The sequence below is a fragment of the Dendropsophus ebraccatus genome, chromosome 3 (assembly GCF_027789765.1).
Source record: "Dendropsophus ebraccatus isolate aDenEbr1 chromosome 3, aDenEbr1.pat, whole genome shotgun sequence".
In the NCBI taxonomy this organism is placed as follows: domain Eukaryota; kingdom Metazoa; phylum Chordata; class Amphibia; order Anura; family Hylidae; genus Dendropsophus; species Dendropsophus ebraccatus.
The window spans coordinates 48824402-48881512 of record NC_091456.1 but is presented as its reverse complement, the minus strand read 5'-3'; the positions used below and the strand labels follow the sequence as shown (position 1 = coordinate 48881512).

Here is a 57111-nt window from a genome sequence, read left to right as displayed (position 1 = left end):
GCCGGCAATCTCGGCCTCCACCTTCTCGGCTCCAGCAACTACTGCGCACTCCCCTATCAGCGCCGGATACGCGTCACCGGGCCGCCCATACTGCCTGACAGATGCCGGGTTCACATGCCTGCAGTTCTGATAGGTGGCCTATAGAGGGCGCGGGCGGCGCTGCAACCGTCACACCTGACGGGAAACAATGGCGATGACGCACGCTCATTCCCCGAGAATGTAATCCGCAGTGTCGTGCACGTTGTGGAGGAGGAGATACACGTGGCGCAGCGCGGAGACTTCTCTAGCTACTTCTTATTATTGCGGCTGAGTGACAGCAGTCACAGCTAGCCCAGGGGGCAGGTAGCGCCGTCACCCATAGCAACCAACATGCCGCAGGATAAAAATGCTGCCGCTCAAAGGGTTAATCCCGGCTATTACAGGTGTCATTCCAGCTCTGGCCTGTCACCACTCAGGGTTACTGTCACCCAACACGATGTGTATACGCTCCGGCCGGGATCCCATAGAAATGTAGGCAATGTTCCACACTGCATAAAGTACGGCCGTTGTTGCCAGCCGTACTTTTACATAGTGTGAACATAGCCTAAAAAAGCAGTATTATTTTTATGTGTTTTATTTATAAAATGGGAAAGGGGGATTTTACCTTTTATTAGGGGAGGAGCTATGGCACATTTTTACGCATACCTTCCTCCTCAACATCCCTGGCGCTATAGAAGGCTATCAGTGGGTTAGATTCCTCTAACCTGCTGATAGTTCTCCTTTGAGGGAGACTCTACAGTAAATATTGATTGCACCAATAAATATAGTTTTTTTCGGCATACTATATCGTGTCTACTACGTGTCACTTTCTTCTCCAGTCAATATTCTTTTTAGTCAATCACCTCCCCTAAAAATGACCCTCTCTCAGCAACTCCGTTATGTTGCCAACTACCGTACCCTGTACCAAAGACTTGCTGACTAGTGACAGCGCCAGCGTACAACAGAGTCAGTATGACAGAAACAGCCTGCAATAAGGGTGCCACTGAAAAGCACAGGCACAGTGTGGGTCCAGTATTGACTGGGTAGTATCATATCCCAATAACAGGTTATTCCCACATTGAGAAGTCTCCCACTAGAGTGGAGCAGTGGGAGTGTGTGCACCTCAGCTCCATTCATTCTCTATGGGAGCTGCAGAAAGAGCCAAGTACAGCTGTCTTCAGCAGCTCCTATTTGTTGGTAAATACTTTTGTGTCTGAAACGACAAAGTATTCATCAGACGCGTTACAGATGAAATGATTTAAGGAACTACAAGCTGAAAGGACGTTACATGGATGTCAAGATAACCACAAGTAATAACACTGGGGTATGGTGAGAAGTGACAGGAAAATAGACGATTGGGAGTCCAGAGATCTGAAGTCAGTCTGTTGTAAAGTGTAATTCTGCGTTTACACAGAATGATTATCGCGCGAATTTGCACGATAACGATCAAATTCGAATGATAATCGTACGTGTAAGCGCAGTGAACGATCAAGTGACGGGCGAGAAATCGTTTATTTTGATCTTTGAACATGTTCTCAAATCGTCATTGGTTGTTCGCAAAAAATTCGCAGATCATTCCGTGTAAACAGTCATTCACCGATTTAACCAATGTGTTAGATAGGCTTAAGCGATCGCAAAACAACTGCAAAACAATTTTTCCGTACGATATATTGTTCTGTCTAAACGCTGATCGTTATAAAAAAAAATAGTTACTTCGAAATCGTCTCCGTCAAAAGTAGCAGTTGACGGAATTATAATAAAGCCCTATCGCTGTGCCGGAAATTCCATAGGGCTCCATTTCCACTTATGCCCTATGGCTCTGCATTCCAGATAGGGAATAGAAGCACCCGATAGTCACACAATCATCAGATGGTTGGAACTTTTATCAGTAGTTACATTAGATTTGATAGCCCACATTTATTAAAGTATGTAAAAGAGAAACTGCAAAAATACTTGGGGGTAAAAAAGAAAGAGCAACCAATTGCAGCTCGGCTTTTTGATCTGGTAAAATAAAAGCTGAGCTGTGATTGGTTACTATAGGCAGTTTACACCAGATTCTATTTTACACACTTTGATAAATCTCCCTCCAAGTATTTTCCAATCGGGGCTAATAGTTTCTGAAAAGATTGGAGCATAGCCCTTGCATGTGAACATTGTGACCAGATGGAAGAAGCTACACAGGAAATGTCCATTGGGTTTGGTTGGGGCCTCGCTTCTTTCCTCTCTGGTTCTTGTTTCCTTTGTCTGGTTGATTTGCCTCTTTGGTATCTTCTACCACTAATGGCCCTATTCCACGGGTCGTTTTAGAGGAGCAAACGAGCGCTATTAGCGCTCGTTTGCTCCTCGTTCGCCGCTCGCTGCCGCCGCTATTCAACGCGGCTGCAGCGAGCGGGTGAGTGCGGGAGGGGCGGCGGGGAGCTGCGGGGGGGCTGCTCGGAGGATCGCTGATCGTCCGGGCAGCCCATAGGATATAGCAGCGTCTGCTGCCGATGCTCCTATTCAACGGAGCGACGGCAGCAGATCGCTGCTATATCAGTCGCTTGTTTTTCAACATGTTGAAAAACAAGCGACTGCAACGATCAGCCGACATGAACGATGTCGGCTGATCGTTGCACTCTATTCCACGGAACGATTATCGTCCGTAGCGGTCGATATCGTCCGAAAACGAACGATAATCGTTCCGTCGAATAGGGCCATAAGTATGCGTTAATTCTTGCCTGGAGGCCACCCCAACAGGCTTGACCTCAATTGAGTAATTTTCAGTGATGAAGTCTCAGACTAGGTGTGTTCTGGCTTTTCAATTGATTCTTTTGCTTATTTTTTGCCTACTATTTAGTGATTTTATTCTTATTTGTTCCAAGGATACGGGACCTCACCCCTTTTTCTCTGTATGTGAACAGGATCCATAATCTATTGATACACATGAATTGCCTTCATTTTTTAAGTTTTTAGGTGTATCTTTAGCTTTTTATTGTTCCCTATACATCTTCGTTCTTTTTGGTCTCGACCAAGGTCATTAATGCACAGATGTCCAGGTCACAATAAAACAGTGTTGCCTCCTCGCCTTCTAAGAGCCATAATGTTTTTATTTTTCCACCTACAGGGCTGGTTGGGGTGTCATTTTTTTACACCATGATTAGAGATGAGCGAACCGGGTTCGGGTTCGAGTCGATCCGAACCCGAAGTTCTGTATTTGATTAGCGGGGGCTGCTGAACTTGGATAAAGCTCTAAGGTTGTCTGGAAAACATGGATACAGCCAATGACTATATCCATGTTTTCCACATAGCCTTAGGGCTTTATCCAAGTTCAGCAGCCACCGCTAATCAAATGCCGAAAGTTCGGGTTCGGATCGACTCGAGCATGCTTGAGGTTCGCTCATCTCTAGCCATGATCTCTAGTTTTTATTGGTATCATAATGGTGTAAAAGAAACATTTTGATCGCCATAGCAGATTGTATCTACAGATTGCCAATCCGACAGGACGGCTTAAGGTAAAAAAAAACAGGTATGCAGGTAAAGGAGACTTGTGCATAAACCTCAGTTCAGGTTGTCTATATACTTAAGGCCCTACTCCATGGAACAATTATCGGCCGTTACGGCCAAAAAGCGTCCCATGGAATAGTAGGCAACAATCATCCGACATCGTTCACGTCGGCTGATCGTTCATGTCGTCTGTTTGTCAATCATGTTGAAAAACAAGCGACTGTGACTGCAGCGATCTGCTGCCGTCGCTTCGTGGAATAGGAGCAGTGGCAGCAGATTGCCGCTATCCTCTATGGGCTGCCCGGACGATCTAGCGATCACCTGGGCAGCTCCCTGCGGCCCCTCCCGAACTCACCTGCTCGCTGCTGCCGCCGCATGTGATAGCAGTGGCAGCGATCGGGCAACGAGGAACAAACGAGCACTGATAGCGCTCGTTTGCTCCTCTCCGTCGGCCCGTGGAATAGGAGCTTGAGACATGACCTCACTCTCAGGCAAGGGGTAAACCAAGCTATACCAAATCATCAGAATTCCGCTGCCTCAGTGTGACACTGTTTCTCTATGAGAGGGCTGGCAGGCTTCCGCACTCCGCAGCTGTCCGCTCAAAGAATTGACATATCAATTCTTTGAGCAGAGAGCGACGGAAGCAGAGGCTCAAGAGCCCTCCCATAGAGAAACAGTGCCGCAAAATTCCCCCGATTTCACTCCGTGTGAACTGGCCCTTAGGCAAGAGAGGAACCAGGAAAGAGGTTGTTGTCACAGTTGTAATAATAGTTTGACATAAGTTGATTGACATATTTTTTTCTCAGAACACATAGCCAAAGGTACAGTTAATTCCATCACTGAATAGAAGACAGTTGGTTTTATTGTTATGGCTGATCTGCGTATGTGAGACTCATTTTTCCACACCTGGCACACAGTGATCTGATCTCCTGAACTCGCTGAAACAAAGAGTATAGCATATCAGCATTACCTGCCATGTGTTCCTCCTGTTAGCAGGAAACTGTTCATGCAAATTTCATACTTTACTGGTTGTCTTTGTTTGTTCTGATCCATGGCAACAAGTGCCAAGTAAAATAAACCATTCATCAATGCTCCAGGTCAGTCGTCAGTCCTCTATACGTTTGATAAGATTGTTTACTCCAAGTAGCTTGTAGAGCTGTTTATCAAGTAGTCAGTTAAAGCTTGTGCTGGGGACATTGACGGTTCACGCCTGGTAAGTGAAGCAAGTCGTGCTAGGTAGGTATAAAAGCATAGTAATCTAGTATCATCGTAGTAATCTAGAATCATAGTAATATTAATAATCACACTAAATTATTTAAATTGTACTTACATGATGCTTATCTAATTTTTTTAAGCTTGAAAAACATGGCTTTGGCAAGTGGGCATTGGGTACAAAGCAACGTCCTTGGAGATGCACCAAGACCCCGGTATGTTTAATGGAAATGATATCTATTATTATTTGTCCTATAATTATTAAAATGCCATTGTATATTGTGAAGACAGGACATAAGACAATGCTGCCTTATAGCTCTGTAGAAGATGTGTATAAAAAACAATGTAGACAATATACATTAGGAATGATGTGTTATTATGTTGTGATGTTTTTACACTCAGGTATGTGGTAAAGGTTGTTTCACATATAGCTTAGGGGGGGTAATGTCCAATTAATTACTTGCTAAAATTCAATGCACTTTAAACAAAACAAAAAAAAGAATATAGTACTCTGTAAAGAAGAAAAACTCCTTATCACTTTTCCCATTTATTTTTTATTTTTTTCTGCAAAATAACGGACAATGTTGTTGAAAATAATTTATGGCCGTCATCATCAAACAATGGCCGTTATTTTGCCCTGTTAACCCTCCGCCGGCCAGAACATACATTACCTGCTCAATGATCTGGCTTGGTTCAGAGGTTTCCAGCCTTAGGCTATGTACTACGTAAAAGTACGGCCATTGTTGCCGATGCGACAACGGACGTACTTTTGGTGCAGTGGAACAATGCCTTACTTTCAATGAGATCCCGGCCGGAGCGTATACACATCGTATGCGCTCCGGCCGGGATCCCGTACGGGGCCGGAAATAACTGACATGTCAGTTTTCTGTGGCTGCAATTCAATGAATTGCGGCCGTAGGAAATCCTGTCAGTTCACACTATGAAGCGAGCGGCTCCAGTCACTTGCTTCATTGTGCGCAGGGGGGAAGCTCTGATGCAGGCGCACGCTGATGCGCCCGCATCAGAGCTCTGCGGCCAGAGAGATCATCCGGCCGGTACAATAGGAATAGCAAATAGCAATCATGGACATTATTTACGGCCATTATTTGCGACCCATTCAGCACAGAATACAATATAAACGTATCTTGCTTACCCACAAAGCTCTCCAGAGTGCTGCTCCTCTCTAGATTTCCTGCCTCATCTCTGACTACCACCTTTTCTATGCTCTACAATCTGCCAATGAGTTGCCACTAACATCTTCCATAATTCCCACTTCCTTCTCACTCCCATCTCCAGGACATTACCCAAGCTGCAACAGTTCTCTGGAATGTACCACCTTAAAAAGTCAGACTCATTCCTAATACACAGTACACGTGACCTTAAAAAAAAAAAAGGAATTGCCCATAGCAACCAATCAGAGCTCAGTTTTTAATTATTCATGAGCTCTTATAAAATAAAAGTTGAGCTCTGATTAGTTGCTATGGGCAACAAATGCCATCCTTAGGCTTCACTGTGCCTTGTGCAAAATTGCCCTTTGGACACTTTTAATAGCTACTGGCTGTATAAGAGATAGGGGTAGTCCGGCCTGGATCCCTTTTTTCAGAATGCCCAGAGATGTGGTGCATGAAAAAAATTAAATCCACTTACCTCCTTTGCTCCCACATTGCCAGCTCATCCATTTCAATGTGCAGTAGCTTTCTGGTATTGAGATATGAGTTTTTTGAGAAAATGCCCTCCCCTAATTTATTTGGGTTTGCCACTTTATAGTAAAATTGTTCAGTGTACAGTATTAGTAAGTGTACTCACTGTATATACTGACTGCGGCTCCCTGTGTACCTCATAGAACTAAAATTAGGTTTCCCTCTTCCAGGCTGTGCTGTCCTGCTCTGTGGTGCTTTGGTCCATAAGATGACCGACATGGAAGAGCATGTGACCATACCCCACCCCCCAGTGTCCACCACTGAGCCTGTATATGTCTATGGAGGACACTGGAGGCAGGGGGCATGGTCACATGCTCCTCCATGTCAGCCATTTTATGGACTGAAATACCACAGAGCAGGAAAACTTAAAAAAAAAAAATCTTAATTTAGCTCTATGAGGTACATAGGAAACTGCTGAATTTGAATACGCTTATTTATACTACACACAAAACAATTCTACTATAAAGTGGCCAACCCCTTTAACAGAAACCAGAGCTGTACGCAAGATTCAGAATGCTATCCACATATTTGAAAATGCAATAACACATATATAAAGTCTGTAGAACTCCACCATACAAGACGCTACCAGTACTGCTCTAATGTATGGGGGATGGGTATAAGGTTACGAACTTCGGGTTCTAGTAGCAAGCTAAATACCAATAGAAGAACAACTGAACCTCTAATATATTACAACATATAGATTTTATTGTTAAAATTACAATACAATGACAAAATAATAGATCTATCTATCTATTATTTTGTCATTGTATTGTAATTTTAACAATAAAATCTATATGTTGTAATATATTAGAGGTTCAGTTGTTCTTCTATTGGTATTTATATTTGAAAATGCATCCACAAGGCCATTTTTGCTAAACATTAGTCTGGATTGATGTTGATTGATGCGATGTTGTTCGAGGAGAAGTGCCTTAATATGCCAGAGCTTGTCAGTTCAGAATCTCACATGAGAGGAGTTCTTTAAAGATTTCCCCTGACCCACTTCCTGTGGACTGAGAGCAACAAAACTTGGCAAAGTTTTTAGTCCTTCTCTACATAGGTGCCACCTAGGGACACACTCTTCTCCCATCTCTTTATGATACTCTAAACCTTACTTACCTTACTTGTAGAAGTCAACAGGTTTCTTCAAAAGCCACATTGTGACTTCTATCATCAATAAAAAAATGCTTTAATTTTACTAAAAAATGCTTTCATTTTTCAAAAGAGGTGTGTCAGGACAGGGGAGGCAGTGAGCCCTGATGCTGAACCCACCAACTTTTCCTACCTACTTGCCTAAATCGGCCCTAGGCAGCCGTGGACAACCACGAAGACGTTCCCTATACTGAGTACGTGAAACACAGAACAAGACAGACGGACTAACAAAAAATAGGATAGTCAAACAGGCAGGGTCAAAACCAAACAGGCAGCGCAGTACAAAACAAGTAGCAGTCAGATAGTCAAAAGTCAAAGCCAGAGGTCAGGTAACACAGACGAGCAAGCAGAGGGAGTTAGGACGGGGAGCACAGGAATAGACAGGGCGAAACTGGGATCAAGGCGTTAATCTAATAGCCAGAGCTTTTTTTTATGCTGACCAAGAGCCCGGTCCGGATCCCCATTGGACCAGCGCTCTGATCTTCCAAGTTGCAGACAGGCAGAGGAACCCGTCAATCACACAGACAACACAGGTACATTATTAAGTTCAGCAGCTTCTCAGCTTAACTCCTGCATTGCCGGAAGCTGAGAAGCAATCGGGTGTGGCACACAAAAGCAAACACCAGGCCCAGTTCACACCAGGCTACTGCACATTCCTGACAAGGTGGAGGTCAAATTGTGCAAGGTTGGGTGAAGATGGGGGATGTGGTAGAATTTCAAAGCCGCAGCAGGGTGTTTTCATTTGGGCAACATGTCAGTTGTGAATTGGGGCATTGTCCTGCAGAAGACGGACATCTTTAGTGATCATGCCATGTCTTTTGGTTTTGATGGCCTCCCACAATTTACGCAGCAGTGTAGCATAGTATGCTCCAGTAATCATGGGCTAGAAAATCTATTAAGACCACTCCATGCTGGTCTCAAAAGACTGTGAGCATGACCTTGCCTGCTGACGGTAGGGCACATGTATTCTTTGGAATCAGTGAGACATAATGCTTCCATTACGTGGACTGGATTTTAGTCTCCGAATCATATTGATGGACCCAGTTTTCTTCGTATGTGATTATCTTCCTGGTTTCCATGGCACATCACCAATAGAGCCTGGGAGCATTCAACTCTTTCCAGCTTTGCAAAAAGTGTAAGCAGCTGAGCAACCTAGCGAGTATATACCCTATGCATATGAACTAGAAGAAGAGAGACGGCGGCGCCTTCTGGAGTAGAAAATCTTAGTCAGTCAATAAAAAAAATAGATATGAGTGCAGAAATATAGGCACAACTCTAGAGAATTACATAGCACTGAAAATTTTTTTATTTTTGGTTGGGATCATCCATCCATTATGCATATGAAGATATTTATTATTTTTTCCACAGATCCCACACTAATTTTGACATTTTGGGCTAAGTGACAAAACATTATGCAGCAATTTTCCAAAATGGCAACCCCCACTAGATGGTGGATGGTGTATTCCTTGATAGCAGAGTGGGGTCACCCTGGAATTGTAGTCATTTCCACAGAAGTCTGAACATATTTGAATATGTATTATATGTATAGGGTATGCTTTGTATTTCGCTGGGACCATTATCACACTTCACACCACTTTAGCACCTGTAAAAAAAAGACTGTTATCGGTTCAGAGTTGCAAATTGGCAAATAACCTATAGATACTTTTATAATTATACATGTGCAATTTAACAGTTTTTAATCATCACTCTACTCCTATCTTATGTGTATGGCCATCCTAACCCCACAAGCCACCATGTTTTAGACATTGTGCCTTGGAGTCATCATAAGCAGAACATCAACCTTAGCCAGACATATGCTACAAAATATACCTGATCATAATAAGGAATTAAAGCCCTATTCCATGTAACGATTTTTGGTCGATATCAGCCGTTACGGACCAATAATCGCCCTGTGGAATTGACAGCAACGATCAGCCGACATCGTTCATGTTGAAAGACAAACATGTTGAAAGACAAACAACTGATACAGCAACGATTTGCTGCCGTCGCTCCGTGGAATAGGAGCGTCGGCAGCAGATGCTGCTATATTTTATGGGCTGCCTGGACGATCAGCGATCCCCCGGGCAGCCCTCCCGCAGCTCCCCGCGACCCCCCCCCCCCCCCCGAGACTCACCCGCTCGCTGTTGCCGCATGGAATAGCGGCAGCAGCCTGTCAGTCGGCCTGTGGAATAGGGCCTTTAGCCATAGGCTATATCAGTGGGTCACTGAGGGCTTACCAGTTTACTAAAAGAATAGTGTTTCTTTTATGTTTAAGCTCGGTTCACACGGAGTAAAACTGGCAGAATTTTGCGGCGGAATTCTCCGCCGTGGAATCCCGGCGGCCTCCGTGTCATACTGGGAGTCTATGGGAGGCTTGCGTACCTTCTCTTTTAACGCTGAAGAATTGACTTGTTAATTCTTTAGCGTGGAGAGAGGAAGCGCGCAAGCCTCCCATAGACTCCCAGTATGACATAGAGACTGGCAGGATTCCACCACGGATTTCCGCCACTTTTAGATTGTGTGAACAGAGACTAAGAGTGACTTTAAACTACTATGTTACCACTCTTTATGAAGTCGATTTGGTCTTTATTGAAATTAGCTCCTAGGTTGTATTTCAGCTGTGTCTTCTGATTTCTTAGCCCTTACACAATGTAAATTGAGCAACTTCCTGTTGTAAACTTGTCTCTAAGAAACTGACAGGTTGTTATGTTAAAGATTTTCAAGTATATACACAGTATGTGTGGTAAACCGTGGTTACTCACCACTTGCTCTGTACTTGTTATTTGTATCTCCATACACTTCAGCTCCTCCTTAGAAGAATATAGCAGTGTCTTTATTCTTTGTAGTACAGGCACTATAAAACACTCACAGCTGATGTGCAATTCTCAATCTCAGGATGCCCGGACAGGCCACAGCTTCCACGGAGTTGTGTGGATATATAGCTAGATGCAAAGTGCGGAATATTGGTGTATTATTGAAAGAGTTTCAAGTAACATGGGAAAGTGTCCAATAATTAAAATATTATCACAATAATTTAAACTGGTTAACCATCAGATCCTTAAAGCCTATGCTATTGTCCCCATTAATCATTGCTATAATGCGCTAGTTCTGACCCAATTATCCTAAAATACACATGTAATGCTATGTTATTAGATATATCAAGGAAGGCTTTACTAAAAGCAATTTTTTCAAATTAGGAGAGTAAAATTATGTACATCAAATACATATATATATATATATATATATATATATATATATACATACACATTGTAGTTATAGCTGTTAAAGATTGTGTTTGTGGTCCTGAAGACCCACAATAGTCTGGGCCCAAGCTGGGTAAAATTGCTCTAGTATCTGGACATTTCTGTTATATACAGGTTCTTTTCATTCCTTCTAAACTTCTACCTATTGTGTTCGGTGCTGGTCAGAAGAAGCCAATTTTTTAGTGAGCTGATACTTATTGACTGACCTGCATTATAGCTGCAATTACTCGGCCGCCCATGTGCTAGATGATACAGGCGGTGTGTCTAAGGTATTGGGTATGTGTGTCCACTGGTACCAGACATGTTATGTAGATGCAGTTAGAAGTAATGAAATTGCAGAAGGCTGGAGTGTGTGAGAGGGAATGGTAGATGGAGAGGATGATGGTGGTGGTGGTGGTGGTAGTAGTAGTAGTAGTAGTGAGGGCTGTAGGTGATTCGGCCTCTCTCCTGTGTGTACAATACTCTGGAACAAGGGGTTGTTACTGAGTTGTAGGATGAGAGCGGTGTTGTTACCTGTGGGATGGCCAGGCCTTGTAGTGCGGCACAACCTTTCTAACTGACTTGTCACAGTCTCTAGTGGGCCTGAGGGCTTCCACAGGGGCCGACTTCTCAGTTGTGCTTCCCTTTTTCTCTTTCTCTTCTAGGGGAACCTGTAAACGTTTTAGGAGGCCTGTATCTGTGACTTGATGGTTGTGGTGGTTGATGATGTGGGCCTTCCTTACTCCTGGGGACAACCACTAATACTACTGTCCCGTAGGATTACAAGACATAGTGGGCTAGCTTGATGTTTGTGAGAGGAACCAGACAACAGGGGGATGAGGAGGGAAGTGGTGCAATGTTGCCTGCACCCAAAATGCATCACAACCTGTGGAGCACTGGGGTGCTGTCATCCTGTTTTTTTTTCCAATTGGGACTTTAGTCTTTTCCTGTCTTTCAGCTTGGGAGCTTTCTGAGTATGTAGGCCAGGCCGGAAGCAAACGGAAAAGGTTCCTGGAAATAGGATAGGTCCTTTGAACCTGAACCCTCAAAGTCAGAAAGAGACAATATGGAGGCCAAGTTATCTCCACTTCTGTCATGTGTACTAAAGCTTATTTGCTCAGGCTCCTGGGCGGAGGGTTCCCAATATTAGTTGGAGTCCTGACCCTTTCCTAAGTGTGTAAAATGCACCTGACCAACTAGAAACTCCTACCACTTCCAGTACAGGTGACACTGTTGCCTAAAAGTTTACGGTAGGTGTATGTGAGACAATTAGTATACCATTCTCAGCCAGCCAGTAACACTGGTACAGAGAATACATAGAATAGGTTAAAGAAGTACATAGTACTACGGATGCCATCCTAGGCCCAACTGCACTCTGGGATACTAGAAAATGAACAGACAGCATGGTGAAGAGAACAGAAGTGGCACTGAAACGTGATAAAAATATATTTGAATTGAATCATGTTATAAGTGTATAAATGTAATCTACACGTTTCAATAGCCACATTCACAGTCAAATAAACAAATAAATTTGTAAACTTGAATTTGTTATTATACTAAATGTAGGTATGGCCACGCTTTGGCAGTCGCAGGCAATATTGCATTTGTGTTTGGAGGCTGCACCAATAACAAAACCATGGTAAGTGCCCTCTTCTATCAGCACTAATGTGTTACCTTGTATTGCCTTTATAATGTTACTTTAGATTTTCAAAGTACCATGCACAACATATTCACTGCTTTATATTTACTGCAAGTAAAATAATACTTTATTTACTGTGACACCATAGGCATTTACACAGGTGGAGTAAACCAAATGACTAAGGGCCCTATTAAACAGGGTGATTATTGGCCAGGCCAATATTGCTCTGTGTAATAAAGCTAGCGATCAACTGACATACCTGCTGAAAAATCATGCATGGTCAGCCGCACATCTCCCCATGTAAAGTGGCCATTCAATAACTGATTGCCGAAGGATCATTCAGCTGTCAGTTATCTCTCCTATCTCACCCCAATCCGCTCCAGATGGGAGGGTTAAACTGCAGCCAGAGAGCTTTTACTGTGGCTTGTCTCTCCCAGAACAAAGAGGTTGGTCACTGATTTTCCATCATACTTAACCCCTATCACTACTGACATCATCTGTCGATGAACGTTCAGGATAGCCCCATATACTTTATACTAACCCCATATAGCATGTGTGACAGTAAAGTAAAGGATGTCCAGAAGATGGTCGATAACATGCGCATGCTTCTTCCCTGATCCCGCATGCTGCAGCTTCAAAACAGCTCGTCAAAGCTGACAGGCCTCTCAGCCCATCACTGGCTGGGACCGCACTGAAGCTGCAGCACTTGGAACCAGGGAAAAAGCATGCAGAGCGCAGACGGAGGCCGGGAACGTGTACTGGTAATGTTAACTGCTTGTTGAATCATCAGCCACCGGTTGCGCAGGGCTATTGTAGGCAGCGAAACGCGGTAGGTGCCTGATAATTTGAGGTTAGGGCCTAAAGAAACGATCAGCTGATGATCGTTTCATTCGCTGATCATTGTCTCTGAAATGCTGCGTTTACACGGAACGATTATCGTTTAAATTTTCACAATAACGATCACATTTGAGCGATAATCGTTCCGTGTAAATACAGCAAACGATCAAGCGACGAGTAAGAAATCGTTCATTTTGATCTTTCAACATGTTCTCAAATCATCGTTCGTCGTTCGCTAAAAATTCGCAGATCGCTTTGTGACAGATGGGCTTAAGCGATCTTAAAAACGATTTTTCTTATGAATTTTCTAACGATTTATTCGTCTAAATGCTGATAAAAACCAAATCGCTGCTTGAAAAATTGCTAAACGATTGATTGGGCGAATTATCGCTTCGTGTAAACACAGCATTACACAAAGCAATAATCACCTGAATTGGGCTGATGCGGCCGATGATCGCTCCGTGTGATAGGGCCCTTACTGTGTTCAGCTCTTCTTTGTCAAGTCCAGCTCTGAAAGCTCCGCTGATGAAAAATGCCAAAATCCAGGGGTTAAAAATCCACATGTTAATATCATGTAGGTTCTTAAAAGAAATATTATTGGTAGTATTATTGTAACTGGAATTTTTTTATTTTTTATTTTTTTTTACAATTAATGCATTGATTTTTCTGTTGACAGGACGAGGAGCCAGTGTATTTGAATGACTTTTACATGCTTTCAAGTAAGATTTTTTTTCCTCTTAATGACATAGAATATATAAATGTGAAACACAAAAATAATTATAGAATAAACTATAAATGTCTGGGCCGCTGTCTCCTTGCCTGTTAATCACCCCGCAGAGCGTGCTGACAGGACAAGGAGCCGTGACTAGTCACAGCCCAGATGACTAGTTCACAACTCTCCCCCTGCCTTCCGTGTGGTATTAAAATGCATTTCACTGGACATGAAGCCCGCGGAGCATGGAGCCCCTGACACCACCAAAGAGCCTGCTGTCAGGTGCGTGCAGCCATTCTGGGAGCCCAATCAGCACAAATGACGGCCATCCAATAAAAACTTGTGTCATTTTGACTGTGTGAACGTAGCCTAACTGTTTTACCCTGAGCCCATTTGCTTTTGCTGTATAATGGGGAAGTAACACATGGGGGGGGGATTTTCTATTGCAACTTTCAATATTTCCGTCCTCTTAAGCTTCAAAGTTTGTCTCTCTGCTTCATGTTTAGAGGTTTGTTCTCTAAAGGGTTGGTGGCATGGCATTTTCATATTAGGCTGTAGAATTTACTATTTGATTTGACACCTGTCTGACACTGTTTGTGGTGTAAGCTACACAAAAAAATCTTTTCAGCACTAGAGGCTGCAATCTGATGGGTGGCTGGGTACTGTACTGGATGTTTGGAGTTAGTGAAGTGGATGGGCAGTTCCCTGTACAACTGGTTTCTGGGCGCTGTTTTGCAGATTAAAGGGGTTATCCAGCACTACAAAAACATGGCCACTTTTCCCCCTACTGTTGTCTCCAGTTCAGGTGCGGTTTGCAATTAAGCTCCATTTACTTCAATGGAACTGAGTTTCAAAACCCCACCCAATCTGGAGACAACAGTAGAGGGAAAATGGCCATGTTTTTGTAGCGCTGGATAACCCCTTTAAAGTCACATTCACACAACATTTTTTTTTTTTTAATTAATCAAGGCCGTTGTTGCAATTTGCAACAACGACCATGATTAATTAAAAATATATATTGCATTGACAATGAATGACATTCCGGCCGTGTATACACATAGTTTACGCTCTGGCCGGGATTGCAAGCGGCCGCAATGAAAACTGACATGTCAGTTTTGTACGGCCGCTATTCATTGAATAGCGGCTGCACAACCCTGACCGTGCACACAATGGAGAGTGCGGCTCTGGACTCATCCCAATTCAGAAATTAAGTTTATCCGCCCAGTACTGCAGTACTGCCTGGGATAAACTTCACGGCCGGGTCACAGAATGGCCGATGTCATACGCTGTGTGAACGTGGCATTATGTTCCGACTATGGAACCATGCTGTCATTAAAGGGGCAGTGCAGCGCTAAACATTTATTCACAAAATAACACACATTACAAAGTTATACAACTCTGTAATGTGTGTTATGTAAGTGGATGGCCCCCTTCCCCATGTTCCCCCCCCCACCCCCCACCCCCGGAAGTGTGGTGCATTATACTCACCACATTACTGTCGACCCCCGGCAGCCATCTTGGGACAATGACGACATCTTCACGAGGACGGCCGAACAGCTCCAGCCCCCCTTTGCCGCGTCATCAGCTGTGAATGGCTGAGCATAACTGTGCTCAGCCAATCGCGGCTGAGCAGCTGATGACACGGCAGAGGGGGGCCGGAATGAGGGACGGCTGGAGCAGTTTGGCTGGCCTCCCGAAGATGTCGTCATTGTCCCAAGATGGCAGCCGGGGGTCGACAGTAATGCGGTGAGTATAATGCACCACACTTCCGTGGTGGTGGGGGAACACGGGGAAGGGGGCCATTCACTTACATAACACACATTACAAAGTTGTATAACTTTGTAATGTGTGTTTTTTGTGAATAAATGTTTAGCGCCGCACTACCCTTTTAAGCAGGGAAAGGCAGCCGTCTAGTGATCCTGATCATTATTTGTGGCCGTCATAATCAATAGTCGGACGCCCCTTCCCAATAAAATCTTACAATGGGAATATAGCCTCAGACTCTGAAGGAATCACTGTTCTAAATAACCACTGTGGCCTCTTCAGAGGTCATTCCGCTACCAATCATGAACAGATGGCTTATCCTAGTGGTATGCCATCACTATATGAGATGGAAACACATTTGTGACAGAGATTTATTGCATCATAGGTAGGACCACATGTGCCTTCTTTATTACATTTATATAAATATTATAGACAAACTGTAACTTAGACATTGGCTAATATGGCACCACTTTTGATAAATGCGGACCCTTTTATATGGTTTCATCAAACATACTGCAATGGAAAGCCTCTTAACAAAATATAAACCACAGAACTTTTGAAAATTGTCATCTTCAAAGTATAGCTACATGTTCCTTTGCAGAAAATATTTGCCAAAGCTGGGACTAATGCCAACTCTTTTGTTCAGTGTACTCTAATATTGTTTTCCACTTTTAAATTAATCGGTATAGAATTGAAATATAAAAGAATAAAATCTGAACAAGCGTAGCATGTAAAATGAGAAATTACAGATAGTTTTCCAAAACACTGAATAATATTATTTCTACCAAGAGTACAATAGGGTTAAACGTTACACTATTGTATTCCCAGCCTATTTATTGCTTACCTTCTCAGTTCTTACTATAGATGCCCTGGGTATAAGGAATGAATTTTTATCAGGGTAGGGAATAGAATGAACAAGCTGATTGCATGAATGTTTCATAAAAGCCTCACAATAGCATCACAGTACACTATTTTGTAAGTGTTGATAGTCGATGAACCTCTGTATATCCACCTGCTTCATCACTGGCATACAAATTATTGCTTATACTTGAAGAATTAATAGAATACTTGAAGAATTAATAGAATATACTTGAAGAATTAAAAGTGCTCTGATTCTCTGATGTTTTTTGTGCTTGTTGTTAATCTAGTAAGGTAAAGTTTACTACTTGCACATACTGTGAGGAATGCATGCAACCAAAAACATGTCCCAACTTCTTCACCTATACTAGGATTATAGGATTATAAGCATTGTGTGGCTATTGGTGACTGCATGGGGCTGTGATTTCGGCCACATGCAGTAACCTAAAAATGTGAGAACACAGCCTAAGACATTACCAACCGAAAGCAAAAGGAGCAGTCAGTAATATGGAATAATACATAATAAGTTGCACAAAATACATTTGTTTTAATTTATTCACATAATGTCTTTAACAGTTACTCCCAATGAAGTAACATGGGAAAAAATCCCACAGACTGGCCACATACCAAGCCCTCGAGAAGGCCATGACATTTTGTAAGTATTGTAATTGAATACATTTTATTTAGTAATTAAAGGGAATCTGTCAGTTGCAGTTCACATTCCAAACTGCTGACACTGCTAGATTGCCGTTAGGCCAATGAGACACATGGTACCTTTTATATAACAGTCTGTGCTTCCATAATATAAAAAAATTATTTTATTTTCCTGTGCAAAATGTCAACAAGGTTTACCCAAGCTCCTGAAGTGCTGAGGGCTGACATGTTCCCTTGCTCAACCTCCCATACCTAAACCTGCCCGGGACTCAGCTTCCAGCTGACTGTCAATCAGGCAGGTATAGAATGGGCGTAACCACCATAAAAGCAGACCATGCAGCTGCTGTGGGCTCTTGGAGTGGGGGGATGTAGCCCTGGTTAGTACAGTGCACTCTGCAGAACTTATCCCCCTATGTATCTTCATTTTCAGCAAATAAAGTGATGGGGTATTTGTTAAAGGGTCATGGTAAGCATTGGGGGAAAAAAATTACAGGTCCTCCTGTCCTGGGGCACAACATCAGATTTTTGCATTAACTACCACCACAGTTTCACAAAATACTTTTAAATTCAGTAATTATTATGTGCTACAGTAAAGTACGTATATGTTTTTAAAATGTTATTTTGTATCCTTAAAGTGGTAGTTCAGCAAAAAACAACAACTTTCAAATCAGTTGGTACCAGAAAGTGCTAGAGATTTTTAATGTACTTCTATAAAAAAAAATCTCAAGTCTTCCAGTACTTATCAGCTGCTCTTTGTCCTGCAGGAAGTGGTGTATTCTTTCCAGTGTGGAAAGTAGGTGAGGTTTTCTATGGGAATTGGCTACTGCTCTGCACTGCTCCTGTCACAGACAGAGGTGGTAGCAGTGAGCACTGTGTCAGATTGGAAGCAATACACCACTTCCTGCAGGACAACCAGCAGCTGTTAAGTACTGGAATACTTGATATTTTTTAGTTGAAGTAAATTACAAATCTCTGGCACTTTCTGGCACCAGTTGATTTAAAAGCTTTTTTTTTTTTTTTCAGAATTACTCCTTTAAAGGAAAACATTTTTATGGAGTTGTTTTTTCACCCTAAACTACTTTCTGGCAAAAGTTTGATTTTTACTAAGAACATTGATGCTTTTATTAATCTTTTCACAGTGTTGTGAAAAAGAAAATCTTTTTGTTTGGAGGTCAGGATGACAAAGGTGCTGTTGAATGTTTGCCAGGAATATACTCATTTGAATATGGTAAGAAGCATTGGAAGGTTTGTATTGTTTTTGTTCAGTAGCAATAATATACTGTATGCTAATGTCTAAACCGGAGCTAAGCCAAAAAAAAAGCCAAAGCATATGTGAGCAATGCTGTTAAGGACCGATAAGGACCATATTACACAGCCCGATCAGTAAAGTAAACAAGCGCCGATCTGCAGCCCTTGCCTTAGTGCACAATAGTAAAATATATACTTACCTGTCCACACTCCTCGATGTCTTCCTCTCTTATGCCTGCAAGAGCTGCACAGCCGGTCTTTGAAATGAACAGGCCACTCAGCCAATCACTGACCATAGCACTGTCATGTCTCGGCCTGCGATTGGCTGAGCGTCCTGTCATTTCAGCTACGGGCAGAAGCCATGAAGATACTTAGGAGTAGGCAGAAGCACTAGGGAGCGTGGACAGGTATGTATATACTCTATTATTTTCTTTACAAGTTCATCAGCCATTGGCCACACATCGTTATTGCATTTAGTGATGCGCGGTCAGTGGTCGACGATTTTAGGATAGGACCAAAAGGCACCATCAGCCAATGATCATTGTCATTGGCTGACCATTGCCTTTATAACACACAGAGCGATAATCTGCCAAATTGGCAGATTATCACTTCATATAATAGGGCTCTAAAACGTTTCAGCCATTCATGTTGATAAAGTTCTTTGGTGATAGCAGTGCTCACTGATTTTTCGGCCTTTCCATTTTGGTTTCACTTTGCTGTAGTATTGTATACAAGTCTAGACCAAGGTAGTGCAGCACCATCTGCTGTCACTGTAAGTTCTTCCCAGCACAATAGGTGAACACCTCATCAGTATTTACTTGTTTTATACTTTTGTCTTAAAGGGGTTATCCAGTGCTACAAAAACATGGCCACTTTCTTCTAGAGACAGCCCCACTCTTGTCTCCAGCTTGGGCGGGGTTTTGCTGTTCAGTTCCATTGAAGTGAATGGAGCTCAAACTGCACCTGAACTGGAGACAAGAGTCGAGTTGTCTATGAAAGAAAGTGGCCATGTTTTTTTAGCACTGGATAACCCCTTTAAGGTTTCTACATGATGGAGCAACATCTGTTTTTTCTCCTATATCTAATCCTGCCAGTTAAATGAAACCTAAAATATTGGTTTAGGTTATATGATGCACAAAATATCTGGGGCTGTCCTTTCTTTTTTTATTGATATTTATTGGCATTCTGGGGGTATTCTGTTCTGGAAGATAAATTTGAGTGTTGTAATGAATAGGTATACATAAATTATGTATTAAAGGAGTATTCTGAAGAGTACTCTGTATTAGTGGCACTGTGTTTTCAGCAGTGTTGAATCTGAGCAGGACGGCAGCATCCAGGGCTTGGACAGTTTTTACCACTAAGGCTGGGTCCACACTGCGTTTTTCCTATCCGTTTAACGTATACGCTTTATGGAAAAAACGGATGCAATTGTGTGCCATCCGTTTGGATCCGTTTTTCAATTGACTTCCATTATATAAAAAAAAGCGTATCGAAACGGATGCGTTTTTTTTAAGATACACAAAAATAGGGTTGACTACGATTGTCTGTCCGTAAAAAGTAACCAAATAAAAACGGATATGGAACAAATAGGAAAAACGTAGTGTGAACCCAGCCTTACTGCTGCCATTCAACATAAAATATTAAATCAATAAATAAATACCATTATTAAAGCAATTTTCCAGAATGCCCCTTTAATTATATTAATGACTGTTTTTAATATATATGCTATGTCAATCACAAGAGAGAGATTCATAATTTTTCTTCGATTATGGCTACAAGTTTAAACAGCTTCTGTATGTTTCAGGTACATTGAATTGGGAAAAATTAAAACCAACCGGAGCTGCTCCTCAGACCTTAAGCCATAGTGCGGCAACTGTTGGTGAAAATGTCTTTGTTTTTGGTGGTATCTTTCATGGACGAGTTGTAGATGACTTGCACATGTTTAACACAGGTATTGTGCCTTATTAATTGTAAGCATCCAAAATCAATGTATTTCCAAGACTTTACATAACTGCATTCTTCCAATGAATTGTGAAGTCAGCTTGAGGTGAACCAAGAACAAAAATTATATTCTTATGTTTTCTCTGCTAAGATCAGCTACAGATCACAGAAAATCACCAATACTCTGGGTACCTGAACAAAAAGTGTGCCCCGACCCTTTCCCTTCAATGGCAACAAGACTATACAATTTATACCATACATGTCAGTTACCTATCAGACACTTAAAGGAGAAGTCTGGCAATTTTTTTTATTAAAGTTTTGTATTGCCCCCCAAAAGTTATACAAATCACCCATATCACCCAAATCACTCTTACACCAAAGCAAATTTTCCCGTAAGAAATCATTGAAATGCCGACAATTGGTTCCACACCCCAAAAATAATGATTTTTTAAAAAAAACAAATGAAACAAACATTCAGAAACAGCTGAATATGTCATACTATAAGTTACTGTACAGTATAGCAATTAGCATATGGAGTATAATGTATAGTAAGTGCATAAACCTGAAAAACAGCAGCAGTTTGTAGATACAGGATAGAACAGATAGAAGATAGAATAGAGTAGCAGGGCTGCTGTCAGAGGTCTGTGTGGTCACATGACAGCAATGGGAAAGGGGGGTGGGTGTTCAGCATGGACCAATCAGGAAATGAGAATCACAGAGCTGTGCAGGAGGACAGTGACAGAAACTTTTCTATACAGCAGTGTGAATGGCTGAGTGTAAGTGCAGGCAGATTATAGCAGCTACAGTGTGTATAGCTAAGTGTAAGTGTAGGCACATTATAGCAGCAGTGTGTATAGCTGAGTGTGAGTTCAGGCAGATTATAGCTGGAATGAAGAGGATGGGAAACACTAGGGCTAATAGAGACTACAAGAAGCATGAAGGAATGACCAGGGCAGATGTGGGCACATAAAGGGGTTACAGCTATGAAGATATTACCTCCACAGTACTGCCCCCTGATACAAGCCCCAGCCTGAAGTGGATGTGCTATGATTTATAAGGTGGAAGAGACGCCCTGAATCAGAGTACAGTGCGTAGACCACGCTATGTAGACCATGCCTCTACCCCACTCTCCCTCCCATCCTATACAGGGAGCTCTTAAACCAAAGCAATGCTCTTACATGAAATCACAATTTTCTAAAAACTGTCAGCTCTTCTTATAAAATGCTCTCAATCCAAGTTACTCGTAAACCAAGGTACCACTGTATTAGCCAGGAAGAGGTGGGTTAAGTGGGAAGGGGCTTTACATACTCGCAGCGGAATTAAAAAAAATCTGCTGTGAGTATGTAAACCCATAGTAAATGAAATGACACAGGATCGCAGCATGAAATGAGCTGCGATACAATACGTGTGAAGGCACCCTTATAGCATTTATAGGATTTATTTTATATGATTATTAATAGGATAGTATTTTATAGGATTATTTAAGTATGTTTTTCTACCTGGCCTGATGAAGCCCCAAAACATGCATTGGAGTTATGGCAGCATCCCAGGCTGGTCATGATATGGATGAATTAGAGATGAATTTTTTCTCCATGTATGCAGGCCTATGTTAATATGTTTTGAAAACTGTGTCTTATGTCAGTAGTTCTCAACCTGTGGTGCGCATACCTGAAGGGTTATGCGGCGCAAGTTGAGGAGGTACGTGCAGGTGTAAAAAAAAAAAAAAAACTTTTCCTTTTGGCGCCGAGAAAATTGCTATCATTCATGTCCTGATGCTAATCACCACTGCTCCTGACTCCACCCACCTTCCTTTCCCCAGTGTTCTGTACAGAAGGTGGGCCTTGGTGATGCTGCTGGGGAACAGAAGGAGAGCAGTGCATGGCCCTAGAAGTGTCACTGATTGGTCTTCAGTGACCACTCCAAGACTGCCCTTCCCTGGCTCCTCCCACCAGCCTCATCCTTCTGGCCTCAGCATGTGCTGCACATCCCTGGCTGCAAGGCGACATGTATCTACCTACAAGGGGGATATGCACCACACATGCAAGCCCAGCCCTTCCCCCTGTAAGTGTTCCCAAATGTTTTGTACATAGGTTTGTATTTGTCACCCACTCCACCCCTTCTGTGTGTCCCCAGTGTACTACCACAAGCCTGGCCTAAAGCGGCAGAAAGTTGCAGATTTATGCGCAAACCAGTCAGTTTGCATAAAAATCGTAGACTTTTTTACGATGTGCTACCTGCTTACCATATGTGCGAGTGTGGGGACATGGCCTCATCTTGTGCCTGATTTACCATGGTAAAAATCTATACCAGTACAGACCTGTTGTAGATTTCGCCAACTTAAAGATCTGTTGTAGATTTTGCACCTCTAAAGATGTGCACCTCTAAAGAAATCATGGAACCACCTGTATGTAGTCTGATGGTTTTCTCATATTATGGTTTTCTAATAGTTTTATTCTGTACATGAGAATATTCATAAGTAGAAAGTAAAAACCCTAAAAACCTTAAAAATATTAATTATTATTATTATTATTAATAATACAAATCCAGTTCCTTGTACTTATTCTTAAGCTGAGAGGCAGCGATCGCTCTGATCATGATCAGTATAGTGAATAGAAATGCAGACAAGAACGAAGCAACAACAACATCAATTCAAAGTCTTTATTCAAAAAAAAAAGCAATATGCAACATTGTAATGAAATATTACCGGCCCTTTAATAACCAGTTGATCCAGTGACTCTCAGGTCAGGCCTGGTGGAGACCACAGAACGTGCCGCAGTCATTCCCACCCGTCCACTATTATCCTGATCTGAGAGTCACCGGACCTAAAGATCCAGAGGAAGGCGAAGAAACCCCCCGGAGATTCTACATCAGGGGGGAAAAAATTCCTTCCTGACCCCACAAGTGGCGATCGGATCTGATCTCCCTGGATCACAACTAGCCTGCTGCATACAGCTGTATATATATTATATAGGATCAGGAGACGTCATTCTGTAACGGAAGAGAGAGACATTATCCCTGCACAATATGTTGGATCTATAGAAATAACTATTATTATTACATATACATCCATCTTATATACAGTACATGTCCTGCTCCTTAGAGCTTACACTCTATCTGGTTCGGGAGACCTGCCCTTAAGAGTTTACAAGCTAATATTCACCATACATGTCCTGCTCACAGAGCTTACACTCTAATATATCATACAATCTACTAATACAGGCCCTCCTCTTAGGAGCTTACAGGCTGATATATAATACATGACTACATGTCTGCCCCGAAGAGCTTATAATCTAATGTACACTACAATACCCCACTCCTAAGAGCTTGCACTGCAATGTACAATACAGATGTCGCCAGTGTTAACATGAACACTACAAAGCATTTCATGGTAACACAAGCTACATGTGTAGAGGCCCTGCTCCCCGCAGGAGCTTACAATCTAATACACAACCTACATTCTGCCACACAGCAAACAGACAACAGAGAGGCGGCTGTCTACAGAAGAACAGACATTTTAAAAGGGTTTTCCAGGGAATGATGGCCAATCCTGTGCATAGACCATAACTCAACTTTCCCTGGAAAACCCCTTTAAGGCCAGGTTCACACATGTGCCCAGATGTGTTTACTAAACTCATATTAGCTCCATGTGTGAACGAGGCCTCAGCGAAGAGCTCCCTACCTGGACGCGTCTTCTCCAAGCTGACAACCTGTAACTAACAGCAGAAGCCTCAGCTACACCTGTATACTCCGCACCATGTGTGACATCATGAGCCGTGTGCTTGTGATGTCATCATAACTGCCGCTGCTGTTTATGTATCAAGCTTACAGTCAGTGACAAGTGCTCAGCTGTGATTGGTTGCTATGGGCAACAAAGGACGTTCCTACTGTAAGACTGGGCCATAAATCTCCCCCAAGTGATTTATTCCATCCAAAGGAAACAATGTTCCAGCCATTTTCCAGCAATGCATGATGGGTAATGGTCCATATTAATAAGCTGCAAACTAACTAACATACATCCATTTACATGAATAAATACATTTATAGGCCAGGTTCAGACTATGTAAGTGTGCGGCTGTATTTGCGGCTGTAATTGTGCGGCGGTATTTTTGGTGGTTCATGCGTACGCTGGAAAGTATACGATATACGGCTGCACAGTGCACACTATGTATGAATCTACGGCCCTATCGTAAACAGACCCGTAAAAAATGAACAAGACCATTGTTTGCGGCTGGAAACGCGGCCGTGGATTGACAGGCGGTCCGTACGGAGTACTTCAAAAATAGCCGGCAATGATGCCGAATGCCGATGCCTCTAATAGTTAATATATTAAATTAATAAAACACATTTTCTTTGTAATAAAGTCCCTTTCGTTGTTCAATAATTTAATTCTAACGAATCCATCATTTTGCAATTAAATATACTGTTAAAATAAATATATATATATAAAATAAATGTATATTTATATATATATTTATTTTTTGACAGTATATTTAATTGCACAATGATGGATTCGTTAGAATTAAATTATTGAATAACGAAACTGAATTTATTTCAACGAAAATGTGTTTTATTCATTAAATATTAATTTGTACAGGAAGCTCCATAAGCCGTTAATTCATATTGCCGGCAAAAGAGCATTCTGTACTAATCATCACTTTACTTTAATGAAAACATCAAATGTTTCTTCTAATTATGTTATCACAATAGCATTATTAGAAGAAACATTTAGAATTATATGTGCGCTCAGCTGATTGGCTGATCGGCTGAGCGCACATATAATGAGCCGGTCCGCAGTACAGTGACTTCATTGTGCTGCGGACCAGCGAAGAGGCAACATCGGGGTGAGTATAGAGCTCTCCCCACCCCCTCCCCAGCACTGCACCCCTCCCAGCAAGGAAGGGGGGTCACTTAACCCCTTCCTTGCTGGGATGGGTGCAGTCTGACATCAGTCTGGCCCCCAAGGGGTTAAGGGGGATGCAATACATCCTCCCTTAACCCCTTGGGGGCCAGACTGTAAGCAGCGATCTGTAAAGATGCTGCATACTGTAAGGAGCACAACACCGCTCACAATGATGGGTGTTGTGCTCCTGTGTGTGTGTTTTTTGTGTGTTTCTCCCTTTTTGTTTTTCAGATATCGGTATCCTGGGGATTACGTTGGATTCCGTGGACTACGTCGATGACCAGCGTTTTTTTTTTTTTTTTTATAAAATGGTCAATGAGGGGTGTGGGGGTGTTTTTATTTGAATAAAAAAATTTTTTTAACTTGTGTCTTGTCTTTATTTCTTTACTTTATAGACTTAGTAGTGGAAGCCGTCTAATAGACGGAATCCATTACTAAGTTGGGGCCTAGTGTTAGCCGGTATAAAATGGCTAACACTAACCCCCCATTATTACCCCAGTACCCAATGCCACCAGGGGTACTGGGAAGAGCCGGGTGCCAGTGGTCCCGGAGCATCAAAATTGGCGCTCCTGGACCGGGCGGCAGCAGGCTGGTAAGATTTAGGCTGGGGAGGGCCTAAACCAATGGCTCTTCCCACCCTGGTGTTACCAGGCTGCTGTCGTTTGGTTTTTAACCCGGCTGGTTATAAAAATAGGGGGGACCCTATGCGGTTTTTTTTAAATAAATAATTTAAAAAAAACGCATAGGGTCCCCCCTATTTTTATAACCAGCCGGGTTAAAAACCAAACGACAGCAGCCTAGTAACACCAGGGTGGGAAGAGCCATTGGTTTAGGCCCTCCCCAGCCTAAATCTTACCAGCCTGCTGCCGCTTGGTCCAGGAGCGCCGATTTTGACGCTCCGGGACCACTGGCACCCGGCTCTTCCCAGTACCCCTGGTGGCATTGGGTACTGGGGTAATAATAGGGGGTTAGTGTTAGCCATTTTATACCGGCTAACACTAGGCCCCAACCTAGTAATGGATTCCGTCTATTAGACGGCTTCCACTACTAAGTCTATAAAGTAAAGAAATAAAGAGAAGACACAAGTTAAAAACATTTTTATTCAAATAAAAACACCCCCACACCCCTCATTGACCATTTTATAAAAAAAAAAAACAACAAAAAACCGCTGGTCATCGACGTAGTCCACGGAATCCGACGTAATCCCCAGGATACCGATATCTGAAAAACAAAAAGGGAGAAACACACAAAAAACACACAAACAGGAGCACAACACCCATCATTGTGAGCGGTGTTGTGCTCCTTACAGTATGCAGCATCTTTACAGATCGCTGCTTACAGTCTGGCCCCCAAGGGGTTAAGGGAGGATGTATTGCATCCCCCTTAACCCCTTGGGGGCCAGACTGATGTCAGACTGCACCCATCCCAGCAAGGAAGGGGTTAAGTGACCCCCCTTCCTTGCTGGGAGGGGTGCAGTGCTGGGGAGGGGGTGGGGAGAGCTCTATACTCACCCCGATGTGTCCTCTTCGCTGGTCCGCAGCACAATGAAGTCACTGTGCTGCGGACCCGCTAATTATATGTGCGCTCAGCCGATCAGCCAATCAGCTGAGCGCACATATAATTCTAAATGTTTCTTCTAATAATGCTATTGTGATAACATAATTAGAAGAAACATTTGATGTTTTCATTAAAGTAAAGTGATGATTAGTACAGAATGCTCTTTTGCCGGCAATATGAATTAACGGCTTACTGGAGCTTCCTATACTAATTAATATTTAATGAATAAAACACATTTTCATTTAAATAAATTCAGTTTCGTTATTCAATAATTTAATTCTAACGAATCCATCATTGTGCAATTAAATATACTGTCAAAAAATAATTATATATATAAATATACAGTTATTTATATATATATTTTAACAGTATATTTAATTGCAAAATGATGGATTAGTTTAAATTTAATTATTGAACAACGAAAGGGACTTTATTACAACGAAAATGTGTTTTATTATTTTAATATATTAACCATGAGAGACATCGGCTATAGTGCAGAGGATCGCAAACCCCGGTAATAGCAATTCATGTAAACTGTTTCCCTGCTTTCCCAGATGCATCCAAAGGTGTTTGCATCACTTTCTTAAGATTTTATTTGTTATTTTTAGTTGAACCAGATTTCCAAGTAAATGACCGTATGTTTTGAGCCGCATGTCTATTTTTTCCCACGGCCGTAGTTTCATCCACACATTTACAGCCGCATAAAAAATACAGCCGCACAGTTACATAGTGTGAACCTAGCCATAAAGTGCTAACAGTGCATAGAAGTTAGGTACACACACACACACACACACATATATATATACTTATCTAAAACCTTTGCTTTTGATGCCAGGACATTGCTATCATTCAGCAATATCCTGACACCGATCACCACCGCTCCTGGCTCCACCCACCTTCCTTTCCCCTGCAGCAGCTCACCAGCCTTCTGTACAGGGGGTGGGGCTTGGGGATGCCGCCGGGGAACAGATGGAGAGCGGACACATGGCCTCAGGAGCGTCACTGACCAGCCTTGTCCTTCCTGCTTTAGCGTCTGCCACGCAACCCTGACTACAAGGACAAATGTATCCACTTACATAGGGACATGTAACTGCCTACAAGTGAAGGGGGTAGGTACATGGCTGCAAGGGGACATGTATGTGGCTACAAGGGAAAAGGGTATGGCTGTAAGATGACATGTATCCGGCCTGGGGGGAGGGGTATAAAGGGGGGATATCTTACCACGAGGAGACATGTCTGCCTGCAAGGGGGGGGGGGGGGGTATATGGCTAGCTACAGGGCGGGCATTATTACTGGCCACAGGGGCTGGTATTATTGTGAAGGGGGCATTAACAATGGCTACAGGAAGGAATTATTACTAGGGAAGGGGGATTTATTATTGTGGGTGGGGGCATTAAAGCTGACTACAGGGGCATAATTACTGGGACATACAGATCAGTCACATTGTTATGGAGGGATCCGATCTGGGAATCAATTGCTCACAGAGACTTTATACAGAGTCTATGGAGGCAGTATGTTCTCGGGGTACCTTGGGGGTACTCAGCTAAAGCATCTCTTGACTTGAAAAGGTTGAGAAACACTGTTGTGTAATTATATAGAGAAAGGTAGTCTCAAAGCAGGGTATTAACCCCTTATGTGATTGTAACTTAACCAGTCTGGTGTGCTGCTTTCTTGTGTAAGAGTCACATAAAGTTTATATATTTAAATATGGCATAATAGTATCTCTGTGGTTTGGATAGGATATGTGGTAGTTGGGGAGATTGCCAGTTTTTGTGGGATATACATACTGTCCGAATGGTAGAGTGGACAGTTCCTGTAGTCTAATTTGGATATATATTCATAGTACAGTAATGCACTACATAAAAATTAATGTGCTAGATCCTGTCTAATTAAAAATGTTATTAGATGTTGGAGATACTCCTATTTGTATATAGCAGTGGTTTAAAGGGGTTGTCCAGCAAAAATATTTTTCTTTCAAATTAGCTGGTGTCAGAAAGTTATATAGATTTGTAATTTACTTCTATAAAAAAATTCTCTAGTCTTTCCATTATAATCAGCTGCTGTATGTCCTGCAGGAATATTGTTTTATTTTCAGTCTGACACAGTGCTCTCTGCTGACATCTCTGGCCAAGACAGGAACTGTCCAGAGCAGGAAAGGTTTTCTATGGAGATTCATAGAAAACCTAGACAGAGTTCCTGTCTCAGCCAGAGATGTCAGCAGAGAGCACTGTGTCAGACTGAAAATAAAATAACATTTCCTGCATGACATACAGCAGCTGATAAGTATGGGAAGACTTGAGATTTTTTCATAGAAGTAAATTACAAATCTATATAACTTTCTGACAGTTGATTTGAAAGAAAATGATTTTTGCTGGGTAACCCCTTTAAATAAAGACAGAAAAAATGAAAGTTTTGTTAAATTTCTCATCCTGGATTAAATTTCAGTTTCTGAAACATGGGTGCCAGTGAAAACATCTGGTTCATTGCCTGATGCAAGGTAAGAATTCATATTGTGGTATTTTCATCATCTTTACATCATTATGGTCTTTGTCTAAAATTTAGTATTTCATTAATGTGTTATATTAAGGTTGGGACACGCATTTGCTGCTATTGGACAACATATATACATGTTTGGCGGTTGTTCAGCAGATGGAGTTTACTACAGTGATGTCTACATGCTGGATACAGGTGAATTCCTTACTTTCTCAGTAGACATATCCAAAAATTTATATAAAAGTTATTTTTCCAATTGTATCTGAAAGTACTGATAAACTATATATATGGTGAACTATACCTCAAGCCCATCACTCAATTAATAAAAACCTTCTGACAGCCTAATGTAGGTTACACTGATTTCTAAGAACATATCAGACTTTGCAGACATCATTAAATCAATTTTATTTTGTTCAAATCAAACTGCTGGAAAAATACATACGATACATGGAAGAGACAAGTGAAATGAAAAATATGAAAAGCTTTTATTAATGAAGTTTATAAGTAGTATGTGTTTTAAAAGGAATGTGCAATCAGAAAATGGCTGTCAGGAAACTGGCGGGGTAAGACACAGACTGTGAAAGCCCTAAAACTGAGCCCGTCCCAGCTGTCCCTATCTACTTGCCACACTCTGTCCTAGGTAGCAGCGGGCAACTGGGCGGTGTTTACTATACTGCAGCAGTGGAAACACAAAACAAGGCAAAACACACACAATAAAAGAAGGGTCAGTGGTCCAAGTCGGCAATGTGCAGGAGCTGAATTACAAAATCGGAGTCCGGGAGAGAAGTCGAGGTCACAAAAAGCCAAAGGTCAAAAATACACAAAGTAGCAAAGTCAGGAAAAGCTAGATCAAGGCACTAGGAACTAAGCGCTATCACAGGCAAGGCACTAGAGACAAGTTAACATACTTATAGGACTTGAAGTCCCAGCCTAGCCTAGATACCGACAACTAACTGGGCCAGTCAGTTGTCAGTCAAATCACTTTGATCAGCAGTTGGAGTGCAACACTGGACAGTGCTATAAGCAGGAGCAGCAGAGCAGAGTATAGCAAAAAGCAGAGAAGCATGGGGGAGAGAAGCACAGGAGAGAAGCAGGGGGGGAGAAGTATGGTGGAGAGAAGCACAGGAGAGAAGCAAGGGGGAGAGAAGCACAGGAGAGAAGCATGGGGGAGAGAAGCACAGGAGAGAAGCATGGTGGAGAGAAGCACAGGAGAGAAGCAGGGGGGAGAGAAGCACAGGAGAGAAGCAGGGGGGAGAAGTATGGTGGAGAGAAGCACAGGAGAGAAGCAGGGGGGAGAGAAGCACAGGAGAGAAGCAGGGGGGAGAAGTATGGTGGAGAGAAGCACAGGAGAGAAGCACAGGAGAGAAGCAAGGGGGAGAGAAGCACAGGAGAGAAGCAGGGGGGAGAAGTATGGTGAAGAGAAGCACAGAAGAGAAGCATGGGGGAGATAAGCACAGGAGAGAAGCATGGTGGAGAGAAGCAGGGGGGAGAAGTATGGTGGAGAGAAGCACAGGAGAGAAGTAGGGGGGAGAAGTATGGTGGAGAGAAGCAGGGGGGAGAAGAAAACAGGCCCAGGTTTCACACTGAGTGAGTATAAATACATTTAGAATCTATATTATTAACTATATGTATAATATGTACTGTTTTCGTGTCATTTTGTGCCATTTTGGTTGGTGGTGTGCCCTGGAATTTTTTAAGTATAAAAAGTGTGCCGCGGCTCAAAAAAGGTTGAAAATCACTGCACTATGGCACTTTGTGCAAATAGGAAGAGGGAGCTGTCTATTATGTATATCTAATACCACTACATGTATTTTCCTATACCTATATGCACAAGTTTTTTATTTGTTTCCCCATTTAGGGAAACAGGCAGTACACCACTGCCGGCTTTGGACAGAGGCTATAGTTCAGCTTATTTTGATCTGTACTATGAGTGTATGTTTTTAAATGTTTTTCTGTTTTTCTGTGCTTCAATAAAATGAATTATTTTTGTGACATTATACAGGTGTGCTATTATAGTGCTTTTCTTTCTCTTCGTTCTATATATTCTGCATTGGCAGATGGCATCAGCGGGTGGAGACAAGCTGCCTTTATAAATTTAAAACAGTTGGCTTCCTGTACACCCTAGTAGTCAGAAGTTTCATTGTAGCAGAAGAAAGAAGAAAATGCTGGAAGACACAAGCAGCCCCGCTCCTTATTGGCATACAATTAGGATAGAATTACAATGAAAAGTGACACCAGTTGGATCACACCATTGCCAATAGCTGATGTTCAGAACTTAAAGCGTAACTGTCATTTCAGGGCCATTTTTCTGAAAACATTAAATATCAACAGTACAAGCGATTTTAAGAAACTCTGTAATAGGTTTTATGTACTAAAAGAGTTTCCTTCTGTACTGAAAAAGCAATCTCCCAGCCTCCCCCCTCACATCAAATGAAGCAGGATTTCTGTCTCCATTGTGGCTATGGAGAGGGGAGGGGCTGTTAGGAGTGACTGAGCACGGAGGATTTCTGCACAGCACAACACCCTGCAATCTTCTCTCAGTAAGTTCATAGAAAAGCACTGACCTTTCTGACACCTGAATTTAGCGTTTTAGGTGCTCAGACAGTCTACAAACAGCTGACCTTCATGTCACCTCTTCCTGCTCCCTCATCTCCCTCAGCCCCTCCCCCCTTCATAGGCTTACAATGGAGAGAGCAGAACCCGTCTTCACTGGCTTCTCTGTAATGAAGACGTGTTTGCCTGATAATGCACAGATAAGAAGTCAGGGGGGGAGGCTGGGAAATTGCTTCTTGAGTACAGAAGGAGGCTTTTTTGGCTGATGAAACCTATTACAGAGTTTCTTAAAATCGCTTATACTACTGATTTCTGCAATAAAAAAAAACATGATAGTTAAAGGGGTCATCCAGCGCTACAAAAACATGGCCACTTTTTCCCCTCTCTTGTCTCCAGTTCAGGTGTGGTTTGCTATTAAGTTCCAAACCCCACCCAATCTGGAGACAAGAGAGGGGGGAAAGTGGCCATGTTTTTGAAGCGCTGGAGTATGCATAGAAACTAGAGATGAGCGAACCTCGAGCATGCTCGGGTCTACCCGAACCTGAGCATTCGGCATAGCGGGGGCTGCTGAAGTTGGATAAAGCTCTTAAGCTGTCTGGAAAACATTAATACATGGATATGTTTTCCACATAGCCTTAGGGCTTTATCCAAGTTCAGCAGCCCCCGCTATGCCGAATGCTCGGGTTCGGATAGACTCGAGCATGCTCTAGGTTCGCTCATCTCTAATAGAAACCTGTTCCATACAAATACTTGGAGTTTGCTTCAGTCTATTGTGCTTATGTGTGAGGGGCTTACTGTAAATTACATCTCTAAACATCAGAAAGTGGAAAAAGATTAGAAAAAAATATATTTTCCAGTATATTCCTTTAATTAGTAGAAGAGAAAATCCAGGTCCTGCAATAACTTTAAAATACAAGAAATAGGCATACTGTTTATAGGAGTACCAATAACAAGCTCATTAACAGTAAAACAAAAAACTTGTAAGGGCCAGTTCACACTGAGCAAGATCGTCGAAATCCCACCGTGCTCAGTGTGCTGATGTAAGTGAATGGAGAGGGCGCGCGCTCGCCCGCTCCCTCTCCTCTCCGCTCAAAGAATGAACATGTTAGTTCTTCGAGCGGAGAGCGGCGGCAGCGGACGAGCGCAAGCCCTCTCCATTCACTTCCAGCAGCACTGGAACTGGCCCTAAAGATGTATACTGCGTCTGTTCAAATGAACTTCTCTTCTAAGCGGAGTGGCAACATCTTTGTTTCCAAAAATCAACTAAATGCCTATTACTGCACTTAACCAGTTACCTTTTACATAGCTACTACCTTGAGTGTGGACAATAATATTGCTATTTTTACTTATTTCTTTCCATAGCTACTTTGGCATGGCAGTGTTGTGAGATCAAGGGAGAAAGCCCAGCTGGAAGAAAATTGCACTCATTCACAGCACATCATGATAAGGTAGGATGCAACACATAATGGTACAATAAAACTTCAACAAACGGTTTAGACATTGACTAATGATTTAGCTTCACCCCTGACAGGCCCTGCACCTAAATTTTCCAAATAGGCAGGGACAGAGGAGAGCTCACTTTTTGCCAAATCCTGCCTTCAATGTGTTTGTATGGGGGGGCTCACGCGCCTCCGCTCTCCGTGCTGCTCTGCTCAAAGAATTGAAATGTTTCCGCACAGAATCTCGCCGCTGATTCCGAAGTGTGAACGGGGCCCTCCTCTAGCCACATTTGTGCATATGGTCACAGTTAAGGATTGATCTCTTATTACAGTTAAAGGGGAATTCCAGTAATGCCATAAAAAATAAAATGCACAAAAAGAATATAGGTGCACTCATTGATCCACCGCCAATTGTTTGACACCTTTCCCTTTGTCTACGCAGCTGCTAGCCCCAGGTTCAAACTTTTATAAATGATCCCAGTTTTATATCATGGTACCTGGCCCGGAAACGACATCCCCCATCCTGCATTGTTCCTCACATCCAGCTTGCCTGACAATAGAAGAGACAGAGATCATGTGACCTTTGTCTCAGAAGGGAGGGGGGAAACAGAGGAGCTGAGACAGAATCGACCAGGAAGTGTGGATTTTCAGCAGCCTTCCAATAGAATGAACAATTACATAAAACACTTTTATGAGATAATTACCATAATGTTCTTTTTTCATTGACAGGATATCTACTTGTTTGGGGGTATCACAGAAACTGAGAATGAGACTAAACTGTTGAAATGTGATGTTATGAAATTAAGTCTTGGTAAGTGATATCCAGAAAAACCCAGCGAGACATCCAATTGTAAGTTAATTATAATATTTGTAACAGCAGGTGATAAAATCCAAAAATGTGTTAAACGCTCTCTGATAAGTATACAGAAATGTTGTAAAAATAATACTGCCTGGCCAACAACAGTTGCTTTCCCAGATGTACTGCGGCTATAGATGTCGCTGGGTATTTAACAGCTGTCACTAGGGAGTTTGTGAAATAGTAGTTCATGATACCTAATTAAATTTATTCCTGAGCAAGCAACTGTTGTTTACGCCAAAGAAGATGGTGATGCTAAAACATACCTATACGGTACTATCAATTCTTACCAAATGCCCTATACCCAACACTATATAGGCTCATATAAAGTGCCAAATATTGGGTTCCACAACTACAAATACATTACATGGAGTGAAATTTGAAGCTACAGTACTGCCAGAGGATAGGTTGATTAAATAAACCATGATTTCTTATACATTTTACTCAATGTCCAAATAAAAGTAAAATTTAAAACCTGTGGGGAAAGTAAGGTATATCTCTAGGAGCATCCCCAGAATAGCAAGCAAATATTGGGTTCTGGGACACAAATCTGGTTTGTTAATATTTAAAAAACCCTGTATTGTAACTTATGGCATTGATATGTACCATAATGGTTAGTAAGCTATGTAGGTAATTCCCTTACTCCCTTACTTGCTACTTTATTTTCAGGATTAAAGGAGAACTGCAGCAAACATTTTTATTAAAGTATTGTAGTGTCCCCCAAAGTTATACAAATCACCAATATATACATATTACAGAAAATGGGCAGCATCTGTGATAAGATGCTAGGAGCGGGGGATCTGTACAGATATGCGCCGTGCTCCCAAAATCTAATTACAAATGCTGCCCGAGGGGGGGAGAGTCAGTTAAAGGCATTCCACATCCGTGTTCCGTGAGGAACACGGAACGTGGGAATGCAGCGTGACAAAAATTTTCACCGGACTTTAAGTGTCCCAATGGGAAAAAAATTTGACTTTTGGTCCACACAGCGAATGCTGTGGCACCAATCTGCACAAATAAAGCTGCAGGTAAGGCTAGACTTTTTTTTTTTTTAAAAAGGCAGGTAAATGCAAAATAGAGTTTTGTTTTTTGGCCGTGGACAGACATTAGCTGAGAGTCTATGGGGAAGTATGAAATACAATACCAACATGAAGTTTTTGTATTTTTCAGGGCATTTTGTCACTTTTCTGCTCTTTTTTGATTTAGCAAAATTGCAGTAGACTGCGTGTTTGACGTTTTTTGACCAAGAAACAGTGGAGTGGTTTATGTCCTATAGACTTATTTTTACCCTGACTTTCCAAAATAAATCCTTGAGTTTATAATAAAAAAAAAACATGTAAGGGATAAAATGCCAGCGATAAAAACGCCTACGTATACAAATTTACGTGAAAATTAGATTTACCAGAAAAAAAGCCCAAAAATCTGGAAAAACTGCTGGCAGTTTTTTGTGTTTTTTTTTTTCAATAAAAATAAATGCCATTCAGAATTATTTTCTGGATTTCAGTAAATGACATTGTGTATACCAATTTGCTTTTTAGCCAAGCACCATACACAAGCAGCACATCACAGTGTATACAACTGTTCCTTCTCGCGATGTGATGGAGGTCTTTGGACCAATACATTGCACCTTTTGTTTGTGACTGCACATCAATAAAATGATCTATTAAATTGCAACTCTAAATGAAGTGCAGAGTACCTCTATATTATAAAATTGGATTGTGGACTACTCTGACACGTATACAAGGCATTACCATTACGGTGAATCCAAAATGATTTTGCTTCATAGCTATTGGCAAATGTTTTATGTTTCTTTTGCACTTGTCTTTATGAACCTCTTTACCTGTGTTATAGAAACGTAACAATCATTAACATGAAATTTGGAAATATATGAATTATATATCATGTAATCCTCATAATGCATAATGTCAGTAAAGGGTAAGTATGTTATGACTGGTAATCCTGGTACAAATACATTAACTATTCATGCTGTTCGGCTTGCATACAGGTGAATACAAACTTGACTCTAATCAGTTTTAGTGCTGTGTAAACCTTGATGAATGGTTTTGATCAACTGACACTTTTTTATAGTGTAAATGGAGATGTTCCTATGTATTATGTGCAGCCGAATTATATAGTTCTAAATAATGCACTGGCTAATGGATAAGACATAAAAAGTAGCATTATTATTTCATAGGTTTTCCTGGGTATGGCTGTGTCATCTGATGAAGCTCACATCTGCAGCCATAACTTTCAGAAACCTATTTATGCAGCATCTATGTTAGAAATATGCAGCCACAAGTGTAAATGTCTGCCTACAGCAGCCGTTTCTAGCTCTTTATCGCTTTTTTCCTAAGAAATCCTTTTTTGGCCTAAAACAATATTTTTTATGTAGTTTTTGTGGTGCTTTTTTCAATACAGTTACTTGTGTTACCGGTTATTTTATTTTCCTGATGATTCCAAATACAGTCAAAAATAACCCCACAAGTCAACCCTATAGTATAAAAACTACGACATACAGTACAATGGGGAATATAAAGAAAGGACTTATACTGTACTTCTCCTTCCTGGTGGATCCACTTCTGGCTTTGGCTCAAAAACGGCAGTGGCAATTTTCTGAAACACTCCCTGTGATTGCAGCCTCACGCTATTTTAATAATATCTCTGCCTTTTTATTGTCCCTGTTTGTTGTAAGGGCCACTTAACTAACAGCATTGGTAGAGTTATATAAAAGGAAAAAGGATCACAAAAGGCGCTGCTTGTGCAGAACGTTACTCCTGTAGGTTAGTGTATATCTTACATTTTGAATGCACACTCACCGGAGTCATACTATAGACTCTAGTAAGCATGTTTAATTAGCAGTGGGGCAGCAGCCTTTCACCTGCTAATGCCCTGCATAAGAGTTCAGTAGAATTATAGAAACCAGCAGTGTAGATGATGTTGGATCTTAAAGAGGACCTGTCACCCCTGGTGATGGGGTGACAGGCTCCTGACCCCCCCGTTAGAGCCCCCTATACTCACGTGATCCCACTGGGTCCCGCTTCTGGAGATGGTCGGGTCACGGAGATATCAGCCGCTGCAGCCCGGCGCGCGCGCTCCTCAGATGAGTCCAACACTCATAGAGAATGACAGGAGAGTCCAGCGCTCCGTCATTCTCTATAAGTGTTGGACTCATCTGAGGAGCGCGCGCGCTGGGCTGCAGCGGCTGATATCTCCGTGACCCGACCATCTCCAGAAGCGGGACCCAGCGGGATCACGTGAGTATAGGGGGCTCTAATGGGGGTCAGGAGCCTGTCACCCCGGCACGGGGGGTGACAGGTTCCCTTTAAGAGTGTGAAGCCTTCCAAGTAGATTTCCCTTAAGCAGTTGTAAAGAGAAGACACCGGGCATGGAACCGACAGAATCCAATGATTAATCCAGATGCTGTGCATTTCAAAGGCTCACTTCCTTCTTCAGCAGACTTCTATGCCTCATGAAGAAGGCAGTAAGCCTTTGAAATGCGTAGCGTCTGTATTGATGGAAAGATTCGCTGAATTCTCTGAGTTCCATGCGAAGATTAGTCATGCCCAGAGGGATTTACGGCATTAAAGTGAAAAGTACCACCAAGTACATCGCTATGGGCTTTTTACATTAAAAGATCAGCGCCGGCATTGGGTTGCCGGAAGCGCAGTCCTTTTTTTGAACCGAATGGTTTCCTGTGAACGGCAGCGGTTTGTTCCTAAATACCAAACAGACATGAAACACTGGGGATGGGCCCACCGGTTCCCAGTGTGATGATCTCCCCTCCCCTCTGTGATGCGGCTCTATTGATTCTAATGGAGCCACATCACAGAGGGTAGGGGGTTTTGTCACACTGGCGACCAACAGGCCCTCCCCCAGTGCTTCATGCCTGGCTGGTGCTCAGGAACCAGGCGTCCAGGCGTGCCACCAGCATCCCTGCACTGGCGCCGACTTTTCCAAGTTTGCTTAGGCCTTATTTACACATTCAGTAAAGTTGACCACAATTGCGGATCTGTAATCACTGTTCAATTTAGAGCACATTGATGTATATCGGGCTATTCACACAGTCCGTTTTAATTTTGATCTGTAATCCGTTCCTTAAAAAAAAAAGGACATGTCCTAGTGTGCATTGTGATTGCGGTACAGATTACCAATTGAAGTCTATGGGATCCGTGTTTTTTACAGACGTCACGGATGTCATATCCATGACGTCCGGAAAAAACACGGATCAAATCTATGTAAACTAGTACTTTTCACATTTTACAGAAACATGCGGAAACGGATGCAATGACGGATGCAAATACAGATGATTTTATACGGACCACGGATTAAAAATAGCGGGAGGTTTTGCGGTCCAGAAAAATTACTGAACATGTACTGAGTGTGTACTAATGAGGATCGGGTGTCACTGGTGGTTCCAGTGACCACCAGTGTTTATGGTTTGACATACAAACTGACTGCGTCCAATCCCATACTACAACAAGAGTATTGGATTTTAGGAAGACAGATTTTAATAAAATGGGGGAGTATTTAGATAAAGAATTAAGAGGGTGGGATAAAACATCGGGAGCGAGCACTCAGTGGGCAGAATTAAAAAATGCCATATTAAAGGCAACTAGACTACATGTGCGAGAAGTTAGCAAAAGTAAAAGGAAGAAGAATCCATTATGGTTTACTAGAGAGGTTAAGGCCATTGTAAAAGGAAAAAAGGCAGCGTATAGGAAGTATAAGGAGACTGGGAATGAAGCTGACGTATAAAATTATACAGAAGGAGGCAAAGCAGATTATAAATGCTGCTAAAGCCTCAAAAGAAGAAAAAATGGCAAAATCTGTCACTGCAGGGAATAAAACCTTCTTCAGATATACAGTATAAGTGACAGAAAAAAGAAGAATGGCTGCAGCATTACTAAAATAAGTAATGGGGAGAACATGTTTATTGATGGAGATAAGGCAGTTGCTGACTATTTGAATAGTTACTTCTGCTCAGTGTTTTCAGAAGGCGGCCTTCACAATCACAGGATGGTTGGACACAGCATTGGCTCCAGCTATATGGGTTCGGCTCCAGTATTTTCAGAGGCTGAAGTTGCAGAGGAACTTGCCCGTTTAAAGCTGAATAAGGCGATGGGTCCAGATGGGATCCATCCCAGGGTTCTTAAAGAACTCAGATCTGTGATTGCTGCCCCCCTGACAGATCTGTATTACCAATCCCTGCTAACAGGAGATGTCCCCGATGATTGGAGAACAGCCAATGTTATACCAATCCACAAGAAGGGGAATAGAGAAGAGCCCAGTAACTACAGGCCAGTGAGCCTGACATCTGTAGTAGTGAAAATGATGGAAACTCTTCTAAAAAAGAAGATAATGGATCACCTAAGAATCAACAATTTGATGGATCCAAACCAGCATGGCTTTACTGAGGGCTGATCATGTCAGACTAATCTCATTGATTTCTTTGATTATGCCACAAAAGTGCTGGATGAAGGTGGTGCTGTGGATATCGCCTATCTGGACTTCAGCAAAGCTTTTGATACAGTTCCCCATAAAGAGCTGATAGAGAAGTTGGAGAAAATTGGACTTAATCCCTGGATAGTTCAGTGGATTTGTGGTTGGCTGAAGGATAGATATCAGAGGGTTGTTGTTAATGGTGTATATTCCGAGTAGGGATGGTCCGAACCGAGTTCGTACGAACCCAAACCATCCGCAATGATAACCGCTGTCTGCCCGCATCGTGCAGCTGGCGGATCCAGCGGGAGGACCGCCTGGAAAACTGGGATACAGCCATAGCCATAGGCTGTATCCCAGTTTTCCAGGCGGTCCTCCCGCTGTATCCGCCCGCTGCACGGAGCGGGCAGACAGCGGTAATCCGATGCAGAGCATTCGGGTTCAGCCGAACTCGGACATCGGCGGGTTCAGACCATCCCTAATTCTGAGCAGAAACTAGTTACAAGTGGTGTGCCACAAGGGTCTGTTCTGGGTCCTATTCTTTTTAATATGTTTGTAAGTGACATAGGAGAAGGGTTGGTAGGTAAAGTTTGTCTGTTTGCTGACGACACAAAAGTGTGCAATAGGGTTCATATTCCTGGAGGTGTCAGTAATATGGAAAATGATTTAGCTTTTGCTAAATAAGTGGTCCAAACTGTGGAAATTGAAGTTCAACATTTCCAAATGTAAAATAATGCACTTGGGGAGGAGGAATCCTCTATCCGAGTATCACATCGGCAGTACTGTGTTGGAAAAGACTTCAGAAGAGAAGGATTTAGGGGTAGTGATTTCTGACAGCCTTAAAATGAGTCACCAGTGCAACCAGGCGGTGAGGAAAGCAAATCGTATGCTGGGGTGTATAGCTAGGGGTATAACCAATAGGAAGAGAGAGATTGTGATCCCGCTGTATAGAGCTCTGGTGAGGCCACATGTGGAATACTGTGTCTAGTTCTGGAGACCTCACCTAAAAAAGGACATTGATAAAATAGAACGGGTCCAAAGACGGGCTATCACTCCAGACAAGAGTGACAGCTTGCGCAACCATTCACAGGCCGCAACGTTGTCCCGCCTCAGTCACTGATTGACTGAGCAGGCAGTCATTTTTATCTCTGGAGTGACAGAGCAAATCTGCAACTGAAATCCTAATCCTCTAAAAAAAAAATCTGAGCATGCTCCATGAGAATTTTTTTAATTCCAGAGCACTAACTAATGCCCCTGTGGCTGCATGTGAGCACCCACTCTGTTAGGATTGCTGGACTTTTGCAACCCAGGTGAATGCACCGTGTGTTTTATCTCCACATTTGCATAACATGTTTACAGTTTATATCTCAGCACTGGAGCAATGGACTGAAATGAGAGTTATATCTCCTGAGTCATTGTAAGTAGCTCTATTGTACACTTCTTTACTCGGCAAAAAGCTGCGGACAGGTCTGCTTTAAAACCATATAATTGCAAATGTTTTGTAGCAGCACTATACCTTATTGAGTTCTGCTTGGTGACTATGCTGCACACATCAATGAATGCAGTAGTCACATTACTGGGAAGAGGAAATTATAAAAGGTCCCTGTGTCCTGATGATCAGATGATGTAAAAGACGCTAGTGACATATTCTCTTTAGTTTTGTGCATTATAATATGTATATTTTGCCTAATAAAGATACTTACTCTCACTTTTATTTAACAAGCAACTTATTTTTTTTCAGCAAAGATGAAATGGAAACTGCCTCTCTATTTTGGCATTCCACCAGCATGCAGATATAAGCATACATCTTTTGTTCTGCAAAGTCATGTAAGTGTTTTTCATACAACTAATGTACTCTAAAGGTGGCATCATTTTGGAAACTTACATTGCTAGCTTAGCATGATAAGTCAGTGAAAATCTCAATAGCAAAAAAAAACTATCTATATGCACATACTGTACATCTATCTGCACTTTTTGGTCCTATTTAAATAATGCATTAGTGGAATAAGATACACCATACAGAGCACTTTCTAGTTAGTAGATAAATGTACATTTAATAAAAATGTATGTAATTATGTAATTATTATTCTTTGACTACAGAGACCACAAAAAATGAGCAATTAAAAGACACACAAACACATCTTTTCATTATACAGTGCTAAAATTAGAAAACTCCTTTGGGCGCATTTAGAGCTTTATAGCTGGCGATTATATGCCGTGTTCAATTAGTTACATTGATATCTGAAGCATCAAATCCGTATGTATAAGAGTACCCATAAGACCTAAATTGTACTGCATCCTAAGGTCTTGGATTCTTATGTTCTTAGTGAAAAATCCAGCACAACAGGATCGGGTCAGGCTTCTTGTCCAAAAACTTTATTTAGAAATCAATAAAACCAGAGATAGACAGCTTGGTTGACGCGTTTCGGCGTAGGCACAAGGCGTGTGCCTACGCCGAAACGCGTCAACCAAGCTTTCTATCTCTGGTTTTATGGATTTCTAAATAAAGTTTTTGGACAAGAAGCCTGACCCGATCCTGTTGTGCTGGATTTTTCACTAAGATTGTATTACGTTTTGTGAGCCGAGAATGGGCCTGTCCGAGCACATGGATTGAGGGAGTGCCGGGAGAGCTGACATCTATAAACTTTGTATGTTACCTTAGATTCCTATGGGTTCAGCAAAATTATATGGGGGAGATTAAGAAACACATTTTTCAAGATTGGCGCCTAGTGCAAAAAAAAAAAAAAAACCACGCAAAAGTTTTTGGGCAAGGACCCCCCATGTGCAAAAACTCTGTTTTTATTGTCCTCTCTGTCCAGATTAGCCAAAAAACAGGCTGAAAATCTACACCAGCTTGGCATAGATTTTTTGGCCTTTGCACAGCAGTCTCCGCTATGCTGGATTTATCAAGAGGTTGCGCAAACCCGGTAAAAATAAGTGCTGCTATCTTGTGCTATTTGTCACTTTCACATAGGGAATACAGTTGGGTCCAGATATTTGAGCAGTGACACCATTTTTACAGTTTAGTTTCTGTGTACCGCCACAATGAATCTAAAACAAAGCTATTGATATGCAGTGGGGAAAGCAAATCGTATGCTGGGCTGTATAGCTAGAGGTATAACCAGCAGGAAGAGGAAGATTGTGATCCCGCTGTATAGAGAAACACAGGATAATGCAACAGCTCACCGCAATGGCAAGATACAGACCCACTAAAGCCATGAAAATAGTTAAAAGCAGCCCCCCCCCCCCCAAATGCTAAAAAAAATTTCCGCTAAAATAATGAGGCTCTTGGTTACCATTTGCAAACAGTCTAAACCACCCCACCACGATAAGGTAGCCTCATGCTCGGGGCGGACCCTACACTGTACTATGGCCTCTCTATGGCGTACAATACGCCTATGCTCTGGGCATGCAAGATCCATCTTATACCGGCAAAAGTAATTACACCACCTGGGGGGGATGGGTGGAGTGCACTGCCTCTACTTGGTCTACAGACAATAGTTGATAGTAGACTGTAAATCTCACAAGACAAGAACTGCACTGAGGACCTTTCATATAGGAGATCTGTGAGTAGTTGAGAGGAGTTTGTGCAGAGAGTTTAGAACAACAGAGAGAAGTTTGTTCTGCAGGTTCGGAGTAGTAGAGAGAAGGATGTCGCAAGAATCCCAACCCAGGATAGAAGTGTGCTGTGCCGGAACTTTAGAAGAAGGAGAAGAAGTAGAATACTGTAAACTTAAGAATAGACGTTTACTTGTGCCTGTGTTTTGACTTCTTGTCTTTACACCACCTTTTGCCCACCAGTGTCGTCTGACTCAACTTGAAGGTGACACAAGCCCAATGCCTTGTTACCTGGGTTTTGCAAAGTGGCCAAAGTTCCCTGGTGACACCTGCGCTGCGAGCCAGGGCCCAGATGGACCACAATAAGGACCAACTTGTCTTGCGTCCTCTTTGCTCAGAAACATGGCTAAGACTGACTAGGTGTGGGTGTATGCTTCCTATCCCCATGTGAAGACTTCCTACAGGTGATGTAATAATGAGCAGTGGAGAAGAAAAACATAGGTAGAAAGAGAAGGTCCTCATTGGTGTACAGATTACAATAAACAATAACCATTTGCTTACCTGCAGCTGTGCAAAACATAAGTACCATTAAATACAAAAGTGACATCTTGTGGCAAAACTTAGGTACTGCTTCATCACCACAGTTTACTTAGAGTACAGACTTTTGCGAAGGGTGTAACCATAAGCAACACCCGTAGTGGGACACCACACATGCATTGGTTTCAGGTCAAGTTTTCCTCACTTTTCTGGCTTTAACAGTCCCACGATCCTAATCCTATAGAATATGTCAAAATAAAGTAGAATGTTTTTTTCAGAGCATGTCAGTAGTAACATCATGTATGGGCTAGTACTCCTGCAGAATGATCAACACTATAGAGAGATTGCATCACAACAAATTGCTGTGGGGGCTTTCAGGAGATCATTTGAGAATAGAACAGAATACATTTCTGAGCCTGTGGCCTAGAAGGTTGTTCTTTCTGGTAAAAATACATTTTTTCTTAATCTCATATAAACGCTGTAAATTAAGCATTACAATTCTATACGCCAGATTTTTCCCTTGAGTATTATATGTGAACATACTATCATTTCTTTAGTAAAATGTCTTTTTCCCCATTATTTAAGCTTTTTGTGTTTGGTGGAAGAAATGAAGAAAAAGACTTCAATGATGTAATGGCCATGAAACTCATAAACCCTTCTGACAGACAACCCTGTAAGTTATACAATGCAATGTTATTTAATGGATCACATTCTATAAACTTATAAAAATGTGGGAAAAATGTCTAAAAAAAATCCATTAAATCTGATATGTATGTTAGAAATCTAAAGCTTAGCCTTTGTTTTCTACCACCATCGTGCTGTGGAATTGTACATCAGAACCAAACAAATTCACCTGGTATCTGTTTTATCTTAAGTTTCCTATTAAAGTCTATGGATCAGTGGCCATCAGTGCACTCATTTTTCTCGGCCATATTTCGTTCACCTTTTTGGATGGTCATTATCTCATTTTTAGATGAAAATTCGGTCACATTATTAAAATAACGACCAATAGGTAGCTGAAATATGGGCGAAAGAGACATGTGAACATAAGTACGTCTTGCATATATTCTTGTAAAAGCTGATATTTGTAATTCTTTGCAGTAATGAAAGACATTCTGCTGGAATGTGGGATTCAAGGCATAAGTAATGGGTAAGTAAGTATATCTATAAAAAATTTTATTCTTGTATTGATACAATGAAAACTCCCAAAATAAGGTCCTAATATTCTTACCATTACCCCTTTAAGAATGCTCTTACATATGCCATTGCAGCCACAGGTAGTGTTTGTGAATTAGCACTATTTGGCACCTGGACTAGCCATTGTTTTAAAGGGGTTATCCAGTGCTACCAAAACATGGCCACTTTCTTTCAGAGACAACACGACTCTTGTCTCCAGTTCAGGTGCGGTTTGCAATTATGCTCCATTCACTTCAATGGAACTGAACAGTAAAAACCCGCCCAAGCTGGAGACAAGAGTGGGGCTGTCTCTGGAAGAAAGTGTCCATGTTTCTGTAGCGCTGGATAACCCCTTTATAAAGCTGCAAGTCCATGTGTTGTTCAGCAATTTTTATTAAATTGCAAGTGCTACCCATTGCGGACCGTAAAGAGCACCTTTATTTTAATGTAATGGAAACAAAAAGGCAGTTGAATGTATGACTTTAAAGCTATATTCACACACAGTAAAAAAAAAAAAAAATCAAATACCTAAAACTACCAAAAATCCATTTGTTTTGGGGGGTTTTGTTCTGTATTGTGTTTCTGTACTTCCTGGTTGAGCAGTTTCCAGAATGCAATGCTTTCCATCAGCTCTTCATCACAGTCCTCCACCCTGCCCATTCCCCGCCCAAATCTGTTACAGAACATCTAGGCTGTGTTTACACATTGCAGTTTCATTGTGTTACTGAAATATTTGCAGTACTTTATCATTTCATTGTAGCCCCACCCACACAACACACTGTATTCTCTACCTGTAACACCACACAGCATGCTGTATTCTCTACCTGTAACACCACACAGCGCGCTGTATTCTCTACCTGTAACGCTGATATTGGAATAAAGTAAAGAACTTTTTGAATTTATTTTATTTTTTTCTTTTCATTTCCACGCACATATTATGATCAATCATATTTTAACTTTGAAGTTGATCCCCACAATAAGGACCTTATCCCATATTATCTTACATGGGATATACTGTTTATGCCTTGTTTTTTGTCCAGGAGGGATTGACAGTGCCGACTCTGATCCTCTTTGCCGTTTAGGATAATTTACTTGTGTTACTGCCTCATTTTTGTGAATACGCTGCAGTACTGCAATGACACTCCAACATGTGTGAACACAGCCCTAATTTCACTGCAGACTTTTGCACAATCAGTGAAATGAGTGCAGCAGCTTCTTCTGGCTAGTCAGAGATGGTGAACCACTCAGGGGATTGGGGGATCCAGCAAAGCCTCCTGTGACATCACGCCCTGCCCCCTGTCTGCATCATCAGCCTGCACTCAGCAAACACACACAATGTGAGACAGAAGCATGGAATATTTGTCTCCAAAGGGGGAGATCAGAAGGAGCAGGAGACAATGTGAATTGGCACAGAAGCCATTTTTCTTCACTTCCTGGATGTCAGTCAGCTACCAGTGTGGCAGAACCGTACAGATGTGGTAATGCATTGTATAGACACATCTGTATAACTTTTAATGTACTTTTAATAGAAAATAAGTTTTCCTTATGTGGAGTTCCCCTTTAATGCAATACATATTCAGGTCCTGTTCTATCTGGTATAGTCTACCATGTAGAACTGGTCTTGATATCAAATCAATAGCCCCAGCAAAGTAACTTGGGTTCATCAGCACTGTTTGGATTCATAAAATGATGACAAAGTGTTAATGATTATTGCACTGGTTAAAGTGACTGTACCACCAGGCCCAGGCTAAAGCACTGGAGGCGGGCCGACCCACCCTTAGTGGGAGGCAACCCTAGCCCGTCTATGATAGGGTTCCATTGATTCTAATGGAGTCACGTCATGGAGGGACTGGGGTTTCTTCCCACTTGGGGTGTGTCGGCCCGCCTCCAGTGCTTCAGCCAGGGCCTGGTGATACAGTCACTTTAAATAAAATAAGAGATGCATAAATGTCTTGTAATTGTTCTGTATTCTTTTTGATGCTTTTTAGATATACACCAACCAAAATCCCAAAAGTGAAATATCATCTGAATGAGCTGGAGCCTCCTAAAACCTGTGCTACACATGGCATTCCTGTAAGTGCATATAAAGCCCAAGGGCTTATCCAGAATGAAAAAAGCATATCCACTTTCCTGCAACAACATCACCACCCTTGTCCCCAGGTTGTGTGTAGTATTACAATTTGGCTCCATTCACTTCAGCGGAGCTGCAAAACCACACCCAAACTGAAGACAAGATGTGGAAGAAAGCACACATGGTTTTCTATGCCTGGATCACTTTTTTTTTTTTTTTTACCATCTTACATTAGCTTAATATTGTCCATGCTATGGGCAGCATAAAATACATACTGGTTTCCTTATTAGGGGCTGTTAACACTAATGAATTTGGCGGAGTTTCACGCGCACTCTGCCATCCACCCAAAAAATTGACATGCCCATTCTTTGATGCGTGTGAGACATCCTATTGAATCAATGGGACAGGCGAAACTTCAAGTGGAGTCCATGAGTTCTTGGAAAATGACCTTAAATGCATAAAAATGCAGACGGATGACTATACCTGTAATACAGACTTCCGTTTAGTTTAAATGACTATGAATTGCTGCATGAAATATTTCCCAGATCTGTATATTTTAAGTACTAATGATATTCACGTAGTAATTTTGCTTAACGTTCATGCGATATAATTATTTTATTGCAGGAAATTAAAGAAAGCAGCTTTATGTCTCTTCGAGGTGAAGCAATAGAAAAAATAAGATCCGCCTTTGTCTTGTTAGATGCTGAATTTGAAAAATTTGACCTGTAAGTACTCTTGCTATTACAGAGGCGTTAAAGGGGTAGTGCGGCGCTAAGAAATTATTCACAGAATAACACACATTACAAAGTTATAAAACTTTGTAATGTATGTTATGTCTGTGAATCGCCCCCTTCCCGTGTCCCACCACCCCCGCACCTGTACCCGGAAGTGTGGTACATTATACATTACCTGATCCGTGTCGCGCATGTCCGCCATCTTGTGCCAAGACGTCATCTTCGGATGGACGGCCGAACCGCTCTGACCGTCCCTAGTGCCAGCCGCCTTCTGCAGCGTCACCAGATGCTCATCCGCGATTGGCTGAGCATAACTGTGCTCAGCCAATCGCGGCTGAGCACAGTTATGACGCGGCATCAGGGGGGGGGCGGCATCAGGGGGTGCGGCAGCAATTCGGCCGGCCTCCCTAAGATGACGTCTTGGCACAAGATGGCGGACGGGCGCGACACGGATCATGTATGTATAATGTACCACACTTCCGGGTACAGGTGCGGGGGTGGTGGGACACGGGAAGGGGGCCATTCACAGACATAACATACATTACAAAGTTGTATAACTTTATAATGTGTGTTATTCTGTGAATAATTGTTTACCATCGCACTACCCCTTTAATATTGTATACTAGGACAACCCTACTTATATACTAGAAAAACATTTCTGTAAAGGCCCTAATTAGAATAAATCCCTGGATCAACGTCCTATCACATGTACTCTAGTGCCCATAACTTGCAATATTATACTTTTCAAGAAAAGCATCCAGACTTCCCTTGAATGTATTTAATGAATCAGCCATGAAAACGTCTTGTGGCAGAGAATTCCAAAGTCTCACTGCTCTTACAGTAAAGAATCCACGTCTGTGCTTGTGGTGAAATCTTCTTTGTCTTTGTCATGGTTACAGGCCTAGGTGTAAAAGGATCACTACAAAGACCTCTGTACTCTCCATTCATATATTTTAACATTGTGATCAGACCCCAAGCTTGATAACCTGTCTTGGTACTGTCACCCACCCATTCCCTTAATGACCTTGGTCGCCCTCCTCTGCCCCAGCTCCAGTTTAGAGGATTCTGAAATGTATTACCTACAGTATGTGGTGAAAGATTGTGTTCATATGTACAAAGGGCTAGGTTCATGTCTACATCCTGGGTTCTGTTAGTAGCCACTGTCACAGATTCCAAAAATACCAGACAAAATAATGCAGTACACAGAGCTATTCTGTCCAGATGAATGCAAGGCACCATAACGACAACTCACTTCACTAAAGGATTGGGATTGGGATCCAGCACTGGTGTATTATCAATGTGATGGAGAAGAACGATGGGGAAAGGTGGCCATGTAAACCTAGCCATATAAAGCATCCCAGATACTTCTCTAATGTAATAGGTTGTGCAGACCTGTTTCATTACCTGAGAGGTTTATTCAGAAGTACACAGTGCTAAATATGTGCAATACACCAGCAGTGGGGAATAGATAATTGGCCACAGGACAAAGCGTATAATTTACTTCTCTCCGCCTGCAGCAGTAAAACAAAAAGTCATTTTTTAAATGGAAATACATTACTAAACTATCTCACACATTCTTTCAGCAAAGATTGGTGATCGCCAGTCTTGGTGACACAATAAACATGTAAAACTAAGCGGCAATACCAAAAATGTTTATTATTTTTCCATGCGGTCTTTAAGGGTCCTTATTCTAGGCCGCCACCTTCATACAGCAGCCCTAGAGTAAGGGATTGCAGGAGCGGGCCCCCACGGTTTCTCAGTCCTAATAGATTAACCCTTTACATGCCACTGTCAGATTGTGACCATGACATGTAAAGAGTATACAGTACTGTACACTTAACATCAGCTTCCGGATGCCAAGGTTTTCAGTCCGATGCATTTCCATGGCAGCCGGGGGTCCTTGTGAAGACCACAGGGCTGCCATGGATGCCTGTGTACTTGCGGTGTCTGCAGCATGACCGGGTAAATTGCATTGCTGACAGACTCAATAGAGACTAGTGCAGTGTATTACAGTAGTGATCTAATGATTATGCTGGTTTTACACATGCCAATTTTTTGTGGAGAACTGCCACTGCAGTTAATGTGCAAAAACTGGAAGTGGATCCAACAGTAAAGAGAAGAACAAGTTGTCCCTTTATATTTTCCATCCCATTTGAATCTACCTCTGACTTTGGCACAAAAGCTGCAGTGTCAGTTTTCCATAAAACTGTAATGTCTGAACACTTTTTGGTTAAACAAATGTACCATTTTTTTTTTACATTAGCTGATCGGCACAGGGATCCCAGAGGCACTGTACTTTTTTGAAACGCCACCTGGTTCTCACACTCGGCACAGGTTTTTTCATGTGCAATGACCTGGCGCACTGGGCAGGACTGCCGCCCCCCATTTTGACGATATCCCCTCCACATGTCACAGAGGGGAGGGGATAAGGTCACACTGGAGGGCAGAGGTCATGCCCCCAGTGCTCCGAGCCAGGCCAGTGCACAGGAAAATAGCGACGCAGAGAGCGGAAAATGGGTACCGTTTCAAAAAAGGGCTGCGTCCTTATATACATTTGCTTTAATCTGCCTCCCAAAAAAACTATAAAAAAGACGAGCAAAAAGTCAATAGTTATTCTAAAATGGTACAGATAAAAAGTACAACTTGTCCCACAAAAATAAGCGCTGATATGCCTGTGTCAATAGAAAAATATGAAGGTCATACCACTTGGGAGGCAATCATGGGGGAAAAAAAAATGACCTGGACATTAGGGCCCAGAAAGCATGCAGGGGGAAGGGCTTAAAAAAAGTTAAGAGGGGGGGGGGGTGATTTAGGCACTTATTATGGGATGGATGGATTTATATATTAAAAAACTTTTATTTATTTTTTTAACACACTTTTTTAGTCCCCCTAGGGGGCTTCTATGAGCAATACCATGAATGCTCATAGAGTTCATTGCACTACATATGTACTGTGTTGATCCATCATTTCTGCACTCAAGTACCTAAGCCTGCTGCCGATGTCAGGCAGCAGCCCAGGAGACCTCAGACTGTACTGACAATTTATCAGCTCCCCTTGTTGCGGGTATCCGATCTGGACCACTGATCACCATTGAGGGTATGTTAAAGGGGAACTCCAGGTAGAGGTTAAAAAAAATTAAACTTCTGCAGAAGCATATAGCATTACTTAACTGTCCATCCCAGTTTTGAAACTACCATAAATCCATTTGTTTGGGGGGGGGGGTTATTCTGTATTGTGTTTCTGTCCTTCCTGGTTGAGCAGTTCCCAAAATGCAATGCTTTCCCTCAGCTGATCATCACAGTCCCCCACCCATCACAATCAGTAAAATTAGTGCTGCACCTGCTTCTGGCCATTCAGAGATGGTGGATCCCTCAGGGGATTGGGGATCCAGCTAAGCCTCCTGTGACATCACGCCCTGCACCCTGTTTGCATCATCAGCCTGCACTCAGCAAACACACACAATGTGAGACAGTACTTTAAGAAGTTAAAAGAATATTTCCTTTGGGCTCCATGCACACATCAGAACCATATGCATGGAGCCTGTATGGTAGCGCTGAGTCTTTATGGCTTACTACTTTAACATGCTTTTATGTGCTTCTTTGTAATATGGCACCTGATGACACAAGACATTATTTTTGTCATGGGGTGGGGACCCTCTGTATAAAGTAGGAGACGTGTGGAGATGCAGGAGGGCCACAAATGCAGTTTGATGGTGCCATATTACAGCTCCATATGAAATGGAAGTTCTAAGCTGTGATACATATAAAGTGTATGAGCTCTTACTGAAGCTGTTGCCCATAGGAACCAATTAAACTTCTCTAATTTCCTAAAGGGCATCTGACAAATGAGAGCTGAAAATTGGTTGATATAAGAAAGACCATATTTTTTTTCACTTCTCTTGTACTAGTTTTGTTTTTTGTTTTTTTATCTCCCATATGATTTGATACTCTGTTAATAAAATAAACATCAAATTAAACATTGTGTGTCTTAGTGAAAGAAGAAAATTCACCCAGGAGCAAGCTTCTTTCTTTGAAGAAAAAGAAGAATTTAACAAGCAGTACAAGCTGCGTCAACAGGTTAGTCTGGTAGAAATGTATTTATTGAATAATTTAATATGAATACAACCTGTATTGTACTTATATATTTAAAAAAGCGCTGCGGAATCTGTTGGCGCTATACAAATAAATATTATTATTATTATTATTAATGAAAAGTAGGATAATAGCTATGATATACAGCACCAACAATCATATAATCATATAATAGTACACAATATTGTAAAATAAACCAGTTGCCTCCAGCCGTAATAGCTCCTGCTGAAAGATAGCGATCAGCTGACATGCACAGTGTTGGCGGATTGTTGTCTTTCAGCATGCTGAATTAAAACTACAACAATAGTGACGGTTTGCTGGCTGTCGCTCTGTGTAATAGGAGCAGCACAATCTAAAGATCGTCAGGGCAGCCCCTCCTGCAGCTCTGTGCAGTTCACCCCCCCCCCCCAGCTCCTCCATACTCGCTGTTGGTGCATGTAATAGCACCAATAAAGAGCGTGGAACAAGGAGGAAGCGAGTGCTGACCTAACAGGCCGGCACTCGCTTGCTCCTTAATGTTGGGCCTTAACCCCGTAATGACAGAGGGCGTAATTATACGCCCTGGCGTCGTTAAGGGTGTTCAGAGGGGGGCCGCGCGGCAACCCCCCTCTGAACCGCGGCGATCCCGGGTGCTATCTTCAGTCCAGGACCGCTAATTAGCTTTTGAAATGCAGTTGTCAAAGTTGACAGCGGCATTTAAAATTTTGCCTTTCCTGGTCCCAGGTGGTCTAGTGGGGGGATCGGACACCCCCAGCACCCCCCCCCCCCCCCCCGCACGCACGACGTTTTTGCGGAGGAGCGATCCCTGCATCTGTGCTGGGCTGCAGCAGCCGAAAGCAATAGAGCACAGATCTAATTGATCTATGCAGTATATCTTTACTGCATCGATCTTAATGAGAGATCAGTGTAGTTATACTAAAAAAAAAGTATATATTAATAAAAAATCCCCTCCCTAATAAAAGTTTGAATAACCCCCCTTTTCCCATTTTATAAATATAAATAAATAGGTTCGGTATCACCGTGTGTGTATTTGCCCAAAATATTAACTTATTTAATTCCTGATCCCTCAAGGTAAATGACGTAAGCGACAAAAAATGCCAAAGTGCAAAATTGCGCTTTTAAAACTATGAAATGAGTGTATTTTTCGTTAAGTTTGCACTCGCTAATGCAGCAATGTATGCAGGAACTTCAGGAAATGATGGAAAAACACCGGCTACAAAATGAAGCATGGCTGAAAGCAAGAGCAGAAGAAAATGACAAAGAAAGGAAAGACATTTGTAAATTAAGAGTAAGTTGGGACTGTGATGGGGATATCTTTCACAACTTCTGTTTTTTGGTATATACCCTTTTATTTGAACAGACTTCACTTGTCAAATTAGATTAATCTAGATAAACAATTATTCTGTGTTTGTGGTTTAGGGAAAACATAGTTAGCACCGAGTTCACACTTATTTTATCAGGCATTATGTCACAGAAGTTACACTACGCACAGGGCTGTATTAACAGCTGCTGCTGTCCTAGGCACTAAACCTGAATCCGCCCCATCTTCACGCACCTATTGGCGATACCAGACCTGACCAATACCACCATACCCCCCACCCCCCTGGAAAACACACCAGATTTACTGGCAAGTCTGAACGGGAGTAAGGAAACAAAAAATAAAAACAAAAAAATTAGTTTTTTCTGTCCCTCTGCTCCCTGGTGCTGCCCCCCTGCAAGGTGCTGCCCTAGGCACCGGACCACGGGTGCCTAGTGGTAAATATGGCCCTGACTACGCAGAAGCATTAAGGGTACCTTTATTTCATACATCTGATTTCAACAAATGATTCGGGTTAAACAATTTTTACAAAAATTATTTCATTTACGGAGAAAAATATGATGTATCAACAGCCGGTGAATGCCAAAATCATCAACCCATTCAAGGTTGACATAGTGGATCCAGTTTGCACAGTTTGTCACTGTGAGCGTGCAGATGCAGCTGCCAGCAGACATTCGGGATGCTGTGGAAACATCCTAGGCATCGCTAAGTTCCGTGCACAAGCCTTAAATGAATAGTGCTCATGCACAGACTTTTGTTAACGATTGGGATGTTTCCACAGCCACCCAAACTTCTGTTGGCAGCTTCCTCCGTGCAGGGAACCCCATATGATGACAGGTAGTTTAGCCCAGCTGACGAAGTTTCATCAGCAGAAAAGGCTACTAGTTTCATGGCAATATCAGAATTGGATCTCTGCTTATTGGCAAAGGGTTGCCTTCTCTGATGAGTCACATTTGCTGCCTTATCAAATGTAAGAACGTTAGCATGTCAGGTGAGAATCATCAGAGAACAAACAGCCTGTAACCATTGCTGGAAGAACACAAGCTGGTGATAGAGGTGGCAGCGTTATGATGTTGGGCACAGTCATCCATGTAGAAGACACTCTCAACTGAATTGGGTATGGATGCATCCTTGCAAATCATATACACCCATACATGCAGATTGTGTTCCCTGGACAAAACAGTGGGGGAGATTTATCAAGCATGGTGTAAAGTAAAACTGGCTCGGTTGCCCCTAGCAACCAATCAGATTCCACTTTTCAGTTCTCGCAGATTCTATAAAAAATGAAACACGGAATCTGATTGGTTGCTAGGGGCAACTGAGCCAATTCTAATTTACACCAGTTTTATAAATCTCGCCCAATGTGTCCATGATTTGTCGAAAAAACGTGACCCAAGTAGAAGAACTACTCGGGCCCCCAAAGTCCCCAGATTGGAACCTAATTGGGCATCTGTGGGACCACCTTGATTAAAGTGTATTTTTTATGGCTCTCCTGCCTGCACCCTCCAGCAGTTGTAGCATGTACTGTAATCAGCATCGATCCAGATGCCTGTGACAACCCACCGCCACCTTACTGGGTCACTCTGTATATGCTCTACATAGTGGTTACACTGTATATTAGCTGGTGGTCATAATAATGTTTCATATTTGCCACTTAGGAAAAAAAAGCCCTTTTATAGGCCAATAAGCATTCCTCTTAACACTCATACATGGGCTGTGTAAGGGTATATTCACATGGGCGGGCTCGCAGTTCCCATACACTACATACTTGCTGCGGTCTAAACGACCACAGCGAGTATGTAATTATACCGCCCTTAACCCCTTCTGCTCCCCCGCTGTAAGCATACTTTACCTGTCCTTGCTGCACGGGTCCGACGTCCTGCTCTCCCACCCGGCCAATCAGTGGCTGCGGCTGGGCAACACACTGATTGGCCGGACAGGAGAGCAGGACGCCGGACCCGTGCAGCAAGGACAGGTAAAGTATGCTTACAGCGGGGGAGCAGAAGGGGTTAAGGGCGGTATAATTACATACTCGCTGCGGTCGTTTAGACCGCAGCAAGTATGTAGTGTATGGGAACTGCCAGGACCTGCCGGGCTCGCAGCGAGAATCTCGCTGCGAACCCGTCCATGTGAATATACCCTAAAAGTGACAGAGATCATTTACTTGCTCATCGGACAATTCGATTTTTTTGTGCTTCTGGCTCTGAGTGGGGACCTGGGACATGACGTGTTAGGCACTCTCAGACGTCACGTCCCAGGTCCCCACTCAGACCCAGAAGCGGCTAGGGACCGGAGCTGCGGGAAACTGGCAACAGCGCTGGACCAGGGGAGGTGGGAGCATGCTACTTCTTTCATCCTCCCCAGCACTCCTTTAAGCCTAGTGGCCAAGCCAAATGTTAGGTTTATTTCATAATAGAAATTAAAATGAAAAATAAATAAATAAAATCACCAAGCACATTCCCTTTAAGGTACAATATAGTCTCAATATAAAAGTGTGTCTGAAAAATGCTTCACATTAAATAATACTAAATAATGACTAAACACCATGCCACAATTCTATGGGTTTAAAAAGTTTACATTTTATTTTATAGCACCTCTGCCCTTGCCATAAAAATGAATACAGAGTACTATAAAACATGTGTATGCAAATCTATTATAATAATCAACTCTTTAACTGTATTTTAATTGCTACTCAGGAAGAAATTCTTCTACAACAGAAAAAGTTGAAAGAAGAACAGCAAATGATTGAAAAACGCAATCAGCAGTTGATTTCTATCATGCAGCAGTTCAAAGGAATGTAAAATGCTTTTATGTTCATGGCAAAAGCAGGAAGATGAATCCCAAATCTTTCAACTGTGTTAATCTGAAAAATGTGTGATTTGTACTTGCTATCAACACAACTATTACTAAAATGGTATTTTTCATATATTTTATACTTGGCATTTGATACACTAAGGAAATATATAAACAAAATGTATATTATATATGACCAGAATAAAACCATTACCATTAGGCTTATTTCCTTCTTTTTTTTGTCATTGAAATTGACCTTAGTTCTTAGAGGGCAGTTATTAAAAGGTTTTCAAATGTAGACAATGCTTATTTGTTACAAGGGTTTCTCAAAAATAAGTTGACCCCAGGTCACCCTGATGTTTAAACCCCCAGTAGTAAATTGTGAAATGGGAGTAAACATGGCAGTAAGTTTTCCATCCTGCAATACAACATAAGGACAAAATTACATGTATACAATGCAAGCAATTCACAAACTTATCTTTTAAAAATTGAAAGATCTAAAAAATCTAAATCTAAACAAAATATATATTTTGTTGCCACCCCCACCACCCCCAACCTTAAAGTGACTCTGTATCCACCAACACACCCCACCCCCAAAACCGCTAGAACCATCCATTTGATGAGAGTAAATCCTTACAGGTTGTGTCTTTTAAAATGCACCTGGTGCCTTGGTTAGAGCTAAAAATTATCTTTTAATCAGTAGCATCCGAGTCGAACAGGTGGGGTGAGTTCGTGGATACAGTGTTGTTTTAACCCCTTGGCGACCCTGGGCGTAGCCGTAGGGATGTTCAGAGCGGTGCCGCGTGCAGCCGCTCTCTGAACTGCCGCGGTCTCGGGTGCCGCTCGTAGCCCGGGACTATTAGTGGGCACGGTCCGATCGCCGTGCCCGCTAATAAAGTAATCGGATGCAGCTGTCAAAGTTGACAGCTGCATCCGATTACTTTCTGCAGCCGTTCCCTGGTGTCTAGTGGGGTGGATCACCACTACACCCCCCCCCCCCCCGGGACGTTGTCCCGGAGGAGCGATCCGGCTTGGGCCGGGGTTAGTGTTGGCTCGGCACTTGATTGCTTCCGAAAGCAATCCAGTGCCTATCTCATTAATCTATGCTGTATAACTATACAGCATAGATCTCAATGAGA

The 57111-nt window shown here is 42.2% G+C and overlaps 1 protein-coding gene across 3 annotated transcripts; it reads left to right on the top strand.

The window, feature by feature from the left end:
* The first annotated feature begins 914 nt into the window (after window positions 1-914).
* On the top strand, window positions 915-56197 carry LOC138787090 (rab9 effector protein with kelch motifs-like). Of its 3 annotated transcripts, none has more exons than XM_069964226.1 (19): window positions 915-1328; window positions 4857-4928; window positions 12371-12443; window positions 13957-13999; window positions 17191-17269; window positions 18408-18496; window positions 20321-20467; window positions 29360-29411; window positions 29502-29602; window positions 33323-33408; window positions 34129-34210; window positions 41436-41521; window positions 44375-44462; window positions 44891-44939; window positions 46954-47038; window positions 47661-47761; window positions 51762-51846; window positions 53045-53149; window positions 55876-56197. In XM_069964226.1, the coding sequence occupies exons 2-19, from the start codon at window positions 4867-4869 to the stop codon at window positions 55978-55980; spliced, it is 1518 nt and encodes a 505-aa protein (XP_069820327.1). In that variant the 5' UTR covers window positions 915-1328; window positions 4857-4866; the 3' UTR covers window positions 55981-56197. The 3 variants fall into 3 exon arrangements, with proteins under 3 accessions (XP_069820327.1, XP_069820326.1, XP_069820325.1); XM_069964225.1 differs by lacking the exon at window positions 915-1328 and adding an exon at window positions 4488-4714; XM_069964224.1 differs by lacking the exon at window positions 915-1328 and adding an exon at window positions 4488-4737.
* Window positions 56198-57111: the final 914 nt, after the last annotated feature.

Excerpts from the sequence above, each read along its gene's own strand:
- LOC138787090 (XM_069964226.1), top strand. The coding sequence starts at position 4,867 with ATGGCTTTGGCAAGTGGGCATTGGGTACAAAGCAACGTCCTTGGAGAT. Across the intron at positions 29,603-33,322 it reads TGTCTACATGCTGGATACAG|CTACTTTGGCATGGCAGTGT; the intron begins GTGAATTCCTTA and ends TTCTTTCCATAG. Across the intron at positions 44,940-46,953 it reads ATTCAAGGCATAAGTAATGG|ATATACACCAACCAAAATCC; the intron begins GTAAGTAAGTAT and ends GATGCTTTTTAG.